At 45.0% G+C, this 72,089-nt stretch overlaps 1 protein-coding gene and 1 pseudogene across 1 annotated transcript; both read left to right on the top strand.

Annotated features, from left to right (window-relative positions):
* Positions 1-25,164: 25,164 nt before the first annotated feature.
* On the top strand, positions 25,165-25,527 carry LOC121444497 (40S ribosomal protein S23-like). Its single transcript, XM_041646309.1, has one exon. It carries the CDS (start codon positions 25,165-25,167, stop codon positions 25,525-25,527), a length of 363 nt encoding a protein of 120 aa, XP_041502243.1.
* A 289-nt stretch (positions 25,528-25,816) lies between these two features.
* LOC121444493 lies at positions 25,817-67,425 on the top strand (annotated as a pseudogene).
* Positions 67,426-72,089: the final 4,664 nt, after the last annotated feature.

Here is a 72,089-nt window from a genome sequence, read left to right as displayed (position 1 = left end):
GGTAGCCCTCCAATCTGATCAAGTCCTGGGAGCTGTCTGTCTTCTTATTTTGCTAGCAGTGCATTTATATAACAGAACCAGAAAAACAAGGACAAACGAAGAGGGAAAATCCTATCCAAAAATTATGCTGTAACAGTTTTATGTCCCCTGGGGATTGCCTAGAGGAAAAGTCATCTTTTATATCCAAATCCATGGATGTTGATGTCCCTTATGTAAAATGCCATAAAGTTATGCACGCAACTTGCAAATGTATTTCCATATTTTTAAATTATATTGAGTGCAACCACCCAGGCACAGACAGACAGATACCATGTTCTCCCTCATGTGTAGAGCCTAGCTTTAATTTATAGTTCAGGGTGTTCAACTTGCATACCAGGAAAAGCCAGGAGACTAAAAAGACACCATTGGTTGGATGATTCCTTACTGGAGAGGAGACAGCAGAGTGCAGGTAATTTGAAAGATGAGAGGGGGGTATTCAGGCAGAAACACTTAAACAGAGAGGCATGTAGAATGGGAGAGGCTGGGGGACAAGGGGAATTCACCAATAAAGAATGAAAGCTATGTAAAAATCTACTGCGTTGTAAACCAATTTTAGAAATGGAAATTTTAAAAATGAGTTAGAAAAGAGATTCCCTATATGGCCTCATAATATTCTACAAAAAGCCATGAGTTAATAAACAGAAGTCCCCATGAGAGGCGGAGGCCACCTTCTAAGATGTCATTGGTCAGAGAGTCTCAGAGGGTCCCCAAACACTACAGGTTTTTGCTGCTGCCCACCATAACTCATTGATGAGACCTTACTGCTGGAGACACCACACATCTTTATCGCAAGGTCTAGGGAAATCAAGCTGAATCTGAACTGGAGGTACTGCCCTGTTGGGTGGCTTTTATAGCTCCCGAAGGTGCTACACAGGCTGCTGTGAGGAAGAGGCATCAGCGATCTTGTCCAGCTGTGACCCATAAGGACTTCACTATCGGCCTGCCATCGTGATATTCACAAGTGTGACAGTGCCACCACTGCACTGAGCACGACCAGCTACTGCCTGATCGACTTTGAAGACGGCTTCACTGGAGGGAATTCAGGCCTAGTACTTTAAAACCTGAGGTTGAGGAGGTCTTAGGCACTTAAGCCATATGAACACGGCAGCAAACTGTCTTATGAATATTTATGTTTATACCCGTAGATGAATTCTTCTCTCAGTCTTTATCAGGGAGCTTCTCTTTGCAAGGAACTTCAGTGAATGCGGATTTAGGAGAATAAGTGGTGGCTGAACACCCAGTCCTTAACAGGACATGGGTACCGCTTCCTCTAAGGCTTGGGGAACATGGGCGGAAGTATTGAGTCAGAAGACCGGGAGGACGGTCAAGTGTCATCTTCTGGGCACGACTGCCTTCACAGTCATGAACTCAGTGTTACAGATGCCTTCACTTGGCCTGCACTGGACTAGACTTGCCGACAGCCAACCACAGAGGGATGGTGGACTCACAGGGTGCTTTCTCTCTCTCTCTCTCTCTCTCTCTCTCTCTCTCTCTCTCTCTCGTGCTATTGACTTGTGATGGATTCTGGAGGAGAAGCAGTCCTTGTCTTCAGCTGCATGCCTACTGAGACACGGTAGCATGGAAGCAGACATGGTGCTGGAGAAGCTTTGAGTTCTCCATCTGGATCCTCAGGAAGAAAGAGTGACATTGAGCCTGGCTTGAGCCTCTGAAACGCCAAAGCCCATTCCCAGTGACACACTTCCTCCAAGGCCACATCTACTCCAAAGAACCACTCCCCAATAATGCCATTTCCTACGAGTCTGTGGGAACCATTTTCATTCAGACCACCACATTGCACTTCTTGGCTCCCATAGACTTATATAGCATAATGTAAAATGCACTGAGTCCAACTCCAAAAGTCTGCATAGTCTATGATAATGTTAACCCTGTTTAAAAGTCCAAAGTCTCTTCGGAGGCTCGTGGCAACCTCTTAACTGTGATCCCTATAAAACCAAAATCAAGAAGGATATCACATCCAACACAAAATGGCACAGGATATACATTACAGTCTCAAGTGAAGGAAAGAGAGCATAGTGAGGAACTACTGGCCCAAAACAAGACTGAAAACTAGCAAGGCAAACTCCAAATGGCATCCCCATGTCTTGATGTCAAAGCGCTTTACAGATCTCCAACTCCTTTTGGTTTTGTTGACTTCAACACACTTCTTTCTCTTGGGTTGGTTCCACTCCCTGTGAGCAGGTTTCCTCTGCAGGTATTCCACAACTACAGCATCTCCAACATTTTGGGATCTCCAAGACAATTCATGCTTCACCCTCACAGCTTCACCCAGTGGCCTCACTGGGCCTCCATGCAAGGACACCCCTGACACATGCCTGGCCTCAGCGACTTTCCTTAGTTGCAGAGGGAGATTCCATAACTCCTTTCTTGTATCCTTGACTCTAAAGCCAGAACCAAGTGGCCAAAGCTGCCAAGTTCTGTTACTTTCTGGGGCTGGAACATGGCCCCTCACTCAAACACACTTTCATTAGCTTTCTGATTTTGGAGGTGTCCTTTACTGGTTTCCTTGACTGTCTGAAACTTGTTCTGTAGACCTGACAAGCCTCAAACTCAGAGATTTGCCTGCTTCTGCAAATGCTGGAATTCTGGGATTAAAGATGTGCACCACTATACCTGGCCATAAGTTTTTCTGTAATTCGTTTCCACAAGTTGGAAGTTCAGCTGTTGGGGTCTTTCCCTGATGTCACCAGTCCCTTTATTCCTTTTAACAGCAGGCTTTTCTTTAATCTGATCATCTCCTTAAACATAGGACTTAGCTCCATTCCACTTCCTGGTGCCCCTTCCTCCTCAAACTGTACACTTTGTATTTTTCTTTGCTCGGTTTGCTCATTTTCATTCTAGATCTGCCTAAGAGTGAACACTAATAACCGTACATCAGGGCTATATCAGGCTGTTTTGAGATTTTCTTTGCCAATGGAATTAATCTGAAATTGTTCAATTCAGCCTCAGGCAGACTTTTTGGATGAGGGCAAAAAACTGCCACATTATTTGCCAAAATATCCAAAAGATATTCTCTAAGTCGCATACTAAAATTCTTCTTCTCTCAAACCTCTTGAGTGAGATCCCTCACAGTTCAAATCACCCTCAGCACCACTGTCTTCCCTGTTCCTACTAGCATGGCCAATTAAGCCCCACTTAAAGTGTTCAACTGCTTTTCTAATTCCAAAGTTTATATTTCTCTACACAAAAGTGTGGTTCAGCTTATCACAGCAATACCCCAGTCCTTGGTACCAACTTCTCTCTTGGTTAGGTTTTTATTTATTATTATTATTATTATTATTATTATTATTATTATTGCCATGAAGAAACACCATGACCACAGGAATTCTCGGTGGCTTACAGTTCAGAGTTTCAGTCCATTAGTCTTGGGACAGGATGTGTGGTGACACACAGGCAGATATGGTGATGGGGAAGTGGTTTAGAGTTCTAAATCCAGATCCTCAAGCAGAAGGAAGAGAGAGTGACTCTGGACCTGACCTGAGTTTCTGAAACCTCAAAACTTACCCCCTGGTGACACACTTCTTCCAGTGAGGCCACACCTACTTCAACAAGGTCACACCTCCAATAATGCCATTCCCTACGAGTCTATGAGGGAACCTTCGTTCAAACTACCACACATAATGATTCAAAGTCTTTGAGATCCACCAAATTTGTTGAATGTATCAGTGACACATTATTTATTTATTAGTACTTAGTGTCATTCAGTATTGTGGATACAACACAGTTTAAGCCATAATCTATTGAAGAGCATATGGGCTGTTTTATACTGGGGTCTTTGAAAACAATTACTAAGAATTTAAATGCTGGGAACTGTGTGCTGCTTTTGTTTATCTCTCTGGAATAGCAACAATCTATGCCGCAATTTAAACAATTATTTTCAAACATTTAATATTCTCTCCCTAATGCTCCCCTTTTGTTATTTTGTTTTGCTTGGTATTGTTTATTTATTAGTTTTTAATGTTAGCACACAAAGTAATGAGCTTTTTCATGGCATTTCCATAGCTATTCTGTTCTTTCCCATTTTCCCTTACCTGTCCCGCTGCCCTGCTTCAGCTGTCCCCTTGTCCCCTCCTCCGTCATGAAAATTCTTCTGCTTTCATACATCACGTGATCTGTTAACCTCCAGGATGGAGAATGACCCACTGCCTCCTGTGACCCCTCTATTACAGTGGGGGCAAGGAGAGAACAGATGCTGAACTCAGCAACAAAGGGCTCAGTCAGGAAGATCAGAAAACACTGCCCAAATACCTCGCCACAGTCCGAAGCATCTCCTTGCACACATTGAGAACATGAGACCCCACGGGAGCTGACCTGCACTGAAGCTCAGTGGAGCAAGCAAACTCAAGGACAGATGGAGTAGTCCCGAGCCCTCCCTGATAAGAAGGTTTCCAGGAAAAATAAATGCAGGTAGGGGTAGGGCCTCAGACATTGTAATCTCCATACCGTGGGACTACAGAACCACAGGAAAGAGGACACTGGAAGGTGGCTTGGGCTCCCGAAGTGACACCTCTCACTGAAAGCTGAGATACAGGTAGAAGAGAGATGAGCCCTCTCCATCAAGGCAGAAATCCACCCCCACCACCGGTTTGCATTGAGATATAACGGGCCTGCCAAGCTGGTCAAGCAGGTTTGAACTGGAGACACAGCCTGGAAACTCTTGGGCTGGCAGATCTAAAGCCATAAGACACCCCAAGAACAAGAGAGACTTTCTCTGTTGCTATAAGCAAGGGAGGGTTTTCACTGATGACTTGATGTTTTTATTTTTTTGCTTACTTTGTTACTTTTTAAAATCTTCACCCTCAACATTTTGCCTGCTTTCTTACAGTTTGCACTCTGCAGGAGATTAGACGGCTGTCCTATGCCTGTTCCTACAGCCACTCTATCTTCTTCCTATTTCTCTTACACCCAGTACACTCGACCTCTCAAGGTGAGCTGTGCGCCTTTCCGAGAGCTTTCTTCCACAATCTAATGCTTCTTAAACTCCATTTACCCCAGTGAGTTTCCTGCTCTCCAATTGACTTGCCCTTCCTCGTGTTTGTTTATTTTTATACTAATTCAAAGTCCTAGTCATTTATTCTTCTTCTTTCCATTCATGCTTTTAGTATATTGTGTTCACTTCTTGTTCATTTATTCCCCAAATATTATTAGAGTTGATAGGGAATTGCTTTTAACTAATATTATATTTTCATAGGAATTCACTTATAGTTAATTCTGAGATTAATACTCTACTCTAAGAATATTAGAGATTTTATGCCCGGGTGTCCTTAGCACACGGGCTGAAGGCTTAGATATTGAACTGCACTTCCAAGCACAGAGGGGCCATATGACACGTCAAACCCCGTATAATCTAGCCCCAGTAGAGCCTGATACAATTTCTAATGAAAAATGGGATTTAAAGTAAAATCCAACCAATGACTTCATCTTAGACATAAAATCAAAATGCAGAAACAAGAAATATGAACAATTAAGACAATACGATTCCTGAAAAGTAACAATCCTGTCGTGATAAAATTCAAAGAGAGTGAACGGGATGAAATACGAGAGAGATGTCACAGGAATAATTATAAGAATGATCAATGAAATTGAAGATGACGTCAGCGCTGAGGGGACAGAGACCCAGCTCAGCAGTACTATCTCAACAGCCTGGGGACATCAGACTTGTGGGAACCTTCTCTTGGGACAAACAGCGATTTGGGGCTTGAATAAAAGAATTCAGCCAGGGAGTGGAGTTGAAGCTTTGGAGCGGCAGCATCCTTCCCCCACTTATTTTAATCCTTACCTAATATAATTTTCTGGAAAAGAGAAGCAAACACACACACACACACACACACACACACACACACACCTTATGAAATGCACTTTCCATGCCACCATGTTTTCTGCCACAGAGATCAGCTTGCACTAAATCCTCCTTCAGGCAGTTCTGCACAAAATCCAGATTCCTTTGAGAAAAAAATTGAAAGACAACACATCCAGTCCATTAAACATCTTTGGTTTCCCAACCTGAAAGTGCTTGGGTTTAAGATTCAAGGAGGATGCCGAGAAGGGTGATCCTTTGGGCTGATAGGTTTATTAGATGAGTTATTCATGCTACAAGCATACAGACAGACAGCATGGCTGAGGCTCTGCTGGGAATTCAGGCCCCCAAAGTAGTATGTGTGGGGTAGGTCCCTTCTCAGAGAAAAGAGGGATGTTGCATATAGTCAGGGTCTCTCTGGTTCCCAGAGAGAGAGGGGCAGGAGAGGATCATATTGCATTCCCAGGAAGGAATGTGTGTCCTAGAGGTTATGGAGGTAGTGGGGGTAGGAGTTGGGGAAGTGGGTGAGAAGGAGGGGTGGGTATGAGAGGCACACTTACTTGAGATCTGCCCATTACACAGATGGGGGTGTGTCTAGACCAGTAGTTCCTTGATACCCTGAAGTCTGGCAGCCTGCAGTCAGCAAACTTCCTTAGGCAAGTGAGAATGGTACCTGCCATTATCCTGGAGTCTGAGAGGGTTTTAGAACCACGGTAGGCTTTGGGCTTGCCATTTACTTTACAGGAGGCAGAGGCTGCTGCATGGAGCATGGCCTGAGCAGCAGCCTGGTCTGGAGTGTATCACCATCCAAAACCCTCGTGTGGTTTTAAAATGAATCATTAAGTCCTTTTCAGCAGTTAGTTCTTTTTCTCTCCTATTTTTTTTTTACCATTTTAATCAATTATTTGAGAATTTCATACAATGCATTTTGGTCATACCCCCTTCCTCCACTCCTCCCAAATCTATTCATTCCCCTTCCCCACCCACCCAACTTCATGTCCTCTTTCTTTCCATTTAAAATTTTAATTCCATAAAGTACAGGTTGTGCTACCCATATACCCTTAGACCCGTGGTCCTAAACAGGACATCTTTGTCACACCCCATTTTCCCAAGGCTCAAGGATCATTGCAGGAAAGAGTGGAAGACTGGAAGAGCCGCAGCTGATGATGTCTACAAGGAAACTGTGTTCTGCCCACAGAAGGGCAGTTTCCACATAAGAATTTCGCAGAAATATACACAAGACTTGTGAAGGCTCAGGCCAGATAATTCTAGCTTTTAATTCCTTGCCTTGTCCCCCCTATGGATACGGGTGTTTTGATTAAATGTATGTCTGCCCACCACATGCATACAGGGTTCACAAAGGCCAGAACAAAGCATCAGGTCCCCTGAAAACTGGAGTGATAGACAGTTGTGAACTGACATGTGGGTGCTGGTAATTGAACCTGGGTCCTCTGGAATAGCAGCTAATACTCTTAACCACTGAGCCATCTTTCTAGCTACCTGCCGCCCTTACCCCCTGCTGTCAATTCTTGATGAAGCACTGGCTTAACCACCACCACGTTCATTGCAGAGTGTTTAATTTAAACACAAGTGATTGATATAAAGTCCATCATTAATTGCACCCACCTCTTATTATATGATCAACTTAAAAAGTCTTTTCTTCCCCAGTGAATTATTCTGAACTGAATTGCATTCCTTCAAAACTACTGTATTGGATTACTGACACTTAGTACCTTAGGCTGCAACCTCAACTTAGAGATTTTACAGAGACAATCAATGTAAAATGAGATTATCAGGGTGGAAAGTGAGAGATTGGAGATGGAATTGTTCAGCACAAGGAAACCAGAATTGAATGGTTCTGAAGAGTCTTAGTCGATGCACACTGGACATTCAGTAGTACATCCTAGAGCGAACCCCAAGAGTGTGAGACCAGGCAATTTACTAAATAGACAGATATATGAGCCACATCCTATTACATCCCAGAGAAAACAATGCCCTTCTGAGTTGGAAGGTCAGTGATGAGGGACCATGAAGACTGTCACAGACTTCCAGGGTTTTCCTAGGGCTTGGTGGAGTGGTGACTGCCTCAACAGACAACACAGCGTGCAGCCAAATGACAGGCACAGTTCAGAAGTTCTGAAGGGCAGTAGTGTTTCCCTACTGGGTTTCCCCAGGCTGTGGATCCAGGGCCCCCTCCATCCTTTCTCCTTTGTGAGATGAAAACATCCATCCTCTGTCTTTCCCAGCTCACACTTTGGAGGGCGGTAGCTTGCTGTCAGTCTTTAGAAGTAGAAAGGAATAATGATGGGCAGGATAAATCACACGGTCTCGTTTGTTCCGTGTAGATGATTCAGATTAGATGTGGGTTCTTGACAGGGAGACAATGACAAGGAGATCTGGGATATACTCGATGCTGAAATCATTTGATTTTGGGAGATTTTGAGACAAGTGAATAAAATTCCCATCTAAGAAGGACATTGATTTTGGAGGGCCAGAAGCAGGCTTATATTTATGAGATGAATTATATCCTCCTTAAAAAATGTTAATGTCTTTTCTCCCAGTTTCTCAGAATGGAAGCTCATATGGAAAAAGGACCTTGACACAGACAATAAAGTTAAAATGAGGCTGAATGTGATGTGTCCAGTAAGACTGTGACCCTTTTAAATAGGAATTATTTTAGTATAGAGACAGGTACTAGATAGGTATGGGCTCACACACATATTCTATGTATACATAAAAGCATGTATATTCAAAATAGGGAAATTTAGAGAGAACACCCCAAATCTGTTTTTTAATGAATGGTGAGATACGAAATCTAAATCTCAGGGGGAAAGAAAAACCCTCAGGCATTTAAACTAATCAGGCTGTTGAATGACCAGGCATTTCAAAAAATACCGGAAAATTCACATCCTTGTGAGTTTTAAACTAAGTCAGTATGAGAACTGTTTTCCAAAGAATTCAGTTATATTTTCTGTTACTGAACCTTCTCTGAGGAACCCATACTTGGAGCGCTCACGCACTGCCCACTAAATGTTCATGACTCTGTATGTCCAGGGAGGGGCCATAGCATGGTATCAGGATGGCTACCTGAAAGGGACAAAGAGTCAACCAAGCAGCGGCTTGGCATGTAACGGTCTCACACCCACTCTCCAAGCTTGCTATGTCAGCTCGTGCTCTAACGAGGGCTGCAGAGACAAGAATGCTGCCATTTTCCAGGCACAGCACCTTGGGGACGCTGTGCAACAAAAGCCCTGATCATAAGCACTTCATTTGCAGGCGTAAAATTGATTAGCCAAAGAAATACAGGCAACTGATGATTGCTGAGAGAGGAGAAATTAGCCTGCCTCAGGGATGAGCTCCATAATCAATCACCCAATATCTGAATCATCAGCTTTGAAATTATATACAGACAAGCAAGATTAAATGGACTAAGCGAGTTGTGTGTGTGTGTGTCTGTGTGTGTGTGTGTGTGTGTGCATGCGTGCGCGCATGTGTGTCTGTATGTGTCTGTGTGTGTGTCTGTTAGGGAGTAAAATAGGACATATAAAATAGGATTGGAAAGAGGAAAGGGAAGAGGGGAAATGATGTAACTATGTTTTAATTAAAAATAAAATTAAATTAAAATTTGGAAAGGCATACCTGCCAGCTGTTTTTGCTATTTCTCCATGCTGACATCCCTTTCTGAAGAATGCTGTATTAAAGCCTGCTTTGCTCTCCCTGGTCTCTTTGTTAAAGAGTGGAGATTGTTTCTCATAAAGTACTATGCATTGTAAGACTTCTTACCTTTTGATTTTGTCAAAATCACATGATTGTATAAATAGTATGCTTACCGACTGCACTATTGATGGCTGTTTGTTCATTTCTAATCCTTCAGTATCATATTTTGGATATCACCTGCCTCTTTATCCATATATACATATGTGTACTTATATGTAGAGACATATGTGTATAATTTAAGTTATATGGGACTTTCAGAGTATACTCGAAGGAGATCAAGAATATGAAAGAAATTTTATTTTTTTATTATTACATCTCTGTAATATTAATAATATTCATGTGAGAACAGTAATTTGAACACATAATTTATAAATAAAAAATGATACTCATGCTAACAATAGAAGCCAGAACCTTTCACCTGATACAACACATGATCAAAACATGCATAGAAAGCACTGTGACAAAGATTGCAGCAGAGGTGGAATTTCTGGGTGTTTTCACTTTCAGCTTTATAAATATGGCAGATGGATCTCTCTGGTTGTACTAGCCCATCTTCTCCCCAGCAATGTCTGAGAAAAATTAGATTTGGAGGGGGGGGATCACCAGAACATCAAGAATGTTTATTGTCTACTTTCATAAAGATTTCTGTCTTTGAAATAAATCACGACACTACAGATATGACACACCCAAAATTTTATCACCAGAATGCTTTCAGGTATGAAGTGTCTATCTTAGCAGCTGTGTAAGCACCAGATGCCAGTAACATAGGTCAGACTCTAAGACAAGCTATTTTTCATGTCTATTTACATTTTTGAAGAGGGCCATTCCATTACCACAGGCCCCCACCAGCCCTGAATGTGCACGTCACTGACCTGTCCTTACGTGAAGCAGCACTGTCGTATCAGAGCACTCAGAACAGAAGAGAATCTGTGTTTAAAACTCCCAGGACCCACTGAAAAGTCACAACAGCGTAATCAGATGAAATAAAGAAAGTCACACTACAGAGCTCCCTGGGAAATGACTTCCAACACCGCACATGCTTTCCAGCAGAAGGATGTGTGTGAGACTCAAAGCTCTTGGCTTCTTACTGATGGGGAAAACTCAGTGTGGAAGAGACTGGCAGAGAGCTCACTAAGCATATGGGTCCTTCCCGTAAGTGCGCTCAATACGTGCTCATCTCAATTAATAAATGCTTACAGACCAGTGTTGACTGACTACCTATCTGTGCTGGGAAACAGGCTGGGTTCTGTGAGTAAAGGAGATCTGGACCAGCAGAGCTGAAGCTCATTAAGCATTTCCTCCGGGACATGGTCTACCTTGAGCACAGTCCTTTCCCTCTCCAGTCACCTTGGGAGGTCCTAAGTATAATCATCCTCACTGTAAATGTGTGAAGTATAACGATAACACATTCTAAATAACTGTCCAGTGTCGCACAGCTAAGACATCCTGGAGCTGAGGCAGGAATCAAAGAAGGTTGTTGGGTTTGCTGAAACCACCAAGGTATGTGCTGTTCTTGAAAGATGAGCCCAGGTTGAGCACCTCTGAAATCCAGCTGTGGTTTCTTCCCATTGAGGAAATGTGTGTACTTTATAAGCCACAATTGAGACTGGGACCCAAGTCTAAATACAATCTATTTATTATTCCAAAATACATTCCATACACAGTCTACAGGCATTTTGATGATGTACCATTAGTGTTCCCGCATTTTGTCTAGGTCTTTGTCACAAGAGGACAGGTATAGAATTTCCAACTGTGTCACCCTCATGCCCAGCACATTTCAGGACACAGATTTGGGTCTGTGAATCAATCACCTATCGACAGAATTTACAGCCTAGTTAGAAAGACTTATACAACCAAGATGAAAGTATGCTGGAGAATGAGTGGCGAGGAAAATTAAGGAAATGAGCGTTTGACTAGGGTTAAATGTCCCTTGAAAGTTAAGAAATGCAGAAAGAAAAAGTCATTCTAGACAGAAGGAGTAGCATTGGAAAGCCATGAGGATGTGAGCGTGTTTATCCACATAGACAGAAAATATACATGGAAGGAAGAAATAAAGGTTAAGTCATTAGAAAGGTCATGGGGTTAGCACCTGTGGATGGCCTGCTAAATTACAGCACCTGTTTTCCCGTCAGTAAGTTTTAAACCAGGGTATGAAACGGTTGGTGCCAGGTTTACAGAGGTGGCTGTGATCTCTCTCCAGCCTGTGGAATCCTGCCTTGCTCTCTGTGGAGACATCACATCAGGTCTGCTTCACACAGGGATGGCTTGATCCTAGGATATGAAGTTCGAAGGATTTGAATAGAAAAATTTTAAACTGAAAGGAATAAAAGGGGTGAGTGGCAGGGGCTCATTCAGCTTCCCTTACAGGAAACGGTAACTGGCGCCCTTCCCCAAAGGCAGTTAGGATCTTACCCTACGCCTGAGACGAGGCTGGCACATTTTAGCTCCTGAGCCATCAGAGAAAGTTGGAGCAGAACAAGTCTGCAGCTCGTGTCGACTAATTTTGGGGACATCAAACTCGGGACAAGTCCTTTGATCGACCTCACATGTATGCCTCCAGATGAGACTATTTCAAGCCTGAAAGAATTCTTCTGAGGAAAAGATTTTTTTTTTTTTTACATTTCTCATAAACAGCTAAGTTTTATAAGGAGACATGAGGAGCTAAAATTAAACTGCCTCAATTACTTGGCTTCCAAACTTACTTAAGAAACTCACAGAGCACTTTTGCAAATTGCCAACAGCCATGAGAAAGAGGTTTTTGCAAATCCCTACAGGAAGCAGGCCCTATATCCTGGGCAGACTTCACAGGCCTTCTGCCCCACCATGGAGCAGCTTCAGCCATATGCATGCCCTCCAGACAAAGGGGTCTAAAGTCAGCTAACTGATTCCTGAAGTAGAGGCTATATTCTGCTGATAGACAATGCAGTCCCCTCAAACAAAGTCAGCTTCCCCTTTGTAGGGATGCTGTCCTTAGTTTTCTGGACTGTTCTGCAGCTGCTTTCTGCTTGGGCATCATCTGACTCATTAGAGAAACTGCTGAGAGGGAGCTCATTTTGCAGAATGAGAGACAGGCGAGGGTTCGCTCCCACCCAGTTGCAACGTTCTTAAAGGATGACTAACTGTCCATCAGCAGGAAAGAGGAGTGCAGAACGGTGCACAGACTCACACTTATTCCAAAAGCACTGTGCTGAATTAGAATACATCGCTAAATGATTCCTAGAATTTGCTCATTTGTTTGATAATCTGCATTGTCTATTGGCTTGCTACCCATAGAGCAGAACTATAAAAATGTACATGAATGCCACTGCTTGATTATTTCCCCCAGTTATTTCACAGCTTGCAGTGGCCTGAGTCCTCCCACAATGAGCACTAAACAAGAAATGACCCCACAGGTAACATGGTGGGAACATTTTCTCAACTGAGGTTCCCTGTTCCAAAATGACTCAAGCTTGTGTCAAGTTGACAACGAACAAACAAACAAACAAAACAACAACAATAAAATCAACTAACTGGGAAAGCAGGTAGTCTAGTCTGTGTGAAATGAAGCAGGAAGGGTGCTATTTTTCTCCCAACTACAAAAATTTCAAAAGTGCCACAAAGCAAAAAAGATAAAAAGTATAAGCGTTTTAATGGAGCCAAGTGATCAGGAGAAATAAATGTCTGGGAGTTTGTTCCTTTAGAAACTCCATTGATGCCTTACATATCAATTGCTAAGATACAGAATCCAAGAATACTCTGTATTCTGTGGGATGTCATCAGCTTGATATGATGCTTTGCTAATTAAATGAGTAATTTGAATAAGTTGTAAATGCAAATGGCCCACTTGAACAGGTTAAGAGAGAACACTAGGGCCAAGCAATCAAGACCGTTTCTGAGTGAGTTTGACAGTAGCCTCTTTAAAGTGTTTAAAGTATTTTTAAGCACATGTCTGGTGGATGGGAGAGGTCAAAAAGAGTTAGAGACCAGTCAAAAATGACCCTTCAAAGTTGAGTCAGAAATAGAAGTTGATATATGGTACACAATGAGTCACAAAGCCTTTAACACAATCCAGGGTGTGCGTTGCATAGATACGCCAAGCACGTGGGTGTACCAGACAGAAAATTAACAGAACCACAGTAAACAAATTTTAAAAATCCATTTACCTGATTTGATGGTTACTGGATTTTTTTTAAAAAATTCATTTTTTTTTTTTGAAGGAGGAACTGCTTGTTTGTCCCGGCCTCCTGGCTAGCTTAAACCGAAATAATCACACAGAAACTGTATTAATTAGTCACTGCTTGGCCCATTAGCTCTACCTTCTTATTGGCTAACTCTTACATCTTAATTTAACCCATCTCCATTAATCTGTGTATCACCACAAGGTCGTGGCCTACCTTCTTCCTCCCAGCATTCAGTTCTGCCTTCTCGCCTACCTAAGTTCTGCCCTGCTATAGGTTCAAAGCAGTTTCTTTATTCATTAATGGCAATCACAGCACACAGAGGGGATTCCCACATCAGTTTTTACGTATGAGTGTTTTGCCTGCATGTATGTAAGCACACTGTGTGTGTGAATGGTGTCTGCAGAGCCCGGAAGAGGGGCTGGATCCCCTAGAACTGGAGATGTTTCTTAGCTACCGTGTGGGTTCTGGGAAATGAACCCGGGTCCTCTGCCAGAGCAGCTGTGATCTTAACCACTGAGCCATCACCCCAGCCCCTGTAGGTTCATTTATAGTTCACATATCATTAGCCCACAGCCGTGCCCATCTATTCCCTCACTGGCTCTTGCGTCTTTTACACTAGTAAATCAGATAACTGGGATAGACACCTTGCGACTCATAAAGCCTAACATATGCACTGTCCTAACTTTTTACAGGGAAAACTTGCCCAACCTATTTTAGGAAAATGATTGCTTCTCTCTAAACCTCAACTTTGTCTTTAGAAAAATGGACAAACAGAAGCCTGGGGTTGCTATGCTGAGTTACTATGAGTATGCGTGGAGAAGATTCCATGTGGAATGTGTTGGTCATGCTGGCACTGACAATTGTCATAGAGCTATGTCCTTGTTACAATGTCTAGGAAACTCTGGGTGCCACAGGAGATTCTTTCCATCTGTTTTTCAATCTTCAGCTGAGGTTCAGGCTTATGGCAATTTGCCCCAGCTGTGGAGAACCTTCTGAGACATACCACCACTCTTCTCAGGTCCCCCTCACCTCTGGAACAGAATTTCCAGAGACCTGAGCATCATGCAGGCAGCAACTTGGTGGGAAAGTCAGTGCAAGCCATTGGGAGGTCACAGCATTGGATGCTGGTTGAGTATTCTAGGTCTGAAATGCCTGGGGCCAGAAAAGTTGGAACTGTGGAATTTTCTAAATGCTGAAATATTGTGTGGGTCTTGCCAACTTAGTGTATTTAACATGAAATGATGAAATTCACAAAAAATTCAAAGCTTTTGAGTGTCATTTTAGAACATTTTGAGACTTATTTTTATTTATGTGTGGGTGTGTCCCTGTGAGTATTGTGTCACGTGTGTACAGGGGCCAGAGGAAGGGAGAAGTTGCTGGATCCCTGGAGCTAGAGTTGGCAGGAGACTATGAGATCCCTGCTTGGAGCTGGGATCTGAACCCTGGTCCTGGGGAAGAGCAGCACGCACGCTTAAACATGGAGCCACTTCCCCAGTCCCTTTCTTTTCTCAGAACATTCTGGACTTCAGGTCTTTAGTTAGGATAGCTCAACCTCTTTCTAGGGAACTCAGAAACTTGTTACTTCAGGCTGTCTTAAAAGTCTGCCCTTGACAGCCTTCAGGGAGGTTCCATTGACGGGCCTGGTGATTGCTCACATCACATAGAGGGTCTTAACAATTAAATGAGACAGGAACTAAATGGGGAAAAAAAACCAACATTAGCACACCTTTACAGTAAGCCTTTCCTTCAGTTAAAACTTTTTGGGGAAACCAAGCACGACCATATGCCTTGCTGTTCACCATAGTTCTGAGACAATCTGAGCATGCCCAGAAGCCATCCTGTCCACCATCTTTATGAGACAATCTGAGCAAGCCCAGAAGAGATCCTGTTTGCCATCCTCATGAAACAAGCTAAACATGCCTAGAAGTGATCCCGATCACTGTTTTAAACTTTCAACATGTGCTCCACAATACTGAGATGAGCATTTCTAGAAGCATTTTTGTCATTTTTCTTTCTTGAATTTTTATTTCTTTAGCACACTCAGGAATGTATACCATTTTATTTACAGTACATATTAGCTATAGGTACTTTATTCTCTCTCATTCTTTTCCCTCTCCTTCCCTCCCTCCCTGCATCTATGGATTCTTAGAAAACTCTTGGAGAGGTTGTAACCTAGAAAGCTGCCATCACTCTATGGGACTCAGGGGTTAACACAGGTCTCTTAAACGTGGATCAGATGTTCATTTTAAACAAGGAGACTACCTCCTCTTAGGAACAGTGTTTCTGCTCTATTTATCTGATTCAACCAGTCATTCTGTCAAACTGATATAGTTTGTATACTCAATTATTTGGTGTAGCTAGGACAATTCATTGACCCTGTTTAAAGGTAGCAAACTCCCTTCGGGTATTCCTGAGAAAAATAAATCTCATTCTTCATCCTGTAAACTTTTACTAATTTAAGATGATTTGGAACTCTTCCAAGAAAGGTAACACTTGACTGAAGAGACATAACAGGCATTACTGCTTCAGACCCTCTTAGAAATGCCAATGCCTATTGACTCAGTGGATATAAGAACTTGGCAATCAGTTGCTGTCTGGGCCCTGGAATGAGCATTAAGTAGAGACTAGATTCATCCAAATGAAATGAAAAGGACGACTTCTTGTCCAGCCCGGTGGCACCGGCAGGGCTGCATGACTCTTTGCATGAGCTTGGGCCACTTTCCTAACCCTAAGCAAACCCTGCAGCCAAGAATGCAGACTTCTCTGGTTAGAGTAGGGCTGGATGGTGTAAGTCACCTCGGCGAGGGGCAAGGAAGTTTTTATCACTCAGGGAGGCATGGTAGTTAAAGATAAGCTGTAGATTTTGGAAGGAAAATGGGCCACTCTCACCAAGGACAGAACAGGCAAAATGACAGAACACTGTTCAGCCAGGAGGGCATAGCTGCAGTTGTGGTGCAATATTGGCACTATACTAAGCACTGTGTTGCATACAACCATGTCCTTGTTAATACAGGAGCATGGTAGTGTCAGGCAAAGCAAAGGGATTCTCTCGGATAACTCACAAGCCAGTATGGAATTACTAAGAAGCCATCTTGGAAGCAAAAAGCAACCCAAATTGCTGACTCCTAAGAGCTAAGAGATGGGAAAATGATGGTGTTCTTAACGTGACTGTACCTGGAGATCCCCTACCTGGGAAGGATCATGTGATCAGTAACAATAGAGAAAGGCCTGACTGAGAGGAAGCCAGATCTGGGCTCCTGAGTGTAAGTCAGATCTGAGCTTTAAGGACAGGTTTACAAATCAACATCCCCTGAGCTTTGGCTGCTTCGCCCAGCTTCCTGGGCCTGCCTGAATATTTAAGCCTCTGTCGTGGCTGAAGCTGATCTCATTCTGTCATTATCTGGCTAAGGTGTTAACTGACTCCCGCAATGTTCCTTCGTATTCATGTTTCCACACACAAAATACAAGCCTGCAGGTATGCACACCCCCACATCTAACTCCCTCCTCTTCCATTTGTCAGGAAGGGAACCAGGTGACCTTAGCAAGGATGGAATGAGCTCCACACAGAGAGGCTGGCCACTGGAGAGGAGACAGAAAGCCTCAGAATGTGTCCTGTTGGCTTGAAGGGTGGGTGAATGAAACTGCTTCCAGAGTGTCTGTACAACTCAGTAATTCACAAGCACACTTTACATAAAGTTGCTTTCTTGAGACCAACCACAATCCACAGCATCCTCATTTGACAGATGGAAACACACAGTAGGAAATACCAAACCACTTGTCCCAGGCCACACAGTCTGTGAGGGACAGAGCCGGAGTCAAACAGGGTCTATGTTTCTGAAACTCACACACTCAACACACCCCTTATGCCTTCTTGAAATGGCCTCCTGCTCCCACTCTTCTCCTCCCACTGGCTGCCTGCCGGGTAGCCAGTGAGATGAATCATACCTGTCAGCCCGTGTTCAGGGAATGATGCGATGGGTTGGACACAGGAGAGCGGTGGCGTCAGAATGGAGGTGTCCTCTCCAAACTGGATTAATGCCTTGCAGTTTGTACCATGCTGGATTTGAGAGATTACTGGAAGAAATGAACAAGGCCGGGAGAAAAAGGACTGAGGGCTCAGACGTACAAAAACAAACACGAGAAGTTGAGGAGCAAGAACTGTAAACACGGCCTTCCCCAGGGCTCCTCGGCGGAAGCTCTGCTCCCAGCCAGTTCCCAGGACCACAGGCGGCTCTGATACCAGTGGGGTCACCAGGTTCCTGGCATCTGAAAATGGCTTTTAGGGAGTTTACCCAAATTTGCCCCTATGAGTCATTAACTGAAACATAGTTAGGACGTAATTTCCGAAGCGGCAACCAAACTAGAAACGGGAGGCATGGGCGTACTTTCTAGTCCTGGAAAACTTTGGCTTGGCAGCTTAAGATGCATCCTCCCAAAGATTCTCATTCAGTTTGAACAGTTCATCCAGCTTTCTCCACCTTATAGCTAGGTCTCAGAGGCTTGAGTCAGGCTAGACCTGGCCTTTGACTTATGGTCAAAACCCAGACTGCTGCTTCAGCTATATCCTTCCAATGAAACATTGCCTCAGAGAAGGTGAGGGAGGACTTACAAGACTCCCACAATGCCTCCCTGAGTTTATATAAGCAGTCAGTAATTGCTGGAGGAGAAAAGACTCTTCTATCGACTGGACGACAAGTTGAAGTAAGGCAATGCGTAGCCACACATGGGTATGCCTCTCATCATCCCCGTATGCTTTTCTGAAATGAATCAGGTGTCTGTTCATTTGTCCCCAGGAAAAGCCACACACCATCTACCCCTGTCCCCAATAGCATGAACAGGCTCCAATCCAAATGCAAAGGGACCCTGGCACTCAAGCCTGGCCTTGCTGACAGCTCTAATGCCTTAAACACCCTTTCCACTTAAGTGTTTTCCACTGGGCATGCAGTAGTCCCAGAGGAGAAACCATGCTCTGACCTTTGAGACCCAAGCACCACAGAGTCCTCTCTTCAAGGTCAAGATTACTAGTTCCGATCATCTCCTGAGTTTCCTGCCTGTCTTCAAGGCCACCACACTTGATTGGTACCTCTCATTGAAGGCTTTCCTTACTTCTGCCCAAGCTAGGTTAAGCATATTCTATAACCAAAGCAATGGTTCATTTAGTCCTTGATGTTCTGCCAGTTGCTACATATACAATCCAGAGTGCTTAGCACTTTAAAAGCCACCATTCCCTTAAAATGGTCCCCAAACCCTGATTTGAGACCAGCAAAAGAAAACTTCAAATTTACCAAAAAAATAGTAAAATCTAATTTGGACTGATATTAGAATCCCTTTCCTGACAATAGGAACACTGCTCCTAGGAAGTGGAGGATGGGGACAGCAGTACTGATTTAGATGGCAGCTATGTGAATAGCAGCACTCTTGCAATGCCTGAGAGCCACCTTGTCGAGACTCTCCATCATTTGTTCCATCCCAGAGCCTTATCTCCCCTCCCCACACCCCCATCCATCTAACAGGCTTCCCCTTTGTTTAAGATAGCTACAGTAGGCTTCTGGAATTGGCAAATAAAATGGAAATAACGTCTTGTGTTTTTTGTTCTTTATCTCCTGCTTGGCCAAGCTCCTCGAATACTGCTGAATGTTGCCATAGACAAGGTGTCTGTCAGAGATGAGTGAAAAATGGTGGCCCCGTGTCTGTACTTCCCTTCCTCCTAGTCATCCAGATGCGTGTAAAGCCTTTTCCCCACGTATTTTCCCTCGAGGAATGTTATTAAGCAGCCACGGTGAGCTGAGATACTGTCAGGATAATGAAGAGCAGAAAGAGGCTGTGCTAGATCTGCCTTTGTGCCTTTGAAATCCATTCAACTAGGCAGATAGAACATCAAGCACCATATATTACACAGACACATGAAAACCAGGGAATTGATAACAAAACAACCTACTTACTGAATGCCTACTGCTCTGCACAAAGCTCTTTTATGTGCCATCTTATTAAAATCCCACAGTAACCTTGAAGAAAGGAGTCATTATGCCTGCTTTGCAGAAAGGACACATGACGTTCAGAGATGACTTAACTCCATGTCACCCTGGGAATAGGTGATGGAACCAATATAGGGGGTTCTCTGTGGGGTTCAACTTGTATTCACAGTACCAAGATACTTTAGCAGGAAAAGTCTCTATGGGACCAGTCAATATGTCTAAGAATGACATTAGATCCATATCTCTCACTCTGCACAAATCTATCCAGAATAGATCAAAGACTTGAAACACAGACATAGACAAACCACTGGAGGGAAACTTCAGGAAAACACTTCAAGATGGGGCTATGTGCAAAACGTGTCCAAACAGGACTCCAACAGCAGAGGAAATACCCCATCCCCAAATTAACAAATATGATTACAAAACTTCACAGCAAAAAAATATATGATCATCAGAGTGAGCAGACAGCCTACAGAGTGGGAGAAAATCTTTGGCAGCAACTTCAGTCCAGGGCTCAATCTCTAGACTCTATAAAGAACTGGAGACATCCAGGACAGGCTCCAAAACCACAGAGAAACCTTGTCTCGAAAAACCAAAAAAAAAAGAACTGGAGACATTAACACCAATAGAGCAAAACTGCCAACCAGTAAATGAGTCACTGAAATGAGCAAGCAGTTTCCAAAGGAGGAAACGCAAATGGCCAATAAATAACCTATTTAAAGTTTTCAATGTCCATAGTCAACAAGGAACACAAATCATAGCTGCTCTGAGATTCCATCTCACCTCAGTCGGGGTGGCTACCCTCAAGAAAGCAAAGCATGATGGATGCTGGCACGGGTGTGGGCAAAGACCTCTCCCTTATTCATTGCCAGGGGAAATATAAGCTATTGCAGCCCTTGTTGAGGGATCCCTGCAGGAATTGCAGCCTGCAAGAAAACGAACTGTGAAGACGTGAGAACGAAAACTCGGTGCATCTGGACTTGATCAGTCAGATTGGAACAAAACTTCGAGAGAGTCGGATCCCATGGGTTTAGTTCTCTTAGACAATTACACAGTCACACTTTTGTGGGGAGAGTCTCTAAGCAACAACTCTCACAACCAAGCTTCAGGGATGGCTACATCAAAATTCCCTCGCAAAGAAGCAAGCACCCGGGACCTTTACAATAAGAATGAGTTCTACTAGCTGACAAACAGGACTCAGGGCTAGGGCCCAGAGGAAGGATTTGTAATAAGCATAAGGATGGATTCTACTGATGGAGGATGTAATGTACATGGGGCCTCTTCCATAAGGATGATTCTATTCGCTGAGAGACAAAGCCCAGGACTGGGGTCTAAACAAGTCTCAGGATTTGGGGGATACCTCGATGGAGGCTGGCTCCTGATAGAGTAGCAAAGGACCACACGGTGGATTTGAACACCTTTGCTCCAGCATCCCTAGTGGCCAGAGGTCACTCTTCCTTCCACGGGCCTATGTGTTTCACAGTCCTGGTTTCTGCAATGCAAGCTGTGCTTCCCGCAAGGCACTAGGGAGTCATTATCAGGTTTTCCTGGAAACTAGAGCTAGATCTAAGCAGAGGACCTGGCTACCGTGCTCCTGGCTCCACCCACAGGACTGTGTACCCTAGGGCGGAGGCCCTTGCGCTTCCATGCTTACTGTGCTGCTGTCTGCTGCAGCAAGGGAATAGAGCCAGGCTAGACGGCTGTCAACAGATGGACAGAAAGTGAAAATATGACATATATACACAAGGTGATTTTATCCAGCATGAAAGGAAGAGGAAAGAAGAGGAAAAGTGGATGGATCTCAAATCGTTATAAGTCTCAGATGCTGCATGTTCTGCCTTGTATCGGATCCATATCTCATGTGGGTCCTATGCTCATATGCTCACATATATGAAGATATATGGAGTGAGTGTGGGTGTAAGTCATAAAACTAGACAAAGGGAGGAAAGGTGTTAAGGGAGGCAGAGGAAGTTTAACACGTGTGCCATGAAAGTAGAAAATGGTGGGAGTGGAAGAAGAGAGGGCTCAGAGACAGGGAGAGAAGGGGGTGTGCTGTTCTACATAAATCATTCCTCAATAAAATTGAAAGAGCATAGAAAGAAAAAAATGAAAATATTGCCTGCTGGATATTTTAGTAATATTAAAAATGCACCATTAAATATTTTATTCTTTTTATTCAAATTATTGGATGTATATGTATTTAAAGTTTTATCACAATGAAAAATCAGCTGTTGATGCTACCAGGAAGATGAAACCGATGCATGGTCAGGAACTGAATGACAAAAGTTGTGGGCCCACAGCATGTCTGACTGGTGTGTATTCTTCCCAAGATCAGCCCCTGAGCACCACGGGGTACCATTCCCACCGTGGGCAACTTCCTCCCCCTACAGTGTGTGCATCCACGGAGCTGTGGTGAATCCCTGCTTTTCTCCAGGAAGCCTGGAATCTATGTGTGTAGAGCACGGAGCTCTGAGTGCAGACTACCAAGTTTTCCTGGTACACAAAGCACCAGGGCTTATTGCTGAGGAAACCAGGCTCCTCAGGACAGGGTGCTTGGATGCTCGCGGCTTCTCCTGAGCTGCTCCGGTTACCTGTTCAGCAGAGCAGTGCGGCATCTTTTTTTTTTTTTTCCATTTTTTTTTATTGAGAAAAGGAGAAAAAAAAAACAAGTTTCCACCTCCTCCCAGCCTCCCATTTCCCTCCCCCTCCTCCCACCCTTCTCCCCCTCCCCCACTCCTCTCCCCCTCCCTCTCCAGTCCAAAGAGCAGTCAGGGTTCCCTGCCCTGTGGTAAGTCCTAGGTCCTCCCCCCTCCGTCCATTCCTAGGAAGGTGAACATCCAAACTGGCTAGGCTCCCAAAAAGCCAGCACATTACGTAGGTTCAAAACCCCGTGCCATTGTCCTTGGCTTCTCATCAGCCCTCATTGTTCGCCATGCTCAGAGAGTCCAGTTTTATCCCATGCTTTTTCAGTCACAGTCCAGCTGGCCTTGGTGAGCTCCCAGTAGATCAGCTCCACTGTCTCAGTGGGTGGGTGCACCCCTCGTGGTCCCGACTTCTTTGCTCATGTTCTCCCTCTTTCTGCTCCTCATTGGGACCTTGGGAGCTCAGTCCAGTGCTCCAGTGTGGGTCTCTGTCTCTATCTCCATCCATCACCAAATGAAGGTTCTATGATGATATGCAAGATATTTGTGGGAAGAACTCACAATAGAGAGTGGAGACAAGGATTCTATGTGTAATCCTGGTGGCTTCCCATCTGTGGCACAGCCTCTGAGACCCTGCCGCAGGTGGGACCAATCCAACTTCTTTCAACAAGATGCTTGGGGCTGCTTTATTGAGGGAAGCGGGGAAGGAAATAAGGAGCAATGAGAGTTTAAGCAAACTCAGTGGTTAGAGCCAGGACAGCTGTGGAAGAGAGAGACAGGAGTCGGGATATGACAACATGGGGCCTTGGAGACCAGCAGAAGTGATTCTCAGCACAGTAGGAACTGGGGTTGCTGGGTGGAGTTCCCATGGGAATGGCGGGGCTGGCGGCAGCAGCTCTGTCTGCTCCTCTTGACTGGCACCCATTTGTAGATGTCACTCTGGAGGAGACCTTAGCCAAGGGACAAAGAAGTGACCGGTAGGACAGGGCAAAGAGAATCATCCCCCACCCCAGAGTTTTCAAAGCCAAAAACATTTTACTTTTTGGTGTAGAATATAGGTACTGTGGGCTGTTTTTTGGTGTAAGAAAAAAAACCATCTCGGCAACTTGAGTTACACAAACTTTCTTGAGCGCAGACTTCAGGCAGGTGGGTGGGTGGGTGTGGAGGAGGAGAAAGCAGGAAGACAAAGGGATGGGAAAGGGGGCGAGCTCTTGGGAACCTGTTGGCAGAATGCTCAAGAGACTTTGCAGCTGAGGAACCATATTATGTTAATCTGTTCTCTAATTGCTCGGCAACAAACACCACCCACCTGCCTTGCAAAGAGCAGGACAGAGACCGTTCCGAAATCTGCTCCGAAACAATGCCTGTCCTCTGAGAGCACGGAAGAGATGGAAGAGTTGTATCACAATTAAAAGGACATAATTGAGGGGTCATGCTGCTGACAGCTAGGCTGGGGAGCTAAGGGCAAGGCTGTGACCAATGGGAGGGTTTGCAGGCTGACTGCTCTGGGCTGGGCAGGGATGACTGAGGGGCCTGACGCCCCAGTGCTGAAGGTGCCAGTAGGAAAGATACTGACAGCCTTGGCTGAGAGTGGGGGCCAAGGGGCCACAGCCTTTCAAACATGATTAGACCTGGCAGGATATCTGAATGTCATACCTGACTCTATGTGTAAGTATGTTGAAATAATGATTTGGAGGTTTTTATTTTGTTTAGTTTTCGTTTGTTTGTTTTTAATAGAATAAAGGGGCTTAATAGAATAAAGAATCATTGGTCTCGGCTACACTACCAACACTGGGGCCTCACCGGGACTCTTCCTGGACCTCCTGTTGCTGCCTTGTGTCATGGAGGTGTAAAGGACTAATGGAAAGGGCATTATGAACTGGACAGCTGTATGAAGAATGATAGACCACAGGGAAGGACATGGAAATGGAGAGGACAGGCTAACAACACAAATAAGGCTGGCTGTGGGGGAGACGGCTCTTCATAAGCACGAGCTCTCCGGCATCCACTTGAAAGCTAGGCACACCTGTAATCGCAGTGCTGGGGAGGCAGAGGCAAGGGAGTCCCTAGAGCTCGCTGGCCAGATTCATGAGCCCCAGGTTCAGTGAGAGGAGAGACCCTGTCTCAAAAGAACAAAGTGAAGAGCAATTGAGGAAGACCCTTGATGTTGACCTCTGGCCTCTGCATGCACACCCAAACAGGCCCATTGGCCCCAACATATAAAAAGAATATGCTACTTGCAGAGGATGTTGCTGAGTACAAGAGCATGTGCTTGGCATGCGTGAGCGTCTGCATGTGTCCCGAGTACTACAAAAAGAAATCTGTTACCTGATCATGGTGCTGCATGCCTGTAATCGCAGAATTTGGGAGGCTTGCTGTGTGCTCAAAGCCAGCCTGACTATAGAGCCAAGACCTCCTTTTAAAACATAAGAATAATGTGTGACTTTTAGAGTTTCCTGGAGAAGTAGGGTGTAGTCCTACCTCAACTAGATATTCCGTGCTTTGTTGCCGCCCATGGGAGGCCCGCCTGTCTCTGAATAGAAATAGAAGAGGAGTGGATTGTGTGTGTGTGTGGGGGGGGGGGGGGGATGAATGGAAGGATAGTGAGGAGGGGAAAGTGCAATCAGGATGCAAAATAAATAAATTGAATTAATTAAAAAAAAAGAATAGCCAAGCATGGTGTCTACAAAACGAGATAGAGGACTACATAGAGAGACCCTGTCTTAATAATAATAATAATAATAATAATAATAATAGCAACAGTAAATAAAAGTATATGGCAGAGCTCCTTCTCTCGGACCCGTGGCATTGGCAAGATGGGCAAGTGTCATGGTCTCCATACTGTCAGGAAGCTCCGCAGCCACCACCGGGACCAGAAGTGGCATGAAAAACAATACATGAAAGCCCACTTGGGCACAGCCCTGAAGGCCAATCCTTTTGGAGGTGCCTCTCATGCCAAGAGAATCGTGCTGGAAAAAGTAGGAGTTGAAGCCAAGCAGCCAAGTTCTGCTATCAGGAAATGTGTCAGGGTGCAGCTCATCAAGAACAGCAAGAAGATCACAGCTTTCGTCCCCAATGATGGTTGCTTGAACTTCATTGAGGAAAACGATGACGTTCTGGTTGCTGGATTTGGTCTAAAGGGCCATGCTGTAGGTGATATTCCTTGGAGTCCGCTTTAAGGTTGTTAAAGTAGCCTACGTGTCCCTTTTGGTTCTGTACAAAGGCAAGAAGGAAAGACCAAGATCCTAAATTTTAACAGCGGAAGCACAGTAATAAATTTTCCTATTCTGAAAAAAAAAGTATATGGCAGAATTAAGTCATTAATAAATATGCCACAACAGTATAAATACAGAGTTATAGCTTGTGGAATCAAACATACATGGATTCAAATATTGCATCTGTCATCTAAAAACTGTGTGACTGAGCAGCTTTCTTAATTTTCAGTGCCTCAATTTTCCCATATGTAAAATGGGAATCATAATAGCTTCTGCCTCAGAGATACGAGGTGAGGTACCAACTGGGTGTCAAGCACTTATGAAAATGCCTGTTCTACTTTCCATTCCACTCAACCCCCAGGCAGTCCAGTCAGGCACGTATTGCAGAGAAACGCGTCCCCATCGATTGTGGGTCTTGGGGATGTTTGCACTGTGTAAGGAGAGCAGAAGTCGGTTAGAAGAAAGGAAAGCTGAAGGGATCGAGCCCTCACTCGGTGGTAGAACAATAAAAAGTTGTACTCCTTGCTCAGTAAACTGGTACTGTTATCTGTCACTTCAAAATACCCTAATGGAAAAATTGGAAATAGAACCCTTTGGTCTCTAAAAAAAGATGATGTCATGGTGCAGCTGGGCCAGATGCCCAGGATGGACAGCCTTGAAGGAGGATGAGCAGCCAAAGCTGATGAGGTGCCTGCACCCCCTTCTAGCCGACGGTAGTGAATGGTTGGCTCATGACCATGGTGGTGGTGCCGCTATTTTCTGGTTGTAGTTTGAGGATTTGGGGGCAGTGATTCCCCTGCTGGCTCTGGACGTATTTGGGTTAGGTGTAGAAAGTAAAGGTGCTGTAAGCCAGACCTCTAGTAGCCCAAGTGGTGATTCCAACATTTGGCGTAGGAGCCAAATTTCATCTCAGGAGCCTGAGAGGACAGCTGGCGAGGGACACGCAGAGTAATTCACTGTGTGGTGATCACGTATTTTCTTTTTTGGTTTTTCTTTTTTAAGTCAGGGTCTCATATAGCTCAGGCTGACTTCAAACTCGCTGTCTAACTGTGGAGGACTTTGAATGTCTGACCGTCCTGCCTCCCCCTCCCAGGTGTTGAGATTGCAGGTGTGTGCCGTCTTACCTGCCATTCCCATATTCGTTTTATTTCTTTGCTTACTCTTGTGCAGTGCGAAGGCTCACACCTGGGGACTGATGAATGCCAGACAAGTGTCCCATTATCTGGGCTGTACCCGTTTTTGCAGTGGTCACTTTCACCACGAACCTTTAGTGGACAGTTAACAGGGGAAAGTGACATTGTTTATCCCAAGTCTCAATTCTAATTCTGTTGCTCCTTGTTTCCAAACTTACACTGTCTCTTTATTCCTGTCCAATAAATCCAAATCGTTAGCGGCCTCCAGAGGCCCTTCCTGAGCTAGCCCAGTCTATGCTTCCTGAGCTAGCCCAGTCTAAGCTTCCTGAGCTAGCCCAGTCTATGTTTCCTGAGATAGCCCTGTCTATACTTCCTGAGCTAGCCCAGTCTATGCTTCCTGCCCTGCTTCCTCTCTTGTTGGCAGTCTCGGCTTCCTTAAATTGCTGGTCCTGGGCCAGAGCTTGACTTCGTTCATGCTACTCATTACATTTGAAGTAATTTACCATTAGATGGCATCCCTTCTTCAAAGTTTAATCTTGACCATTTAAGCATAAAATTGTCTTGGGCTTCTCTAAATTATTACTACACTCAGAACATATTTTTCTTATGGGACATTTCCAATTTCTCAGCGTCCAATTAGAACCTAGGGTAGGATCTGTGCTTTGCTCTTTGTCTCTCTGTCGTCTTCCAGCCAAGTGTCTTTGACAGTAAAGTGCTGGAAAACATTAATTGAATGAGTAGCTATAAAGGCTAAAATTTATCAGATTAATTGATTTTTTTTTCAGTCGCAGACCTGAAAGATAAGGAACAAGGAGCCCATTGCTTTTGGAACGGTTGATGCGTTACATTTGTATCATGAGTCTCAGAAAAACACATTAGGGGACAAGGAGATGTGGCCTGGTAGTACAGTATTTGCTTGTCTCGAGTGAAGCCCTGAGTCCTGTCCCCGGCATGGTATAAACTAGACAGGGTGGTGTACACCTGAAATCCTAGCACTCAGGAGGTAGAGACAGGAGGATCAGAAGTTCAAGTCATCCCTACCATACTGTGAATCTGAGGTCCGTCAGGGCCACGTGAGGCCCTGGAGACTATTATTCTTACAGTTCAGGTATCTGAGCAATTTGTCTCATTTTGTTTAGTTTTGAGAGAAAACCTGTGACGTAGATATAGAACAAAGGCACACGAAGACTGATGGACCTGGAGACGCTCTGTACTCTGGAGACCAGCGCTGTGTTTACAGTACCCCTTTGCCTCTGCAGGATGGAGCTGCGAAGGTGACTTGTATGGCCTGGTCCCAGAACAACGCTAAATTTGCTGTCTGCACAGTGGACCGAGTGGTATTGCTGTACGATGAGCATGGGGAGCCGAGAGACAAGTTCTCCACCAAGCCAGCTGACATGAAGGTGGAGAGGACTCGCATGTGCTCCAACACGTTATCCGAGAAAGCTGTGTGATCTGCCTTCTAGCCGTAGACATGGGCAATGGTCTACTCTATTTCTCACTATAAACTTTCTGGTCTTTTGGGAAATGTGTGTGTTTTCTTTTCTCCTTCATTTCTACTCATTATCTTTGTTTTTACTCCTAGTGTGGCTGGAAGAGCTACATGGTAAAGGGCATGGCTTTCTCTCCTGATTCTACTAAAATTGCCATCGGACAGACTGACAACATCATCTATGCCTACAAGATTGGAGAAGATTGGTGAGGACAGGATGGGGGTTAGGCGGGTTGTGGCCACTAAAGAAGAGCTGGGCATGGGAAATACCTCGCTGGGATAACGATGACATCAGGCATGGAAGGCAGGGACTCTCTAGAGCCTGATTCTATTGTGTCCACCTCTGCCTGCCCCACCTGTCCTGCAGTCCCATCCCTGGAGGGAAGAATGTAAGCCAGCAGAAGGTCCCGAGAGCCAGTGATATGCTGTGTCATTGGCATAGCTCCAGGGCTCCTTGGGGACCCACTCACTTCTCCATCAGACCTCCCACAGAGGGCCATGTTGGGCAGTTCATTGGGAAGTGATTTTTAAGGTTGCTTCCTTGCCTTTTGTCTGACAGGGGTGACAAGAAGGTCATCTGTAACAAGTTCATCCGGAAGGTAAAGTTCAGAGATGAGCCGCACCTGCTTCCCTCCTTGTAAATGTAACAGGAATTGCCTTTTTCAATGTCTGACCCCGACTTGACCTGCTAAAGGATGGTGTTGTCACCTGCTTGAGAGCCTTGTTGTGTCCGCTGCCTGCCTTTTCCCCCTGGAGAGGACTAGAATGACGGTGTGTGGTGGGTGGCGGTTGTTCTGAGTGTGCCAGTCCACACAGGCGGGTCACCCTTTCACCCCTTCTCATACAGAGTGCTGTCACCTGTCTACAGTGGCCTGCAGAGTACATTATTGTTTTCGGACTGGCTGAAGGCAAGGTAACAGAGGAGAGGGAGACACAGGTTAGGTATTGGGGGGGGGGGGATAGTGTCCTGGGGTGCCGGTCAATATGGTTCATCTTTCCCCTGGAGCTCTAGTGCGTACTTGAGAAAAATGCATGAGGACTAATTTTGTCATTTGGCATTTTTACTTCTGTTTCTCCGTGTCTGGCTGACACTGTAAGTAGCCTAGCCAGACTTGTTTGGTTTTCAGGTTCGCTTAGCAAACACTAAAACTAACAAGTCGTCTACCATCTATGGGACGGACTCGTATGTGGTGGCGCTGACAACCAAGTGAGTAACAGAAGTAGACTGGGACTGTCAGGACAAAGCTGCATTTGATGGAAAGGGGACTGTCACGGGGCGGAAGTCCCTCCCTCTGTGCCCACCTCTCTGCCTCTGCCCTTCAGTTGCTCTGGGAAAGGCATCCTCTCAGGTCACGCAGACGGCACCATTGTCAGGTATTTCTTCGATGATGAAGGCTCCTGAGGGTCACAGGTATGAAGGGCGCACACTCACTCTGGGGTGGGGTGGACATTCCAGGAGCCCTCCCGGGGAAGCTGCAGGTTTAAGCACCATGACTGGAAAAGGGCAATCTTGGAGAGAAGCGTTTGCTGCCATCACGGAGACTGGTGTTCAGGAGGCTAGAACTCACTATTTATAGGGAGGAGTGGGTGGAAGGGACCTTGAAAGAAGGGAAATAAAGACTCTAAGGGGGACAAAAAGTGAAAATTATTTCCATTTATGTAAATGCATGCATATACACAAATGTATGTATATATATATATACACATACATGTTTATGTAATGTATATACATCCAAATGCATAGGAGAAAAAAGTTAACAGCCCATCAAGATACCTCAGCAAGTAAAGGTGCCCAGTGCCAAACCTGACAGGACCCTTGCCATGCAAGGACCGAAGTGACTTCCGCAAGTCATCCTCGTCCCTTCGGCCATGTGTGCACATATGCAAATGTGCGCACAAAAACACACACAAATAAATAAGATGTTAAAGAATTAACTATTTTTTTGGAAAAAGAAAAGATAGACATACAGGGAAACTTTGCTGTTTTGCTCTGTATAATTTAGTACTGTGGAATCGTTTACATTGTGAGTTACTCACATAATTCAATTTAGCCCTTCTTGAAGCCATGTACTCTCTTGGACCTAGACAGTGTTGGTTACTGTGTGTCGTCTCTCTTTGCGTGGCTTTAGTAGTACGTACCAGAGGTCTCAACACACCACTGTGAGTACACGGCCCGTGTACACATGGCATGCGTGTGCTCATGATACAGAGACAGGCTGTGAAGCCTTCAGAATTCGGGCGTGTTGATGTGGGAAATGCTGGCAGGAAGGCTCACTTTCTCTCCGGGGTGGGATGGTCAGGAGTGTGTGGATCAGCTGCTAGCCTAGCATTCGCAACGAACAATTGAAATATTCTGTCCCAGGGGAAGTTGGTTAACCACCCATGCCCACTGTATGCCTTGGCTTGGGCAACCAACAGCATCGTGACAGCAGGCTGTGATTGGAGGATTGTGGCCTATGGAAAGGAAGGCCACGTGCTACAGACTTTCGACTACAGCCATAATCCTCAGGAACGTGAATTCACCACAGCTGCAGCAAGTCCTGGAGTCCAGTCTGTCGTGCTAGGAAGCTACGACAGGTAGGGACAGGTAGGTCCCCCGGCCAGTTGCATCTTTTTGTTTTTTGATTTTCGAGACAGGGTTTCTCGTAGCTTTTGGTTCCTGTCCTGGAACTAGCTCTTGTAGACCAGGCTGCCTCAAACTCACAGAGATCAGCCTGCCCTTGCCTCTCGAGTGCTGGGATTAAAGGCATGTGCCACCACCTCCAGGCCCAGTTGCATCTTCTACCTTTCTCTGTGAGCTCTGCCCTAGCCAAGTTCTGAACCACAGCGGGAACCTGGACAGAAGCAATGTCCTGTTGAAAGGGATTCTCCGATTGTCGTCTGCTTCAGGATGCGCTGTGCTGCCTCAGCCTGGACTCCACAGCAGAGGCCATCGCGTTCCCCGTGTCCTGCCTTGTCCCCACTGTGCCATTGTGTTCTAGTTTGAGAAGAAGGCTGAGTAGCCATCCTCATCGCCAGTGCCTGCACTGGCATGGTCTGTAATGTAGCCGCCATTTGGTGAATGTATAAAGAAACAGCCAAGCAGCTAGGGTCAGGTCTCTTTGTCTGTCTGTCTTTATGTCCTTCCAATCTCACATGTCTCCTTAGGTTCCATCCTTCTTTGACTCCTACACTCTGTTTCTTCCTCTTCCCTCTCCTGGCAGTCCGTTTGTCTCACTTGTCCTGCTGTCCTGCTGTCTCTACTTCTGGCTTTTGTGTTATTGTTGGTTTTTGAGACAGGGTCTCATTCTGTGGCCCCAGCTAGCTTGTAACTCAACTAGGTAGACCAGGATGGCCTCAAAATTACAGTGATCCTCCTGCCTCTGCCTCTCACCTGTTGGCATTACAGGCGTGTACCACCACACCTGGCATCCATCTTCTACCTGCTCCTTTCACCCCTACTCCCTCAACTCCCCACACCTTTTCCCCTCCCATTGGGCTGCCTCGCTGGTCTGCCCTTTTGCGTTTGCTTCCCTTTCTGGTAGAGTGAGATGCTTCCCTATCAGTTCTGGTCTATTTTCACTCTTTACCTTTCTAGACTCCGGGTGTTCAACTGGAGTCCTCGAAGAAGCATCTGGAAAGAGGCCAAGCCCAAGGAGATTGCCAACTTATACACCATCACAGCCTTGGCGCGGAAGCGGGACGGCTCCCGGCTCTGTGCAGTGTGTTGTTAGGAGCCCCTTTCTGTACTGGCGATTGTCTCCAAACTACAGTAAAATAGAAACTACTCCCTATGCCAAGGGAGTCGCTCTACTCTGACACAAGAGAACTCCAGCTGCCTTGTGACTTCAACCTAAAAAAATCTACTGTTAAAGGCAGGAAAGGGAAACTCACACTTTCCAGGAGGCCTTGAGGGACACGCTTGTCCAGGACAGCCTGATTTCCCCTCATTGTCCAACCCACATGTGATCCCTGTAAGTCCTGGGATTGCCACTTTTTTTCTAATATGTTCAGAACCTGCCCACCCTTTTGCTGGCCACTTATGTCTAGATTGTGACACTGAGGTCTGAGGTCTTGGGGTATATCCAGATACCGTCCTTGGCCAGTGCGCCGTGCATCGCCTTCCATGCTGTCCCCGTCTCTCTCAGGGCACCCTCTGTGGTGGGGTGGAACAGTTTGACTGCTGCCTCCGAAGGAGTATTTACAAGAACAAGTTTGAGCTGACGTATGTGGGACCCAGCCAGGTGAGCAGCTGATGGCCTAGCATGCTGAGACCTCTCATGGCTCATCTGTCCTTGTAACATTTCCCCCACCTGCTGGCCACAGCCACAGTGTCAAATTTAACCTTCCTCCCTCTGGCAGAGCTATCGTAAGGAACTGAATGTGTCAGGGCAACTTCTGGCAACCCTCCTGCTACGTAGTTGTTCTAACCCATCGCAAGCAAAGGTTTACACACCTGGCTCAAGAGATACAGGGATTGGTGCCTGTATCTCCCCAGTGTGAAGCTGTTCTCAGCGCCGCCCACTAGAGTTGTGGACGTGTATGATCACTGGCTAACTGTAGTGCGCAGGACTCTGTTGTCCCAGAGACACGCGTCTCACTCTCCCAACTTCCCTTCCCTTGCTCTTATTACCAGTTTGTTCCTGGATCTTTCCAGTCTCTCCAGAAACGCTATCCTTTCTCTACTGTGTTAGATCTGTTAAGGACTGAGAGTACAAAGGTAATTTATCTGTAAGACATCGCACCAGGGCCAGAGATACGGCTCTTACTATTCTTACAGAGAACACAAGTTCAGTTCCCAGCGCCATGTTAGTGTCTCACAATCACTGGGTCTTCAGCCTTGGGGATCAACACCCTCTTCCGACATCCGGCACCTGCACTCACCTTTGTACACACCCACACATGTAATTCAAATTCTTTGTAAAAAAGACATTGTGCTCTGGTATGTGGCCAGTGAGCTTGAGGCCAGCCTGGTCTATATAGCAAGTTCCAGGCCAACCAGGGCTACATGTCTCAAAAAAGAAAAAAAGTAGAAGAGGAAGAAAAAGAAAGAAAATCTTAGCATTTAGGAGGATGGCCAGTTGGAGGTCATCTTAGGCACATGATGATATAATAACAATAATAATAGGTTCATAATTATATAACAGTAACGATGATATAGTATTCTGTCTTCATAGGTAAAGAGCTTTGTACTAAAAGTGCGGGAACAAAGTGAGTGATTAGTGTTACCGAGTAGAGCTCTCAGAATCGAATGGCCATGGACAGCCCAGGCCATGGGGAAGTATTTCCTAGGTAGCAAACCCCTGTGTGGGTGCAAGTGTTGTCCTTAGCAACAGCATCCCAGGCCGAGGGAGAAACAAGGTATCCTGGAGTTGCGTGAGGGACCAGAGCACCTTCACTCTTCTCCTGCTCTGGGAAAGCCTGATGGGTTGGACTGGTCCCTTCCCAGGTGATAGTGAAGACCCTGTCTTCAGGGACCAGGGTGGTGCTCAAGTCCCACTATGGCTATGAGGTAGAAGAGGTGAAGATCCTGGGGAAGGAACGGTTCTTGGTGGCTCACACATAGGACACGCTGCTGCTCGGAGACTTGAACACCAATCGCCTCAGTGAGGTAGGAACCGGGAGAGGAAGGGTGGGTAATGGGATGTCTTGGCTTGCTAATTCTGAAGATGTGGGCCCTAAGAAGTAGGATTCCCCATAGGATACCATTCTGATATTATTTCCTGGAATATAAACTTCCACAGTCAGACTGGTTTCTCTTGGAAATATGAGGATCAGGGCAAGAGTCTGATACAGCGCACCTTTTGTGTAACGTCAAAACCTCCCTGAATACCATCTCTCTTCCTTGCCACTGACATCCTCCAGCCTTGTCTTGGGTGATTGTCTACATTGTCTATGATGTTTTCTCCTCACTTTGCAGATAGCCTGACAGGGATCTGGTGGCAATGAAAAATATTTCTTTGAAAATGAGAATGTGAGTAGCCGCGATTCCCTGCCCCCATTTCAGTAAGCGGGAGCTTCTAGTCAGAGGGGCGAGAGGCGAGGGATGGGAAGACTGCAGGTAAAGGGTGGGGATGAAACAGGAAAAGACAGGGAGAGGTCACCCTGAACTACAGTGCCCCTTCCCCCACTTCTCTCCACACCGCCTCCATTCTTCCCCAGGTGTGCATGATCTTCAATGCTGGAGAGCTTACCCTGGTGAAATATGGGAGTAATGACTCCTTGGGTTCTGTACACACTGAATTCATGAACCCTCACCTCATCAGGTAACTGAACCCTGGAAATCCAGAATGGGACTTCTAAAATGTGTGTCCCCAGATCAGGCTAAAAATGTTGTCCCATGTTCTATTTCAGAACCCTCCAGAAGACCCTAGCTAAGCCCATTTTACCTTACCTTGTTGTTTCATGTTTCAGCATCCGTATCAACGAGAGGTGCCAGCGAGGAATGGAAGATAATAAGAAACTGGCTTATCTTGTTGATATTAAGACTATTGCTATAGGTAAGATGCTCTTATAACTTTAATACTGACACCGATACCTGCATTGTACTTGTGTATCATAAGTATATTTGGTGATGAACCTGAAAGGCACTAGGTAAGTATGTAACCTCATATTTACAATGTTAGCGCAAATGTTTAAGTCCCTGTGGGGATGCCTTTATGAAGTGTCTGGCTATGGATACATTCATGCTCAGGCCTGTCAGAAGGCCTGTCCATAGAATTACCATGTTCTCTCATCATATATCTTATGGACAGCAAGTTGTGAACAGTAGAGAAGAATTATCCGCAAATTTAAGGATTTTCCTGTTTAGACATCATCAAATCCTAGACTCTTTAGAACTGGAAAGACTGTATTTTTTATATTTATGTTGTTAGTAACCCTTATTATTAGTAACTAGTAACAATAGAAATGTAATTTGCATTTCACAAGTGTTTCATTTATAAATATCCACTTTATGATTTCTGTCACCAAATGTTCCAAGCATGGAAGGAAGAACTAAGACTAGCTTAGGATCGTGCAGAAGGTGTAGAGACGAGCATGCCACATAGTATGTCTGTAAGGATGGGACTGGCGTCAGCTACCCTGTCCGTACTTACTGCTCTGTGAGCTTACCAAAGTTACTTCGTCTTTCTTAGTGTCTTAACCCACACAGTGAACGAAGACAGCACCTATGTCAGATGGAAGCACTCATCCTTCCCTGCCACATAATCGTTAATAAAGTCCAGCTGCTGAGAGTCATGACCTATTGTTAATACTTGCTTATCCACGCCTAGTGCTGTTAAATCAGAACTTTTTGTTGCATTTACATTTAGTTTTTTACCTCATCTCTTACTCATGAGCATTTAGAGAGTGGTTTTTTGTTTGTTTGTTTGCTTGTTTGTTTTGGTTTTTTTTTCATTGTTTGGTTTGGTTTTATTTTATTTGAGACAGGGTTTCTCTGTATAACCCAGGCTGACCTGGAACTCACTCTGTAGCCCAGGCTGGCCTCGAAATCAGAGAGATCCACCTGCCTCTGCCTCCCAAGTGCTGGGACGAAAGGTGTGTGCTGCCACAGCCTGCTGAGTATTAAATTTTTAAAGGTTTATTTTAGTTGAATGGACATTTTGCCTGCATGTATGGCTGTGCGCCATGTGCATTCCTTATGCCTTTGGAGGCCAAAAGAGGGCAGTGGGATCCCTAGAACTTGGTGGGTGTGAGCTGCCATGTGGGTGCTGGGGATTGAACCTGGGTCCTCTGGAAGAACAGTCAGTACTTTTAACCACTGAACCATTTCTTCAACCCCTAGTTGTTTGGGGGGTTTCTTGTTTGGTGTGGTTTTAATCACATTACTGCTACTTGCTGAGGTCCATGCGTAGAGCAGAATTGCTGAATCATAGGAGCAGCTGTGCCTTCAGCCTAAGTGTCTCCCATTGCTCTCCAAAGAGGACGATCAATGTCCGTTCCTCTCCCAGTCAGAGTTCCTATTCTTCCACATCCTCTCCAGGACTTAAAATGCAGGGTGTGTGTGCAATGCCGTTTCACTTACTTATTGTTCACTTGGATTTCTCTTCTGTGACTTCCAGTTTCTCATCCCTTATGCACTGTGAAAGTCAAGTGGCCTTTTTGTTAGAGATGTGAAATTCTGTATATAACCTCTGATGGTTACTTACATTGTAGGGTTTTTTCTTAGTATGTGTGGCTTGAGTTTTCTCTCTTTTAGGTATCTTTATAATTGAGACATTTAAAATTTTATTGTAGTTATTTATGTAATGGAACTGGTTGGGGAAAGCATTATGCCATGGCACTCAAGTAGAAGTCAAAAGACAACCTGAGAAGCCAGGCAGTGGTGACACACACCTTTAATCCCAGAACTCAGGAGGCAGAGGCAGGTGGATCTCTGTGAATTCAAGACCAGCCTGGTCTACAGAGCAAGTTCCAAAGGTACACAGAGAGACTCTGTCTTGAAAAAAGAAAAAGACACTCTGAGGCGGTAGATCCCTCCTTTCCACTGTGTGGGTCTAGAGGATCAGACTCAGGCCCTGTAGCACACACCTTTAAGTATTAATTGAAGGGCCAATGGGATGACTCAGCCTCTAAAGATACTGGTCCAAGCCTGATGACTCAGCTTTAGTCCCTCAGGAGAAGACCAACTCCTGCAAGTTGTCTTCTGACTTCCACGTGTGCTCCTTGCAAAATAGAAACAAAGAACTAAAAATGTAATTAACAAATTCTTAGTTTAAAAAATTGAGTCTAGGGATATAGTTGAGTGGCAGAGTGCAGGGGAGCCCTGTGTTCAATCACCAGTGCTGCCAAAATAATAGTAATAGTAATTGTTGGTTTTTGAGGTCTCATTTAAAAACTTTTCCCCATATTCCCTCCTATATTTTAACATTCTTAAGTTTTGCTTTCCATCTGGAATTTATTTTTGTATGTGATGTGGGTAGGGTTTTAACTTTATTTTTTCCAGCTGTGTAACCATTTACTGAAAGCCCACTAATTTGTTATACCATCCCTGTCATAAGTCAAGCTTTCATATACATATGGGCCTCTTCTCAAGATAGTTTCCTATTTCATGAATATTACATTTCACATCTGAGCTCAGAAACGCAGGTATCTGCACTGGGAATGATATGTAGGCCAGGAGGCCTAATTCTCGTGGCAGTGATAACTCAGACCTCAGACCCGTCCATTCGCTCACGCCATGAATTTTACATATTTTTCAATATATGTAAAATGACTGTCGGTTCTCTGAGTCACCAGTCCCTTTTAATGTAATTTATATATAATTTCAGGGTCCCTATGTGGTCCTGGAGGCTCTAGCAGACTTGGCTTGGTTTGGCTTTGGTTGCTGTGTTGTTTTTCGGTGTTTGAAGGCAGGGTCTCACGTTACCCTGACTGGCTTTGAATTTCTAGTCCTCTTGTCTCAGACCCCTGGGTACTGGGATAATAGATATGAGTCACCATGTCTACTGTCATAATTTCTGTCTCCAGGTTATCAGTCTGTCTGCCGGCTGGTCCCATTGGTTATGCTCCTGCCTCAGCCTTTTTGCCTTGTGCTTGAGCTCTGGGTGTGAGCCACTGAGCTTCACTGAGTGAGCTCTCCTCAGGGCTTCCTTTTTCGTCGCCTCACTTGTGCATCCACTGTTCTGGTGACTCCGCGCAGCCAGGGTGACATCACCAGGTCATTTCACTCCTCAGCTCTCTGGTACTCAGTAACACGGTCACCCTCTTTCACTGTCTTTTCAAGACAGGCTCAAACAAGGCAACTGTAACTGGCCTACATAGAAGGGCCTGGCCTCAAACCCCCACTCTTTCTGAGGGCTGGGTTATAGCAGTGTACCACCATTTCTCCATGAGATCTTCTATCTAGTTGCCTATAAAGCCAAGTAAAACATTTATAATTCTAGACAAGTTTGTTGACAGTATTTCTCTGTGTAGCCTTAGCTGTTCCTGACTATCCTTGAACTCTCTCAGTAAACCAGGCTGGCCTCAAACTCACAGAGATCCATCAGCCTCTGCCTCCTGTGTGTTGGGATTAAAGGTGTGTGCCACCACACTTGGCAAGACCCAGTTTTTTAAGCATCTTAGAAAAATCGTGCAATATTGGTCATTTGTGGTCCCCATTGATACCTCTGGACTGATAAAATGTTCCTAAATCCCAACATGATTATAAAGCCAGCATTTTAGAGACCAAATGCAGCCCTCTACATGGTGGGGCTTGCTCTTCTTACCCTGTCTTCTTTGCAGTGGATCTTATTGGTGGTTACATTATTGGTACTATCAGTCACGAGAGCTGTGTGGATTGACTGGAACTTAATGAGACTGGGCACAAGCTTCTCTTCAGGGATTGGAAACTTTGTGTGAGAGGGGTTACTAGGGTTTTAGACCTGGGCTGGTCCACAAGCTGTTACCAGGGATTGTGGGGGTGATGGAGGAAGGTCATTGGTTAAATAAAAAGAAACTGCTTGGCCCTCATTGGTTAGAAGATAGGTGGGAGGAGTAAACAGAACAGAACGCTGGGAGGAAGAGGAAGTGAGCTCAGACTCCCAGCTCTCCTCTCGGGAGCAGAGGCCTCAGAGAGACGCCATGCTCCCAGCTCCCAGGCAGACGCACGTGATGAAGCTCCGACCCAGGATGGACATAGGCTAGAATCTTCCCAGTAAGTGCACCTAGGGGCGCTACACAGATGATTAGAAATGGGCTAAATTAATATGTGAGAATTAGCCTAGAAGTGGCTAGATAGAAATGGGCCAAGCAGTGATTAAATGAATACAGTTTGTGTGTTGTTATTTCGGGCATAAGCTAGCCAGGCAGCCGGGGTGCTGGGGACGCAGCCCCGCCACCCTTATTACTACATGGGGGCAATGCAGGACATAAGTTCTTGGTTCCATATGCCATTAGCATAGCAAAGTGGACCAAGGATAGCCTATACGCTGTCAGAACCTGACCTAGGGACCCTGACAGAGACCGTTTACAGGCTGCGTCCTCGTGAAGCTGCTTCCCCTCCTCAGGTCCAGCTGCCCTTTGCTCCATCCCACTGCCGCAGTGTGCTTCAGCCACACTTAGCTGAAGGCATGGACACTGACTCGAGCAGTCTCTTGTCAGGGTGGCATCTCCAAAGAGGTTCGCTTTTCTTGTGATGCTTCATTCCAGTGAGAGCCTCACTGCAGACTGTCAGCTGACTTAGTTTGTTTGTAGCCCTACCTGCTAATCTGGCCCAGGGTTACTCTCTAGTCTGACCTTCACCTGACTATACCTTGAATTAGATCGTGGTTGTTTGGTCATCTCATACTTGACCAGTCAGGATATACCAACTTAGCACAAACTCCAAGGGCTGGCAACTCAACACATAACTGACTGGTGGATCATTTCACTGTGGGGGAAAGGGACAGAACCAAATGTCATCAGTGCACGCCTCCTAATTGTGCTGTCTCCCTCTCCAGTTGCATCTATATGATATTGAAAGCTGCTCCAAGACAATGATCCTCAACTTCTGCTCCTACGTGCAGTGGGTTCCCGGGAGCGATGTGCTGGTAGCCCAGAACCGAAACAGCTTGTGTGTGTGGTACAACATTGAGGCACCCGAGAGAGTCACCATGTCCTCTATCAGGGTACGTTGGTGCCAGGAGGCCCAGGTGTGTCGCTCTAACTCATTAGCGCTCCAAGGAGAAGTATGTGGAGACCGTGCGGTGTTCTCAACCCACCACCCACAATCGCTATGATAAAACTGGCAAGCCAAACTTTTACCCCCTCCCCATACTGGCATGGCCTCCAGAATTATCCTTGCTTGCGTTTCCTGACCTTGTGTTGCATTCCTAGAGATGAGGCCACATTCCAGTGGCCCTGGGACTATATAAAGTCACCATATGGCATTCTTTGCAGTCTAGAAGACAGACCCCAGTAGGAGGGATGGTTCCATGCCATCATCCTTGTCCTTGTTCTTGGCCATTCAAAATCCCTCCTTTTTCAAATTACACATAAAACACTCTTTACTGTCCCATCGCAACACCACACACCACACACACACACACACACACACACACATCCTCCACATACATACCACACACACACACACACCACACACCACATACCACACACACACACCATACAACAATACACCACACACACATACACACACACCCCCACACATCCCACACATACATCACACACACATCCTCCACATACATATCACACACACACACCACACACACACACACCACACACACACCACACACACACACACCACACACCATATACCACACACACACACATCCTCCACATACATACCACACACACACCACACACCACACACACACACCACACACCACACACACACACCACACACACATACACCACACACTTACCACACACTCATATGCAAGCCCTTGAAGGCTCTCAAGTTAGCCACCATGTAACTTTCTCTCTCCCCACAAATAATATAGGACCTTGCAAGGCTTTGGCTTTGGTTACCTCTCTTTTTTCTTTGTTGAACAATATTTTCATTCTAACCTTTAAATTTTTAAATTACATTTATTTATTTTGTGTATGTGTGTATGCATCTATGGAGGCCAGAGGACAACTTGTGGGAGTCTGCTCTTCCCACCATGCGGGTCCCAGGAGTGAATGCAGGCCAACAGGCGCCTCTACCTGTCGAACCTTCTCTCTGGTTCTTAGTGCTAATCTTCGTTGTTGCTGCTGCTGCTGTGCTGGAATCAAACCCAGGCTTCAAGCACACTTCACAAGTATTTACCACTGCGCTTCCAGGAGTAGTAAAGGGTTCCTTTAGTTTTGATGGGTGTTTGTTTTTCTTTCTTTCTTTTTTGTGTGGGGTTTTTTGTTGTTGTTTGGTTTGGTTTTGTTTTTTGAGGGATTTTTTTAAAAAAATTTATTTATTTAATTTTTTAAGAGAGAAAACAATCTTTTTTTCATTTTACATGCCAATCCCAGTTCCCACTCCCTCTCCTCCCTCCCATTCCCCTGCCTTTACCTCCTAAGTACTTGAGTGCTGGGATTAAAGATCTGGGCCGCCATGCCTTGCTATAAGATTTTTTTTTAACTCCCAAAATGGGCATCATTCATATTCAATGTCTCATTCTTTCTCTCCTCTCCTTCCTCCCTGAATGACCTGGAACTGGAACTTGTAACCCAGGCTGGCCTCCATGAGTGCTGGTATCACAAACACGGGCCACCACACGTGATTTATGACACTATTACCTTATATGGACAGAACTTAGATTTCCCCACTACCATATTTCTTCCTACTTTTTCTTCTTGCAGTTTTGTTCTCCCCTCAGGAATTAATTTTCTGCCTGGAGAATATCACTTAGAAATCCCTTTGGTGAGGGTCTCTTTAGTGGAAGATTATACTCTCTCAGGTTTTGATGATCTGAAAGTAGCTTTGTTCAGCTTTTGTTCTAAAAACCCTTTGGGACTAAGTACCCAACTTCAAACTGACAGCTAACTTTTCTTAGCTTTTTGTAACATGTTATCCCAATAGATAACATGTGTTGTGCACATGTGTGCAATGCCTGCTGAGGCCAGAAGAGGGCATCAGACTCCTCAGAGCTGGAGGTACTGGCCACTTGCTGTGAGTGCCCATGTGTACTGGGAACCAAGCTTGGGCCCTCTGCCATAGCAGTGTTCTTAATCTCTGAGCTATCTACTCTTGCCCCTTTGGTTGCTCCTAAAACCTACTTTTTTTTTTTTTGGATGTTTTGACACTTGACTACAATTTTTGTACATAGTTTTTTTCCTCTGGCCTCAGATTTCGGGGCCCAGGCTGTCCTCCTGCCCTGCCTCTTGAGAGATAGGGACTGTAGTCACGGGCCACCCATCGGGTTAGAGGGTTTGGGGGTTGTTTTTGCAGTGGATGGCTAGCGACTGAACCTGTACATTAGAAGTAAATTCTCTGGTACTGAGCTGTACTCCAGCCTTTTTACATGAATTTAAATGATATCCCATGCAGCATATGTTGGGTTTCATGTAGTTCTGAACACACACATCATGCTCAGTCTTGGGAACTTCTGGGCCACTCTCTCTCGGAACGCTGTTACCATTCTCCCAGGAATTCTGACTCAGCATATGCTACGTTTCTTGCTCCATCTTGTTTGCCTTTTCAGCTTCTTCTGTGTCTCCTTCTTCTGCTCCATGAACATTCCAGATAGTATCTTCAGATCTCTCCTTCAGCTCCTTGGCTCACTCTTTTCCTTGTCTGCTGCTTATGCCACAATTGGGGTTTTGCTTCAGAGTTAAATTTGGGCCAGGAACTTCTCCATGTTCAATGTCTCAGGCTTCACTTCCATAAAATTTTATTTCTTTTTCCAGTATGCCCAGCCATTCCAGTTTTTCCTTAGTTAATTTTCCATGTCATTTTTATATCTTCAAATATGTAATATTTAATTTTATTACAATGCATTATCTATAACTGCCATTTTTAATATCTAAAATGCTTAAAGACCTAAAATTATTGTTTACAATTACAATTTATTCTTTCGTACTGGTTGTGTTGTATGTGCGTGTGCTTGCACACATACACCCACATGTTACTCTGAAGGCAGTCTCTACTTGTTTTCCTGCTGAGATGGTTGTTTGCTTCTGTAGCAATCAGAATCCATGGTAAGGCTGTGCTCCGCTTGCTTTGGTGCCCTTTGCTACAGAACGGGCTAGGCTGGGTTTACTCAGAGACTGACTCAGCCCATCCACGTGCTGAAGGCCTGAGGCTCATTGTCGGATACATGCATTTGCCTTCAGAGCAGCACCCCCTTTCCTGCTGCTCAGATTTTAGCTTTTGGCCTTTGCCCTTCTGTCTTTTCTCTTTTTTATTGTTTATTTATTATTATTATTATTATTTTTGGTTTTTTGAGACAGGGTTTCTCTGTAGCTTTGGAGCCTGTCCTGAAACTAGCTCTAGTAGCCCAGGCTGGCCTTGAACTCACAGAGTTCACTGCCTTTGCCTCCCAAGTGCTGGGATTAAAGGCATTGGCCACCACCACCCCGCTAAAAAATGTCATTTTACTCATTTGTTTTGTTTTGGTTGTTTTTTTTTATTTTTTAAAGGGGGATGGGTAGCATAGAGGTGGGGAACATTCTTAGTGATTTTGTCATGTGAACTAAGCAGTGCCGGAAAAGAAAAAGTATGTTCTGGGTTCAGGTTTAAGTTGTAATTTAACTGGAGGACCCCCAAGACTATCTCAGTCTGGGGCCTGGGGAAATGGTTCCATGGATAAGGGTGCTTGCTGCTAAGCCTGATGACCTGAGTTCAGTCTTCAGAGCCCACATGGATGGACACACACATGCTAAATAAATAAACGTGAAAAAGTAATTATATAGATATATATTACAGGGTTTCTCTGTGCAGCCCTGGCTGTCCTGGAACTCACTCTGTAGACCAGGCTGTCCTCAGACTCACAGAGATCTACCTGCCTCTGCCTCCTGAGTGCTGGGGTTAAAGGTGTGTACTACCACTGCCTGACAAAATAATATACTTTAAAAAGAATATCAGTCTAAGAGTTGAGAAGATAACTCATTTGGTAAAGTGCTTGCTGTTCAAGTAGAGGGGCCTGAGTTTGAGCCCCAGAACATACAGCAAGAAAGTGAAGCGTGTTAGTGCACACTTAAATCCCAGAGATGGAGAGGCAGAGACAGGCAGACCCCTAGGGCTCAACCCAGCTTACTTGGTAAATTCCAGGGCCAAGCTGAGATCCTGGTTGAAGAAAGAAAGGGTGGAAGCAGCTGAGGAGTGACACCCGAGCGTGTCTCCTGGCCTGCTCACGTGGACAAGTGCAGTCACACACGCACCCACAGTCTGTGCGTGCACACACACCCCTAAGTCTGTTTCCTACTGAAGAACTGGATGCCACTCTTTGTATACTGTGCAGGGTGACGTTGTAGGTCTGGAGCGAGGTGGAGGGAAGACAGAGGTGATGGTGACCGAAGGGGTGATGACTGTGGTCTACACCCTGGACGAGGGCCTGATTGAGTTTGGAACAGTCATCGATGATGGCAACTACACCCGGTGAGAGCTGCTAACAGCCAGTGTGGTGCTGAGCCAGAGTGGGCCTAGCAGATGCCTGCAGTGACCCATTAAACTGTCACAGATCAATGGGGCCCTGGAGTCATGGGAGGGGCCTAGACAAAGGGCAGTGTTTCTGGCCTTTCTTCCCCCCCCCTCCTGCTGCCCCAGCAGCACCAGGGTTCCCCTCTGCTCCTCCAGATCCTGCTTCACTCCTGTGATTTCTTCCCTTCCTCTCCAGGGCAACAGCCTTCTTGGAGACCCTGGAGATGACCCCAGAAACAGAGGCAACGTGGAAAACCTTGAGCAAACTGGCCCTGGAGGCAAGGCAGCTCCGCACTGCTGAGAGGTAAGAGCTGTGGAACTGAATGCTGGCCACTAGGAGGCCTGTGGGCTGCTTCTGTCCTGTGTGTGAGCACTGCTTCCCACACACCCCAACATGAGCCCTTCCTGGTGCACTTACTCCAAACACCTTCCTACTCTAGATCAACCCTGTCTCGAAAAACCAAAAAATAAAAATAAAAAAAAATAAAAATAGTTTTAAATTCTGTGAATAAGAATGTCGATGTGTGGGTTTGTGCATGTGAGTGCCAGTGCCTGCCAAGGTCAGAAGAGAGTTTTGAACCTCCTGGAGCTGGAGTTCAAGGCGGTTGTGAGCCGCCTTGGTAAAGGTGCTGGAACCAGACTCCAGTCTCTACAAGAGCAGTACACACTCCTGACTGCAGAGCTGTCCCTCTAGCTCTGAGTATGTCCTAATGTTTTAGCTTCTCCTTTGCAAGGTTCTCCTTTAAGTGGTTGTTTCTTGTTTGTATTATTACTGATTATATATTTAAAGTTTTTACATTTTTAAAATTTAGTTACTTTGAACTGGGTGTGTTTTAGTCACTTTTTGATTACTGTGGCAAAACACCGTGACCAAAACAGCCTATAAAAGCCGCACAAAATGACCTTACAGTTCCATGATAGGAGCAGTGCGAGCACAGTGGCCTGGACAGCTGAGAGCTCACATCGTGGAACCAGCAAACAGACAGCACTGGAGATGGCAGAAAACTTTTGAAACAGCAAAGCCTCACCTGCAGTGACAAACCTCCAACAAGGCCATACTTCCCAATCCTTCCCAAACAGTTCCACCTCCTGGGGACCAAGTCTTCAGACATCTGAGCCAGTGGGAGGCAGTCCCATCCACACTGCCACAATGTGTCTATGTGAGGGTCCATGTGTGGGTATGTCCACATGAATGATGGTCCCTGCAGAGGCCAGAGGTGTAGGATCCCCTGGAGCGAGAGCTTCAGGCGGTTATGAACCTTCATATGTAGATACTGGGAATTGAACTCAGGTCCTCTGCAAGAGCAGTACACACTCTTAACCACTAAGCCATCTCTGCAGCCTGCCCAAGTCTTTTTAACATACCTCTGTGTCTTTCCTGGGTGTGGCACAGAGGTAATGAACACATTTGCGACCTCAAATTCCTTGAGTTCAAACATTGGTTCAACTTTTCATCTTGTATAAACTTAGGTCATTCACCCTTTCCAACCCTGGGATTTGGTTTTCTTCATATAAAATGGGGGCACTGATGACAGTATTTACCACATAGTATTATAAAGGAGAGTGGCGATGGTAATGGTGGTGAAGAACAAGAAAATCTGCAAAAGGCTTAGATGTAAGGGCTTAGTAATGTCAGCTGTTTCTGGGAAGCAGCTTGAGCTTTTTCATATATACCCCTCCTCCCTTTACCCCATGTAAGCTGTCCGCAAGTTCTCAGGACTCTATCTCGTCTGCCTGTGTGTCTGTCTGTCTATCTATCTATCTACTTATCTACCTCTCTGTCTGTCTACTTTTTACCTTTTAAGGTATATTTTATTTTTACGTATATGACTGTTTTGCTTACATAGGTACCCATGTATGGAGGTCCGAAGAGGGTATCAGATCCCCTGAAACTGGAGTTACAGGTGGTTGTGAGCCACCTTGTATGTGCTGGGAACCAAACTCAGGTCCTCTACAAGAGCAACAAATGCTCTTAACTGCTAAACCATCCTTCCCGCCCCAATTTTGTTTTTGTCTTGTTTTTTTCAGATTTTGTTTTTAAGCAAAGTCTTGTGTAGCCCAGGCTGGCCTCAAATTTCATATATAGCCAAGGGTGACCTTGGAGTTCTGATCCTCCTGCCACTTCCTCTCAGTGCTGAGATTGCAGGCTTGCACTGCCTCGCCAGTTTATTCAGTGGTGGAGATGAACCCAGAGCTTAGCGAACACTAGAGTGCTCTACCAGCTGGGTTACATCCCAGCCCAGGTCTTAGTCTTCACACGTATTCCCAGTCTGATATCTGCCTGGCCATAAGACCACCAGTCCAGACCGCCAGCATCTCCCACCTCAGTCGTACAAAAGCCTCTTTCCCTAGCCTTACTGATGTTAGCCATGTCCTTCAAAATCTGCCCATCACACAGTGGAGACACACAGTGTAGACCAAGTTGACCTCAAACTCAGTGATCTGCTCAGATTCCCCAGTGCTTAGGTTAAAAACCTGTGCCATGACATTTGACCTATTTTTTTTTTTTTAACTAAGGGGCTAGAGAGATGGCTCATCAGTTAAGAGCACTGCTTGCTCTACCAGAGGTCCAGGATTCAATTCCCAGGACCCACCTAGAAACTTACAGTCTTCTGTAACTCCAGTCCATGGGATCCAATGCCCTCTTCTAGCCTTGGGGAACACCAGGCATGCATGTGGTGTACAGACCACATGGAACATAGACATATATGCAGACAAAATACCCATACACATAAAATAAATATTTTTTAAAACCATCAATATAGGACCGGCAAGATGTCTCAGTGGTTAAAAGGTCTTGCTGCAGAAGTCTACTACTGATGAGCGTTCAGTCCCCAGGACCCACAGTAGATGGACAGAATCAACTCCACAGGCACAGCATAACACAGGCATGCCTGCATCCACACACACGTAATACATACACACAAATAACTAAAATAATTTTTAAGACCATTTTAATTCTAGAGGGCTGGGGCTTGCCTAGCACGCATGACGCCCAGCTTTGATCCCCGGCACCACATATGCCAGACATTATAGCACATGCCTATAATTTTAGCATTTGGGAGGTGGAGGCAGGAGGATCAGAACCTCCTTGGAGCAAGTGGGCGAAGCCTGAAGATTTCAGGGGTCCTTGTGAACCCCAACCCTTCAGCTCCGGGCGTTTGCACATCCAGTCCCACCCACCCCACAAGTGATCTTATGGCTGCAAAGAGAGTTCAATTATTACACCTTTATTGATCTTAAATTACGGACCCATTCTCACTCCCCTCCTAGATAGTTCTTTGATTGCTGAGGGTGCAGGCAGTGGCTGAGCAGGAAGGGGCAGCTAGGTGAAGATTTGCAGGAACTCTTTAGACCAGCTATGTCTGGGTCTCTCCTTAGGGGAACTGTGCCGGAGCCTCCCCTTGGGGCTGTGATGGGGTCTCGCATGGTGACCTTGCTGGTTCCTCTCTAAGTGTCGGCTCCTCTCAGAATGACTGCTTCTGCTGTCAGAGGGGCTGTAGTGAGTTCTCTGAGAATGGCTGCAGTGGAGTCCGGAAGAAGGCCTGTGGAGCCTGGACCTAGAGGGACTGCGGTAGCCTCTTTCAGAAGAACTTTGCCTTGTCCTGCCAGAGCATCTGGAAGGGGGTATCTCAGAGAGAGTACTATGGCTCCATTCTGAAGGACTGGCCCATGTCCTCTGGATGGGACTGAGATGGCTCCTTTTGGAGGGGCTGCAGCATCTCTGATAAGGGGGACTGTGTTGGTTCCTCCCATAAAGACCAAGCCAACCCTTGGGGGAGGGATTACGTCCCCTTCTCTCTCGAGGGCTACTAGGGGTACTACTACGAGGGCTCCTCCCTGAGGAACTGCGAGGCCTTCTCCCAGAAGGGCTGGGTTGGCTCCTCCCTGAGGGACTGCGACCTCTCCCCTTAGAGAGCCTGGGTGGGCTCCTGTCAGAGATACTCTGAGGGGTTCTTCTAGAGGGACTGCCATCCTTCCTCTGGGAGGGACTGCGACATCCCCTCACTGAGAGGCTGCTAAGGGTTCTGTCAGAGGGACTCCTAGGCTTTCTCTGAGGACTGTGGTGTGTTCGAAGAGATCTCTCAGACAGGCTGTGATAGGTCCTGTGTTGTTCTTGCTCGTGTTTGAAGTGACTCTGCATGGTTCTCTTCAGAAGGGAGTCAGGCACGAGTGTCTCTTGGACCTGAAATTTGGCTCCTACTTTAGAACAGTTCTTAGACTCTGGACTGAAGAATTCATAGTTTTTCTTTGTTCTGCTGTTGACATTTAGAACTCTACTCAAAGGCTGTAGGATTGGAGTAGCTAGGATAATGACATTCCTCTCAGAAACAATGTTCTTCGCCAATTCCAAAGGTCTGGGTTGGAGAGAGCTCACTTGTTTTGATTGTTGAGCTTGGTCACATGTTTCCTGCAATCTGTCTTCTTTCTTAGGGGTGGAACCCATGAACTTTTGCTTGATAACAGGAGTGCTGGCCCCTCTGCCATCTGTTAAACAATCATCCTCGTCTTTTTCTTCGGGGTACAAGTTTTTGCTTGACCACAAATTGTCTGGACTAGCCCTGTCCTCAGGCTTCTGTCTGGTGATAGCCATAGCTCTATGTGCTCTTTGGAATGCCTGCTTTAGGCCCTGAGAAAGCCGCTGGATGAACCTGGGCTGGGAGGATTTCTTCGGTTGTCTCTTTGAAGAAACAGTGCTGGTTTGAGTGGTTTTGATACTCTTGCTTCTTGATGGATCTGTCAGTGTTCCAGAAGGACACTCTTCTGTGGGTCTACTGTTTTTGTAGAGCTTTATGTTTTGCTTTTTAAGTTCCTTGGTGATTTTCTTCATTGGATATTTTAAGTCTGAGGTCTTACTGAGTCTTGACTTAGCCCATTTTTCATGCTGGTTACTTTCAGAGTCACTCTCTGACGCGGAGAGAACCTCACAGAATTCATAATGCCCAGAGTCTTTGGCTTTTGTCTTCCCTGCCACACCATGGCTGCCCCATTGCTTTTGCCTCCTGTGAACTGGTACAGAAGCCGGAGACTGGGAAGATCTGGACTGGAAATCTCTTGTAGAAGTTGGACTCTTGGAAGCTGGAGTATAGATTTTAGCTTTTCTGTGTGATGATGAGGAAGGGTTCTTCGATGTGTCTGCTCTGTTTCTCCCACAATCCTTTGAGACTTGAGGTCTTTTTCTAATGTACAACCTAAAACCAAGATGCGTCTGGATCTCACCACGGCCTTCAGGGGTTTTTATAAGGTGGGTCTGTGGGTAGACGAGAATGTAAGCAGACTGGGACTTATGACCACATCCACATTCTGAAAATAGGCCGCACTGCAAGCAGATGGGGTATTTCTGGACAAGACCCGACTCTGAGGGTGGACGGACGTTGTAGGGTATCTGACTCCGTAAGAGTTTTGCTGCTATCTTTAGCTTTAGATCTTTAAGCTCTTCTGAGAGCTCGGTATTGGTCTGGGAAAAATAACTTGACTCGAAGGAGTGGTGAGTCTCGGAAGTTCCTGTTTGTGAATCGCTCTGGGAGATATTACTCGGCTCCCTGGAAACAGGATCTTCCCTACTGTAAAGTATCCTGAAAGGAGACTCTGGCTTCCCTAAGGCAAGAAACTGGGCCCCTGTACATGAGACAGGCACGTGCTGAGTGACTTCCTGGAATATATCACTGAGTTTTGAGTTCGTTTTCTTTAGTCCCAATCTAGTCCCAGAGTACTGCTGTATTATGGAGGATGTGGATCCACGTGTCCACATCTTTAAGGGTATTCTTTTCTCGTGACCATGGCCTAAGATATGTCTCTGAATATAGTTTTTGACCACTGACGTCTGTGAAATTGTCCTTGGGCCCCTCTCTAGTAGGCTCTGGGAAAATTCCATCAATTCAGCTGGAACCCCAAATAAATTCTGAATCGATTGGCAGATACCCATAGTGGCTCCTTCTGTTAAAAACGGTTGAGAACAAAGCTTTCTTTCCATAGTGGTTCCCAGAACATTCCCCAGCATCAGCATATTGGAGAGGTACTTCCTGGGTAGTCGCTGCCTACAGACATGGCTTTCCCAGATGTTCAGTTGTCTGCCCAGGAAAGAACGAATAGAGTTTCTTCGAGCTCCTAATCCTGCCTGAAACTCCGAGGGTAGTAATCTCAGTGGATACGGAGAATAGCTCTGCAGTGTATTCCCAAATTCTTCCATTTGCTTCTTTTCGGTTGATTCCTTAGTTATGAAATCCATATCCCAGATCTCAGGATATAGGGATCCCACAGAGTTCCCTGTTTTATCAGAAGGAAGGACCAAGGGAAGAGCTGGTGACCGTATCCTAATAGTGTCTGTATAGGACTCTGGAGACTGCAAAATGCCAACATTAAAGTTCTTCATAGTCCGGGCTCTTGACACTTCCGGCATTCCAGAACCCTGAAGGGGCCCTAATTCGCTTGTTTTGACAGAGCTTGAAATGAATGGGATCGGAGGGCTGCTTAGGAACCTAGAGAAGTAATTCTCTGCTTGTAACTTTTCTGATGTTATCATTTCTGAATCTCTGTTCTGAAACGCCCGTCCTTGATTCAGATCCATTTCCAGTACTTTAGGAGATTCTCTTTTGAGTCCTACAGATTTTCCAGCCTGAAGCCTTTGCTTGTGAGTTAATACTGGAGGTTCCTCAAGTGGAGATGTTTGCTGTAAGATTAATTCTGGAAAATTTTCTTGAATATTTGCCCTTAGAGTTCGTTCTATAGGTTTTATCTTGTCTTGAAGATGTGGTCTTGGGAGCAAGTTCAAAGGATCCTTTACTTGAATTCTTGATCTTGTGGCAACTCCTATTGGTTCTACAGCCTGAGGACTTGGTCCCGGCGCCAGCTCTTCGGATCTCGCAATCAGAAGCAGGGGCTTGGGATGCAATATTGTCTTTATCACTTGAAAGCCTGGTAATTCTATCATTTCTAAAATCTGATGTGTTGGCTCTGCAATTAATTTCTTAGTTTGAACATTTTGTAGCCAAAGTCTTGGAGCAAACTCTGAAACTATCATATCATGCAGTTTGGGAGTCAAATCAACATATTTTGACCCTTGAGAGGTCGGCTCCGGTATCATCACTGACTCTATAACTTGAAGTGGTGGTCCAGGAATCACTGTCAGAGATTTAGAGACTTGAGGAACTTGAAGCTGTGTCTTTGCAGGTTCTGTCATTTGATTGAGTGGCTTTGGGCTGACCGTTACAAAGTTTATAATCTGATCCAGTGATTCTATTGGAGTGGCGTTCACTTTTTCAATGCTTGTCTTCTGGGGCGTTGGTAGACCACTTCCTACCTCTTCTGTCTGACATTCCTCAAACGGGAGCTCTACAGAGGCTGTATTTCCCACAACTTGATTGGTTGGCTTGGCGGCCAACTCTAGGAATTCTTCCCTTTGCAGCCATGGCTTAGAGATCAAACCTACAGATTCGGGAATCTGAGGTCCTGGTGTTATCCCCGGAGCAGAATCTGGAACATGATAGAATGGCCTTGGTGACGAGGCTACAGATTGTTCCCTTGGGGATCTTTTCTCGGAGCTCCCCATCACAGGTTCTAAGTCTTGAGGATATGGCCGTGGAGATTTTTCAACACATTCATTCTCTCTGTTTACTGGCGTTGAAGACACTCTAAGAAATTCTTTCCCTTGTCTTATCTTACAAGTTAGCCCCGTCATTTCTGTGGCATGATTCTTGAGGTCGAGGGTCATTCTCTTAGATCCTGTGGCTGGTTGGGTCTGTGACTGCACGAAATCTTTCACTTGAGGCCACGAACAAGAAAGCAACTCCAGGGTTTCTAGGCTCTGGTAGTTTTTTTGTGGGGTCAGTTCTGAGGCATTTGAACCTTTTTGATCACTTAGTGTTGGAGTCAGATCAGCAAATCCTGGCACTTGAAGCTCTGGCTGCTGCGGCATCCCCAATGATTCTATGACTGTATCCGTTGGCTTGGAGGTCAACCTCATAGATTTCTCTGTTGTTTCTGTGCTTTTGTGTCCCAACCCTTTCATCATTTCTGAAGATCCCGCATCTTCTTGATAAACGGGCAGCGGAATATAATTTACCAATTTAGGGGCTTGGTACCTGATCTTCGTGTTCATCTCTGCATAGTCCACCAGGTGGTGTGCTGGTCTGCCTGCCACCTTAGAGGGTTCTGTGATTTGATCATTTGTTTGGGGAATTTGGTTCCCAAATGTCACATTTTGAAGGAATGGACTTGGTGATAAGCCCACAGAGTTTCCACTTTGTGGCAGGAACAGCAATGGTTGTTTGCTCATCTCTGGAAACATTTTATCTTCAGGCAGTGGTGTTGGTAAAACTTCCACAGAGTCCACACCAGTTGACTGAGGCTTCGGAGTCAACATGGGTTGTGCAGTTTGCTGCCGTGACCCAAATTGCTTCTTCAAAAATGGGATCTCTTGAAACTTTGCCCCTACCGATAAGTTAGATGGCTTCACACCTTGAAAAGGGGGTCCGGGGCTCAATAGAACAGGTCTTGTATACTGAGATTCTGATCCAGGGGTCCATGCAAAGGACTCTATGTTTTGCAACTGTGGCCCTGAACCAAGCTTCGCTAAATTTATGCGTTGTAATTCTAATCCTGGATTCAATTCAGAAAAATTCATACATTGTTCCTGTGGCCCAGGGTTGTATTCTGCAGGTGCTATACCTGCAATATTTGACCCTGGAGTTAATTCAAGCCTTAAATCTTGCAAGTGCTGTCCTGGGTTAACCGTTATAGGCATCTCTCTTTGAATTCCTGTCCCTGGGTTCAACTCAGGAAACTTCATACCTTGATGTTTAGGAGCTTCTAAATGTGGCCCAGGGTTGTAGCCCATAGAATTTGCAGACTGTGATTCTTGTCTTCGAGGACATGCAGAAGAATTCACATTTTGCAAATGTGTTTGGACACTGCACCAAACAGAATTTACACACATCATTTGTGCTGCTGGAAATGTTGTACCAGAATGCATTCCTTGAAGAAGTGGCCCAAGATTATTCCTATTAGAATGTTCACACTGAGGGTTTTGGCTTGGAATGCATGCAGAAGAATTCACATTTTGAAAATGTGCTTTAGAATTGCACTCAGTGGAATTCATACACGGAGGACTTGGCTCTGGGGTGCATATGGAAGAATTTACACACGGAGGACTTGGCTCTGGGGTGCATACGGAAGAATTCACACACGGAGGACTTGGCTCCGGGGTGCATATGGAAGAATTTACACACAAGTTTAACTCCACAGATTCCCCATTTGGGGACTTTGACTCCACTATCAAAGATTCCATACTTTGGAGCTTTTTCCCATGAGCCAACTCAGATGGCTTTTTATTTTGTGGCTGTGATCCTGAATTAAAGTCCATTGCTTTTATGCCTTGGGATTTTATCTGTGTTACCAGCTCGGGAGATTTTATACTTGTAACATGATGTTCCATAGAGTTCACATCTTGAAGTTTCATACCCAAGATCTGCTCAGCATATTTCAAATCTTGTAAAGGGGACACTGAGTCCAGCTCTACTGATTTTGTGCCTAAAAACATCTTCCTTGGGGTGAAATCAGGTTTCTTACCTTGTAACTTTGAACTAGGTTTGCTTTCTACCAGTTTCACACCATGAACCCTCTTCTCTGTAAGGATTTCAGATGGCATACCTTGTAATTGTGGTCCAGGAGTAAAGCCCATAGATATGACATCTTGGACCTTTATACCCATGATTGTCCTTGAAGATTTCAGATCTTGTAACTGTGGGCCTGATTCACAGTCTTCCATTTCCATTTCTTGGGACTTTGTCCTCAGACCTGGATTGGATTTTATACCTTGCCACTGTGACCCATGTTTACAGTCTAGCTGGACACTTTGATTGGCAAATGGCTTACCTTGACTTGACGTGATACATTTCATATTTTGGGACTCTGTTTCAGGTGTCAAGTCAGAACATTCTGCACTTTGCCACTGGGGCCCAGAGTTGATCTCAGATTTTATATCCCAAGGCTTTGTCTGAAGTGCTAACTCAAAAGATTTTGCACTTTTTAACTCCATACTGCTTTGTGGTTGTGCCCTTTGGCTTAATACCCCATAGTTCGCTTCTGAGGCCTGTGACTCTTGTTTAAACACTAAAGATGTCACAGATTGAGGTTGTGTTCCTGGGGGTGACCCTAAGGTCACTTCTTGTGGCTGCATTCCAGGGTTCAATCCAGGAGAGCCTGTGACTTCTAAGGGAAACCTGGGTTCAAATGTGAATTTTATATTGTTAATCTTTGACCTTACGTTTGGGTCACATGCTTTCATACTTCTAAACTGGCGCTCCGATTTAAAATCAATAGTTTTGAACCCACGAGACTGTTGTTCCGGCGTTGACCCTGTAGGTTGTTTACTTTGTAACTTCAGCCCTGTAATCAACTCATTAGAAGTCTTCACATTCTTTAGTTGTGCCAAAGGGTTTAACTCTTTAGCTGTGACATCTTCAGATTGTAACCTAAGATTCAGCATAGATTTCTTAGCTTGATAGCCAGATGCTGGGATCCACTGAACAGATTTTGTATTTTCAAGCTGTAATCCATGGTGTAATGCCACACTTTTTACACACTTAGCCTTTGGCTCTGATCTGTGGTGTAATGCCACACTTTTTACACTCTCAGCCTGTGGCTCTGATCTGTGGTGTAATGCCACACTTTTTACACTCTCAGCCTGTGGCTCTGATCTGTGGTGTAATGCCACACTTTTTACACACTTAACCTTTGGCTCTGATCCGTCGTGTAATGCCACACTTTTTACACACTCAGCCTGTGGCTCTGATCCGTGGTGTAATGCCACACTTTTTACACACTCAGCCTGTGGCTCTGATCCGTTGTGAAATGCCACACTTTTTACACACTCAGCCTGTGGCTCTGATCTGTGATGTAATGCCACACTTTTTACACAATCAGACTGTGGCTCTGATCCGTCGTGTAAGGCCACACTTTTTACACACTCAGACTGTGGCTCTGAGTTTTCCCCTTCTTGTAACTCTGGTTTTGGGGATGCCCCAGGGGTTTTTATGTGCTGTACTTTTGGCTCAAGGTTAAAATCTGCAGATTTATTCCCTTGAAGTTTTGGCCTTACAGTCGTTTCAGGTCGCTTCACACCTCCCAGCTGTATGGATGGTTTCTGTTCTGTAGATTTGACACCTTGAGATTGTGACCCACGATTTAACCCTAAATACTTCACGCTGTGGAACTCAGGTCCTGGTATCCACTGAACGGATCTAACACTTACAACTGATGGATCTTGGTTTTGATCCACAGTTTTGATCCCCTGAGGCTGTGGTTCTGAATTGGATGTGACGTTTTCTCCTTTCTGTATCTCTGGTTCTGGGGACAACTCAGGTGTCTTCGTATAGTTTACTTGTGATTCAAGGTTAAAACCCACAGATTTTTCTTCTTGAAGTTTTGGCCTTACAGTCGTCTCTGATGGCTTCACACCTCCCAACTGTATAGACATTTTTTGTTCTGTAGATTTGACACCTTGAGATTGTGACCCATAATTTAACCCTAAACACTTCATGCTGTGGAACTCAGGTCCTGGTATCCACTCAATGGATCTTACCCTTCCAACTGGTGGATCTTTGTTTTGATCCACAGTTTTGATTCCTTGAGGTTGTGGCTCTGATGTTAAGTTCAAAGTTTTTGTTTTCTGAAGCCCTAGTGCTAACGGAGAGGTTTTTACTTGCTGTGACTGTGGCTCAAGATGCAACCCTACAGATTTTTCTTCTTGAACTATTTTAGACCTGACAGTCAATTCAGAGGGCCTCACACCCCTCCATTCTGTAGACGGCTTCAATTCTGTAGGTTTGGCACTTTGAGATTGCAACCTCAAGTCTGACCCTACCCATTTCTCACTTTGAAACTCAGATATTGGTATCCATCGGACGGATTTTGTACTTCCAGTGTGTGGCTCTGTGAGCACCATGGTTTTCACATCTTGAAATGGTGGCTCTAACATTGGCTCTGAGACTTTCACCTGGTGCTCCTGTGGCCCTGGAGTCACCTGGCATGGTTTCATACTTGGCACCTGGGGTTCATCTTGGGCCTCTTCAGGTTTTACACTGTGAACAACTGGTTTAGGAGTCGATTCAAATGATGGTGTATCTTTAAATTGTACTTTAAATTTGATCTCTTTGGGTTTTTTATCTGCAGGTTTGGCTTCTTGACCTGACTTCATGGATAACACATTTTCTGACTCAAAATGCTTGCTCAGCTGGTCTAAAACCCCACCTTTCCACTCGGGTGATCTTACAGTTATCTGGTCATCCTGTCCAGGCTTGAGAGTTAAATCCGTAGGCGCCATCCCTCGACACGGTTGTGTTGAGACTAAATTCACAAGTTTTACTCCTGGGATTCCTTGTGTTTTGGCTATATTCACAGGTTTTAGACTTTGTGGCTTCAAACATGAGATAATCACATGTTTCCTACCCCGCATTTGTGACTGTGCAGTCAGTTCCTTGGGTTTTAGACCTTGTAGTTGAGGCACTTGCAACACCTCCATAAACTCATCTTGAAACTGTTTACCTGGTACAAAAGTCACAGGACTCTCTTCTTGCTTTGGTTCAAGTTTCAAACCCATGGCATTTAGATCTTGCACATGTGTATCACGGGCCAGCCCCACAGTCTTCAAATCTTGAATTGTTGAACCTGGAATCAACTTCACAGTTTTTGTACCATCTGACTGGGAGCTACATGGGGAGACCACTGTAGATTTTATCCTCTCTGGACATTGTCCTAGAGTTAAGACCGCAGATCTCCTATCCTCTAACTGTGGTCTTGAAGGTAGTAACTCAGATTTTAAACCTTTCAAGTTGGGACCCAGGGGCAGCTCCTCAGGTTCTTTATCTCCTGCTTGTTTCCCTGGGGTTAACAGTATAGCTTTGACATTTTCCCTCTCTGACTTTGACCTTAACTCCATAGATTTCACATCTCCCAAATGTGGCCCTGGTGTTAACTCTTCCTGCTTTGATGCTGTGACCTTCTCCACACATTTTATATGTCCCAAATGCTGCCCAGGGATCGATTCAGAAGATTCTATACCTTGTGCCTCTGGTCTTCCAACCAACTCAGAATGGTCTACACTTGCTAGCTGTATCCCAGGAGTCAATCTCACTGATTCTGCCATTGGTATCTGTGGCCCAGAAGGTAGTTTATAAGACATCTCATCTTCAAAGCTTGGTGCTTGATTCCTTGTGACATATGCCCTGTCTTCAAACAGCGTCTCCTGTATTATTAACTTTGGCTTCATCCCTTGCCTCCCTGGCTGTGTGGTAAACTCAAACATTTTTACACACTCCAACTGTGGCCCCGAGTGTAACTCTGAAGTCGTCACACCTTGAGATTGAGTTCCTGATGTTCCATCAAAAAAATTGACATTTTGCAGGCACGGCCACGAGTTAAAACTCACCTGCTTTGTATCGTTGAGCTCTGGGGTCATCTTCGCTAGCTTTGGATTATGTATCCCCAACTCTGGAGTGATAGAATGCATACCGTGAAACAACGGTCCTGCAGTTTGCTCCCCAAATTTTACCCCTTGAGGTCTTAGCCTAGAAGCGAACTCAGACACTTTGGTATCTTGTTGCCGCAGTTCCGGGTTTACCTCCTCAGATATCACGCTTGGATATTGTAGTTCAGAGGCTGGTATTGTGTGTTTCCTGCTATGAAACTCTGATACTTCCATAGGTAGAACAAGTTTCCTATCTTCAACCTGTGGCTCTTGGCTTAATGGCAAAAAGGGTTCTGGCAAAAGTCCCTGAGACTTCCTATCTTGAAAGTGAATACCTGGTATGACCTGTGTACATCTGAAACCTTGGTGCTTGGGCTCAGGGGTCAGATCAGAGAATTTCACAGCTTGCAAGCATGGTCCTACATTTACTTCCACAGGCTTCACATGTTGCAGTTTTGCTTCTGGAAGATTTGGCCCCGGGATATAATCTGATGATCTGATTTCTGGTACTGGGGAACGTGATCGTGCCTCATCAGATTTCACACCATAACGTGGGGGGCCTGAGATGACATTTCCTCGTTTTCCCCCTTGGTAGAACTTTGGAAATCTGACACTTTGCAGTTGTGGCCCTGGAATCAACCCAGATTTGATACTTAGCTGCTGTGGTCCTAGATTTAAATGCACAGATTTCACTTTCGGGGGCTGTGTCTCCTCAATCAGTTCCTTCGGGGATGGACTTTGTGGCCCTGACTCTGGCTTTGTCTTTTCAGGACCTACCTCTCCTAGAGATGACTGTCGTGTTACATTTATAGAGTCTTCATTTTGCAACTGTGATTCTGTATCCATTTGCCTAAGTTTGACTTTGAGCTGGGGCCCTGGGATCACATGTTTAATGTGTGGTTTGGGTCCTGTAGTTAGTGTGATAGTCTCTACAGCTAGTACAGGTGGTTTACCAATTACTTCCCCAGATTGCAAATGTTGAGCCAAGGACTCCGATTTCTCACCTTGCACTCCTGGTTCTAGACCCAACTCCAGAGATTCCATTTCTGAATATGGTTCTATCATGGCCCCCTGAGTATCATCAACTTTAGGTAATGTTAATCTGATAGTCTCTCTGTCTTTGTATTCTGGTCTTAGAGTTATTTCTGAACACGATTCTAGAGTCCCATGTAGAAACTTCCCATCTGAGTAGGGATGTGGTTCTGGGGCCATCACCACTGAGTTCATATTCTGCACTTCTGATTCTGGTAGCAAATCCAGAGCATCTTTAATTGCGTTTTGTGATTCTGGAGTCTCTTCCATCTCTTTTACAACCTGGTTCCTAGTTTCAAGAGTTTCTTGGAGTGGTGGTGAGTACATCTCCATAGAGTCTGAGGTTTGGCGCAGTGGCGTCAGCCTCATTCCTAATGATGATTGTGTCAGCTCAACAGATTCTTCCACCTGATGACAAATGTCAGAGCCCACTCTTTCTTCTGGGGCTTGATGCCGTAGGGCCAATTCTGCAGGTTCCAGGAAATGATAACTTGGGTCGGGGTTCACTTCTAAGGATTTTACCGCACAAAGGTGTGTGCTTGGGACCAATTCACTAAGATTCACACTTTCCACCAGTGCCTCAGGAATTAAACTCCTACCTTCTACCAACAGAATCTTTCTATCTTCGAGCAATGGTACATGGGCTGTCTTCTCAAAGCTGGTGCTTTGTGAATATGGTTTTCGGGTTAAGTTCACAGATTTCTTATCTTCAAGTGATGGTCTTGGAGCCAACTCCACCATTTTTGTATCTCCTTGTAACTCCTGCGATAGGGCTGAATGAACAACCCTTTGCATGCCTTGAGTCTGTGAACCAGGGGTCAAATGTACTGATTTATCACTTTGCACCTGTGGACCTGGGGCCAGCCAAGCAGACTGTATGTTTTGGAGTTGTGCTTCAACTATCACTTGGCCAGATTTCACATCTTGAAGTTGAGATTCAGGGGCTGATGGCACAGATTCCTCACTTTGCAACTGTGGCCTGTGGGTTAATTCCTCAAACTGCTTAATCAGCTGATGCAATTCTAGGGTCAAATCTGTAGATACCGCTCTTGAGGTCGGTGGTCCATATTTTACTTTTTCTGGGACTAAAGCCATGGCTATGTCCACAGATTTCATATTTTGCAATCTTGGATCTGGGATTAGGTGCTCAGATTTTACGTTCTGTAATTCTGGGGATAAATTCGTTGAATCCATAACCTTAGGCTGTGGGATTGAGTTTTCCCCCAAATGTTTCATTTCCTGAAGTAGTGGTGTAACTGGCACCACTTCCGCTTCTGTAACGTGATGTTTTTGGCTCCTTCCTAGGGGTATTGTACCTTGATCTAGTGGTGCTGTGATTGTTCTCACAGGTTCCACTATTTGATTATGTACCTCTGTCATCTCTACAGAATTCTTCATTTGGGGCTGGGTGTCAGAGGTCCCACCACTTTCTGGGATTTTGTGACTTTGCCTTGGGCTCACTTCAGAATAGTCTAAGTCTTGGTGCCGTGGGGTAAACTTTGAAGGGTCCATGACCTGCTGAGACAGTCCTGGAGTCGATGACACACCCTCTGCGCCTTGATGTTGTGGAGTCATCCCCACAGAGTCTCCAGCTTGAACCTGGAACCCAGAAGGCAAGTCCAGAGGTTCTTTGACTTGAGCCACTGGCTGTGCAGTCAAACCAGGAGGCTCTACAACTTGGAGTGGTGGGATCATTCCCACCCCAGGTGGCGCCTGTACTATCGGGGTCACCTTTAGAGCATGCAGGGATTGACCTGATGGTAGCAGAATCACTCCTGATGACGCTAGGACTGTAGACGGTAGCTGTGGAGGTATGCCTCGAGATTCTGCTGCTCCTCTTGGGACAGTAGAAGTCAGAACGTCTGGCTGGGCTGGCAGTGTGGTCAAATTTTCAGTTTGGATCAAAGCCCTAGGTTCTGTAATGTGTGGCTCTCCTGGTGGAATTTTCTGCATGAAATCCATGGTTTGTTGTGCCACTGGGGTTGCTTTTGTATAATCAATGGCTTTAGGAAGTGCACTTGAGCTAATTTCCAATATATTTTCATGTATTGGACCGGGAGCAATCCCAATGTGTTCTGTGGCTTGATTCTGTGGGCCCAAGGTCGTGTTCGGTGTTCCCATGACTTTATGCTGAGGCTGGGGGATCACTTCCACAGTTCCCAGAACTGATTGCTGTAGCCCTAGACTCTTATCTTCTGGTGGTATTTCTTGGTGGCCATGCAGTATATCCACCTTTGCAGATTCCATGACTTGGTATTGTGGCTTTGGGGCTATTTCTGCTGGTTTTATGACATGTGGGTATAATTCATTAATCATCCCCATAGAATCCATGATGCGAAGCAATTCCGCAGGAGTTACCTTCATATTATCTGTGACTGGACTCTGTCTTGAGGCCATACTCTTTGATTCCGTAGCTGAATACTGTTGAATTTTTACTGTTTTTGGTTTAATTACTTGATCTGATGGCTGAGGAGTTAGATTCACTGTTTCTGCTTGATTTGGTGGCTGCGGGGGAAACCCCACGCAGTCTATCACCTGCGCATGTGATTCTGGGATCATTCCCATCAAGCCCATAACCTGAAGCAGTGCCACTGGAGTGACCTTTATGCTGTCCGTGGCTGAGCGTGGTACCTGGGCTGTCAGTTCCACGTCAGTTACTTGTGCCCTTTGTGGCTGTATCCTTTGTTCTGGAAGACCGAGGACCCTCTGATCTATATTCAGCTCTAACACATGCCTTGGATCCTTTTTTATTAAAGCGTTTTCTTCCCGAACTATGTTAATGGGAGCTGGAGTGCCCATTGATATAACTACAGGGTTGTAGCTAAGAACCTGGTGGTCATTCGCAGACTGTAACTGCTTGTTTGAGGTCAGCGTCTGTGACACTTCCGTCCTGCTTAATTCAGAATTCACCCCAATGTTTACATGGACATGAAACGATGGAGCATCTGGAGAACTGTTGGTATTTTGCTCAGCCCTCTGAGGGAGGAGTGTAGGTAACTGAGTTTTGGGGAGCCCTTGTTCAGGGACTCCTTGTACATTCATCAATTCGTTACGTATTTCCCAGGATTTCTTCACAGGCAGATGCACCACTTGTGCCCGCAAAGTCGAAACCTTATGTGATATGTGTCTTTCCAGTTCTCCTCTGACTATAGGAGAGAGCTGGTGTGGAGCCCATACTAGGGGGACTAGGCTCTCATTTAAAAGAGATTTCTTAAGATCTGTCTTCTGTAAAGTAGGCAGGGATGAGCCCCGGCTCCTGGGAGCAGGCGGTTCCTTTCGGGAGAGAGCAGGGAAGCTATGGCTCCGGAATTGCCGCGTTGCTCTTCCAGGAAAGACTGGAAGGGATGGGTTCGAGCTGTCACTATATGATACAGAAGACATGCTGGAGTCAGAAGAACGGTTTCCCGTCGTACCCACAATGTCAGAGCCGGAGGAAGACCAATCTTGGGGCTCTTTTAAGGTTTTCGTAAGTGTTGACCTGACAAAAAGAAATGTTTTCATTTTCTTTGGGATCAGTAGGCATAAAATTAGTAAGAAGAGAGAGAGTGGTTGTTTCAAGTTCAAAACATTTTTGGTCTAAGGGAGAGATGAAAGGACGGGTTGCATTCACAAACATCAGTTATTTATGTAAAGAATCCCTCCACCAAGAGCAAGATGTGTGAGTCAGTGAGGAAAGGACATGCTGTACAAAGAGAGAAGCTGAGTTCCATCCCCAGGACCCACATGAAAAGAAAGGGACACAGTGCCCCAGTGCTGGGGAAGCAGAGAAAAGTGGATACCCTGGGGCTCACTGGACAGCCAAGGCTAATTATCTCAAAAATCCAGCTGCATGGCTCCCCAGAATGACACCCAAGTTTTGCAAACACATACATGCACACACACACATGCACACACGCACAACCTGTGCTTGCCATTAAGAAAGAAGACCTGTGTTCGATCCCTAAGACCCACATCTTAGAAGGAAAGAACTGACTCCTGTGGCTTCTCCTCTGACCACCATGTACATGATGTGGTACACATGTGCACACATGCACAAAAATAATAAATAAATACCTAAATAAATGTGATGTGTACACACACACACACACACACACTCACACACACACACTTTGGGGCCTAGAGATATGGCTCAGCAGTTAAGAGTAGTGTCTGCTCTTCCAGAGGACCCAAGTTTGCTTACCAACACCCACATGGTAGTCTACAAACATTTGTAACTCCAGTGCCAGGGGATCCAATGCCCTCTTCTGGCCTCTGTGGGCATCAGTCATGAATGTGGTGCACAAACACACATGCAAGTAAAATACCCATATAAAACATGGAATAAATAAAGCTTAAAAAATTATTCTCCATTGCTCAAACTCACTTTTCTTTTACCTCCCTCCTTTTACTCCCTCTCTCTCTCCCCTACCCAGAAACTCTGTTTCCTGACCTTGCATTTTCCAAATGATGGAAGATCTTTTGAAAACTCCTGTCTATGGATCTGGATATATATTCCTGGCTCCAGCCAGTAGAGTGTCCTGAAACACTGAACACAAAAGGGGATGTCAGTAGAATTGAAGTGATATTAAAGTACCAGTAAGCCAGCCAATAAGAATAGGAAGTTAATTTAGGAAGGAGGCAATTGCTGTCACAGTAAATGAAGTAAAAGTCCCAGGATTTTACATACAGCATCTACGGTTAAGATGGTGTTGCAGCTAGGATTTCCATTGTTGTACTGAAACACGATGACCACAAACTTAGGGGGACAGGGTTTGTTTCAGCTTACAGTTCTCAGGTTACACTCCATTGCTGACGGAAGTCATGGTAGGACCTCAGGGCAAGATGGACCCAGGAGGCAGCAGCTGATGCAAAGGCCGTGGAGGAACCCTGCTTACTGGATTGCTTTCATGGCTTGCTCACCCTGCCTTCTTGTGCTACTTGAGACCACCAGTCCATGGGTGGCATCACCCACAGTGAGCTGGACCTTCCTATATCAATCATCAATTAAGAAAATGTAGCTGGGCAGTGGTGGCACACACCTGTAATCCCAGCACTTTGGAGGCAGAGGCAGGTAGATCTCTGAGTTCAAGGCCTGTCTGGTCTACAGCGTGAGTTCTAGGATAGCCAGGGCTACACAGAGAAGCCCTGTCTCGAAAAACCAAAAATAAAAAAAAAAAAATTAAAAAAGCAGCACAGGCTTGTCCACAGGGCAATCTAGAGAGGGCAATCTCTTCCAAAATGATGCCAGTTTGGATCATGTTGACATGAAACCAGCCATCATGGTATTTGTCATAGGACAGTCTGAAGACAGACTCTGCTTACCATGTTAGATCAGCTTCAATGATATTCATCATTCCAGCTTTTTTCAGCTGTGAAACTGTAATAGGAGTAAAGAGACCATGAGCATAGTGACTATTGACATCATCTAACAATTAGGGGAGCAAAGATGAAGTCACATCGTGAAACTGATGAGTGGTACGGCCCAGCTATCAAGTTTTGTTTTGCAAGCAAACTATACTGTCTTCATCATGTACTAGAAGTGACCCCGGAATGCAGTAGTGAGGGACACAGAGGTTCCCAATACATCTTTTCCTTTAAAGATGTCTACCCCACATCCACATCCGTGGTAGCGAAATAAGGAGATGGACCTCCCTCACCAAACTCTTGGTAGTTAATTTTTGCCCATGCCATGAAAATGTATGGGACAGAGAAGCATGAGGAAAGCAAACAATGTAGGAATTATGGAGCTGTCTGCATGACTTTGGAAGTGAAGATGTCAGAAAGATGGGGGTACTCTCCAGGAACACCCTCTTTTTCCACTTTCTTCCACCCGCTGTTCAAGACTAGAGTTTGAAAGCATGGCCCATGGTTGATCAGTCACCAGCCTTGAGCTGATCAGTAAGGGAGAGAATCATTTTGACCTGTAAGTTGATGTTTCTGGAATTTTTCATGTTTCTTCGAAATCTAGAGAAACACACAAAAAGAAACAAAGTCAGGTTTATGCTCTAGATTGGGGGTTTTATGGACAACACTTCTCACCTTATCTATGGGATAGTGACACATTTTATATCAGGTATCAACACGGTTGTCATCTGTAACCATATTATTAGTTACCATCTCATCGAATTACGTGTGAATAATTTATTAAGTATACTAAGGGACCAGCAAGATTGCCCTGTAGGCACAGGTGTTTGACACCAAGCCTAATGACCTGAGTTCCGTCTCTGGAGCCCACAGAGTAAAAGAAGAAAAGCAATTTCCACAAGTCGTCTTCACCTCCACACGCGTGCCATGGGCATTTGTACATGGATTACACACATACAAATTAGTCCTAGATTATTGTGTGTATGAGTCCTGTACTCTAGAGACTTGCATTCATAAGGAAAATAGCCAACCAAACAGGTAAGATGCCATGTGGGAGCCAGCAAAACGACTCAGTGACTAAAGATACCTGTGGCCAAGCCTTGGCAACCTATGTTCAATCCCTATGACCAGTATGGTACATGAAAAGACTCTTTCAGGTTGTCCTCTACTTCCACATACCCCTGGCCCCATGTCATACGCACACATGTACACACACACACACAAAATATAATTTTCATTTTGTTTTGTTTTTGTTTTTCGAGACAGGGTTTCTCTGAGAAACCTGGCTGTCCTGGAACTCGCTCTGTCGATCAAGCTGATCTGGAGCTCACAGGGGTCCCACTTCTGCCTCCTGAGTGCTTACAAATGTAATTTTTAAAAAATGGGGTAACTCACTCAGGATAGTGTTTTCTAATTCCAACCATTTGTATGCAAAATTCAAGATGTCGTTATTTTTTACTGCTGAATAGTACTCTAATGTGTAAATGTGCCACATTTTCTTTATCCACTCTTCAGTTGTGGGCCATCTAGGTTGCTTCTAGATTATGGCTATTACAAATAATGCTGCTATGAACATAGTTGAACAAATGCCCTTGTAGTATGATTGAGCATCTTTTTGAGGTAACCCAGACCCAAAAAGATGAATATGGTATGTACTCACTCATAAGCGAATACTAGCTACAAAGGGCATTGAGCCTATAATTCATGATCCTAGAGAAGCTAAGTAATAAAGTGAACTCTAAGAAAAACATATATAGATCCACCTGGAAAGTCGAAATAGACAAGATCGCCTGACAAAATTGGGAGCACGAGGTGGATGGAGAAGGGAGGGGAGAAGGGGAAGGCTAGGGGAGGAGAGGGGTGAGGAGAACTTGAGAGAATGGGATAGTCGAGATGAAGGAAGGACAGAGATGAGGGCAAGGAAAGAGATAGCCTGATTGAGGGAGACATTATGGGGTTAACAAGAAACATGGCTCTAGATACAGGAATTCACAAGGATGACCCCAGCTAAGACCCTAAGCAATAGAGGAGAGAGAGCCCAATCTTAATTTGCCCTGTAGTCAGACTGATGAATATCTTAAATGTCAACATAGAACCTTCATCCAGCAACTGATGGAAACAGAGGCAGAGACCCACATCGGAGCACTGGACTGAGCTCCCAAAGTCCAGTTGAAGAGTGGAAGGAATGAGAATATGAGCAAAGAGGTCAAGATCACGATGGGTTCACCCACTGAAACAGTCTACCTGAGCTAATGGGAGCTCACCAACTTCAGCTAAACTGGGAAGGAACAAGCATAGGATCAAACTAGTCCCTCTGAATGTGGGTGACAGTTGTATGGCTGGGGCAGATTGCGGGACCACTGGCCCTACTGCATGTACTGGCTTTTTGGGACCCTACTCTCTTTGGATGGATACCTTGATCAACCCAGATATAGTAGAGAGGGCCATGGACCTTCCCCAAAGCAATGTGCCTTAACCTCTCTGAGGATGGATGGGGTAAGGTGGGAGATATGTGGATGGAGTAAGAGGAAGGGAGGGAGTGGGAATTTGGATTGGTGTGTGTAATGAAGGGAAATAATTTGTTTTCTTTTTTAAATATATAAATAAAGATGGGGTGGGGTAAATGTCATAGAAATATATCAGCCGAGCTGTGGTGGCACACACCTTTAATTCCAGCACTTAGGAGGCAGAGGCAGGTGGATCTCTGAGTTCAAGGCCAGCCTGGTCTACAGAGTAAGCTCTAGGATAGCCAGGGCTACACAGAGAACACTGTCTCAAAAAAAAGAAGAAGAAGAAGAAGAAGAAGAAGAAGAAGAAGAAGAAGAAGAGGAGGAGAGAAAAGAAACAGAAAAGAAAGAAAGATATCATTGAACACAGAAGACCACGATTAATTTCTTAAGAAAGAATGGAAGAATTGCCATTTGGGGTAGATATCAAAGAGTCAGTGGCTTTTCAAGAGACTCGGTTTTATGGACATGTTACTAGTATGCAGATTCTTATTCTTTGTCTTCTATTGGTTACATGGATCCTGTTCTTACCCAGCATTCAATAGTCAGTGCTGCTTGCCCATACAGATCCCTACTTTCCCCGTCTTCTCTAGAACATGGATCCAAAGGCTCCTGGACCTATGCTTCTTGGATTGCTACTTATAGGACTCAGATAAGTTCTTTTAATTTTACAGGTTCGGGCTGAATTGATTATCACGTGTCAAAGAGTGAGAAATCTGGTATGGGAACAAAACAAAACAAAAACCCGAGGAGCAACAGTGAAACCTCAGAGGCCACCCTGAAATCCTAAGTCACGCCAGTGTCAGACTCTAGAAAAATCTGGGTTAGCAAAAGAGTTGGGGCAAAGAATGCCCTGTATAAAGTAACTAAGACCTTATTTAAAAAAAAAAAAGGTTCTCAAAGTGTCACATGCTCAGAGGAAACAAGGCGCCCTTCTCTGGGAACCCAGACTGTGTCCGTGGGGAAAGAGAAGCAAGTTGCAGTCTGGACTCCTCGCTGATCTCTTCTTTACTGCCGAAGCAATGTTACCGCTACCCTAAGCTCCCACGGCCACGATTTCCCCAGTGGACCATAACCTTGGGAGACTGAGCAGAACTGAACCTTTCCCCCAATTAAGTCACTTCTGTTAGAGCAGTCAGGGGACAGGAAAGGAGCTAAGACAGTGGCAAATAAAAAAGAGAAAAATAAAAGTGTATCATTTCTCAATATGGGATGTGGAGACGGACGCAAATTCAAATGTGGGGTGCTGGAGAGGTGGCTCAAGCGTTAAGAGCGCTGGTTGCTCTTGGAGAGGACCCAGGTTTGGTTCCCAGCACCCACACTGTGTCTTCTAACTGTAACTCCAGTTTCAAGGGACCTGCTGCTGTCTTATGACCCCTGAAAGCACCAGGCAACATGTGTTGTCATGTACACAGGCAGGCAAAAATCTCATACACAGAAAATAAAACAATTCTTATTTTTTTAAAAAAAAATTCAAATGTGAAAAATAATGTGAATTTTTTGTTGTTGTTTTCTTTCTTTTTTCTTTTTCTTTTTTCTTTCTTTTTTTTTCCGAGAGAGAAGGGTTCCTGACTGTCCTGGAACTCACTCTGTAGACCAGATGCCTTGAACTCACAGGATCCCTCTGTCTCTGCTTCTCAAGTGCTGGAATTAAAGGCGTGCGCCACCGGGCCCAGCTGAGAGCCAATTTCTTAACTTTAGTCACATTCCTTTGGAGTGTGTGTGTGTGCATGTGTGTGTGCGTGCATGCGTGTGTGTGTCCGTGTGTGTGTGTGTGTGTGTGTGTGTGTGTGTGTGTGTAATAAAGAGCAATCTGGTCTTTGTTCCAGATTCTTAGTACAAACTTCCAAAACCCCTGTAACTCTGTGAGCATTGAGGGCGTCTGTTCCGTTAGTGAGATGGAAATGTGGATTTGCTTCTGTTTTAATTGAAGAAGCTGGAACAATCACCATTCTAAAATCTAATTAAGACCTGACCACTCAATATATTTATGCAAAGTTGCAAAAGTACCAAACAAAATATTAGCAAACTGAATCTAATAAATCTAATTAAAGTGTTGGATCCAACATTACAAATGAATTACACATTTCCTAGGAATTCACAGTTGATTTATTATCTTACATTCTCATGCGACTCGGTACACTGATTGAACAAACAAGAAAAAATATGACCATCTAAACAGAGGCAGGAAATATACTTAATACTTAGTACCCAGTATGAAGAGATTAAATTTAAAATTTTAGAAGATTTTTTTAATTAACACCAATTCTTGCTAAAATTTCCTTGATTTGATAAAGAATATTTGAAAAGCTACAGAAAACATACATAACTGGTGAATTACTGAAAACTTTCCTTGACTTAATAAAAGAGACAGATTCCCACAACACACTGCTCCTAAATATTGTACTGGAAGTCATATTCATAAATGAAGGCAAGGAGAACAAAGGCATAAATAATAACTGGAAAATAGGTAATAAAACTGTTGTTATTTATACATAACATGATTTAGAGAATATTCCTTCAGGAGAATAGATTCAAAGTGAGAAACTTAGCAGGGTCCTCTAAGCAGATCATTATGGAAAGATGTTGTATTTGCGGGTTTCAGCATCATTTATAAAATGGGATTTACAAGGGGCAGTGGTGGCATGTATCTTTAATGCAAGCTCTCAGAAAACAGGAGCAGGTGGATCTCTGTGAGTAGGCCAGCCTGGTCTACAGAGTGACAAAGTGAGTTCCAGGGTAGCCTGGGCTACACTGAGAAACCCTGCCCCCTCCCCCGAAAGAAAGAAAGGTGGTGGACTGCTTGCCTAGCACACCAGACCCCGGGTTCGATCCCTAGTACTAAAAATACATAAAAAGATAGATATAGGCGATGGAGGATAGATAGATAGATAGATAGATGATAGATAGATAGATAGATAGATAGATAGATGATAGATAGATAGATAGATGATAGATAGATAGATGATAGATAGATAGATAGATGACAGATAGATGATAAATAGATAGATAGATGATAGATAGATGATAGATGATTGATAGATAGATAGATAGATAGATAGATAGATAGATAGATAGATAGAATGCCATACCAGAGCAGACAATATGTACCTCCTGGTGAGTATCGTGACCTATGAAGTATGTCCTCTCTTCTCAACAGAAAACAAATTCCTCCTGGTTCTAGTTCATGTTGAGTTGCAAAAAATAGAATATTTGTCATCAGCCTATCTATGAAGGAAGGGGTTTAGTTGGCCTCATGGTTCCAGAAGTCTAAGAGCCTAGTGCTAGCTTGTCCTTAGCTCATGTGACGTCTTTGTACAGCTTCAACTCACAGCAAAAGCAGAGGAGCTGGTGGGTGCATGCGGAAGACAAAATGGATCCGACTCCTGTGGCAGCTAACCCAGTCCTCAGAGAGTAAGGAGCCCCGCCTGGGAGACCCTACCCAGTCTGCAAAGAATGGCATGAATCCCTCCTGAAGGTCACACTTGGCAACCCTGATCCCCTGGAAAATGCATATATTTCTACATGAGTTTTGGAAAAATCCCAACTCACAGGAAGTACAAGAGGCAGCAAAATGTATCAAATCACAACATGGAGGGGGTTTTTTAAATAATTTTTCCTAATTCAAAATACTTTATATATGCATACAATAAAATATAATCATACCCACCCCTCCCCACTCCAACTTTCCCCACATACCCCACAACATATCCAACTCCCAACCTCATGTTTGCCTTTTTTTTTTATAACCCACTAAATCCAAATAGCATCATCCTCATGTGCACGGCTGCACAGCACGGGTATTTGATCAACAAAATGTTGACGTAAACTCTAGAGAAATGTTTCTTTTATCCAATACTTAAATAAAACTATTAAAAGAAAAGAAAATATTAGAATAAAGAAGCATTCTGGCAAGAAACCTGGCTTTAGAGAAATTCCCAGGCATCCGCATGGATGACCCCATCTAAGACACTAAGCAATAGTGGAGAGGATGCCTGAACTGGCCTTGTCCTGTAGTCAGACTGATGACTATCTTAAATATCACCGTAGATCCTCCATCCAGCAACTGATGCAAGCAGAGGCAGAGACCCACAGCAAATCCCTGGGCTGAACTCCCAAAGTCTAGTCGAAGAGTGGGAGGAGTGAGAATACAAGCAAAGAGGTCAAGGCCATGATGGGGTTACCCACTGAAACAGCTTGCCTGAGCTAATGGGAACCCACCAACTCTGACCTGACAGTGAGGGGACCAGCATAGGACCCAACTAGGCCCTCTGAATGTGGGTGACAGTTGTATGACTGGGGCAGACTGTGGGGCCACTGACAGACCAGGATTTATCCCAACTGCATGTACTGGCTTTTTGGAGCCCATTCTCTTTGGAGGGATACCTTGCTCAGTCTAGATAGAGTGGGGAGGGCGTTGGTCCTGACTCAAAGCAATGTGCTAGACTTTGTGGACTCCTCTCTGAGGAGTGAATGGAGGGAGGTGGAGGGGAAGGGAGGAGGGGAGTGAGTGAGAACTGGGATTGGTATGTAAAATGAGAAACGAAAGTTTTTACTAAATAAATAAATAGAAACATACTGTTGCCAGGCGGTGGTAACACACACCTTTAATCCCAGCACTCGAGAGACAGAGGCAGGCAGATTTCTGTGAGTTCGAGGCCAGCCTGATCTACAGAAAGATCTCCAGGACATCCAGGATTACATAGACAAACTGTGCCTTGAAGAACCAAAAGGAAAAAAACCTAAAACAGACAAACAAACAAAAATCAAGGAAAAAATACACCAGAAATGTAGTCATTGCTTTACCTGGAATGAGCAATGACCTGAATTTGATCATCACTAACATACACACAGACACCCAGATGCTCACATGCTCACACCCACACACACACGCACACACTCACACCCACACACACACACACGAATTCACACAAACAAAAAATGCACAACAGACTTGAATAGGCAGTTTACAAAGGAGAATTTCCAAACGACTATTAAACCTGAGATGTTGTTCAATGTTATTATTTATCGGGGGGCAGGGTGGGGGATGCACATGAAACCATAGTGCAATACCACACACTCACTGGAGTGACTCAATAAAGAGGTGGGCGTGCCAAGTCTGGGGAAGATGGCAGGAGAGCCAGCCGCTCATGGTCTGCTCAGAGGATCGAAGACTCAGAAGAGGCATGATCTACTGATGTTTCAAACACACAAACAATGTACTCAGACAATCTCTCTCCCACTGGAAATAGACACTTGCAATTCACTCCCTGAGACCTTCTTTGTCTTGTCATATGGTTATAAATCTTCATAAGACAAGCTCACCTACCATCTGCCTCCCATCCATGCGATGGACAATATCCACACCACTCTTACTTACCACATTCTTTTCCCTAACTTCCCCAGAGTTAAGTCATATGAATGCTTCATTTCAGCTGGAACTCCTAGACAGCACTTCCTCTATACCTAGTAATTCTTCCTCAGTGTCTATTTGATAATAGATCCTAAAGCTACCGAAGCTACTTCTTTCTTCTTTTTC

The sequence above is a fragment of the Microtus oregoni genome, unplaced genomic scaffold, assembly GCF_018167655.1.
Source record: "Microtus oregoni isolate MIOR12 unplaced genomic scaffold, Mior012 000128F_ref0000496, whole genome shotgun sequence".
In the NCBI taxonomy this organism is placed as follows: domain Eukaryota; kingdom Metazoa; phylum Chordata; class Mammalia; order Rodentia; family Cricetidae; genus Microtus; species Microtus oregoni.
Note: the sequence above shows the minus strand (reverse complement) of the source record. Positions and strands in the feature narration are given on the sequence as shown.

Excerpts from the sequence above, each read along its gene's own strand:
- LOC121444497 (XM_041646309.1), top strand. The coding sequence starts at position 25,165 with ATGGGCAAGTGTCATGGTCTCCATACTGTCAGGAAGCTCCGCAGCCAC.